Genomic DNA, 60948 nt, shown 5'->3' on the forward strand with positions numbered 1-60948 from the left:
GAAGAAGGAAATTTTGTTCAGCTTTAATATTTATGGAAACTTCCTTTTTCTTTATCATCGCATCTTCTTTGACATTATCTCATAATACTATTTTTCAGCAGTTACATCTGCGTTACATCTGATGTACCTGTACCTGTAGTTACGCCGATCCACGTGGGGGATTTACGGATCGCTGAAATCGCGGAATTACGGATCCGCGTATAAATAACAATTAGAATGGATTACCCAACTGGATTGATAACCGCGCTATCGTAATGTATCTCGCATTAAATCGCTACACGGGTCGCAAATGGTTCGCGAATTGTGTAAACTTATAATCGACCTTTGACGTCACGATCGACGCCAAGAATTGTGACGCGTTGCACGCCCGCGCATTTAATCGATCACGCTCGTGTCCGATTATCTAATCGTCGTCCACCGTGGCGGAACAGAATTCTTTCACGCGGCTCGCCAAGATTCGCGATACAGCTGATGCAGGTGAAAATTGAAATTATTATACAGTCCGATTTCAAATCAAAGGACAGTGCGCTTTATTCGTGCCCAATCGTCCTTTAAAGAGGCGACGTCTGATCTCAAAAAAAAAAAAAAAAGAATTAAACCAAGTTGCATAATTAAATTACGCGAATAAGGAATTATTTTTGCAAGATTTTCTCTCTCGGAAAATAAGAGAGAAATGAAATCATCCTCTTCATCTTTCTCTTGTACATGCTTCGCAAAAATTTGCAGCCTTTTAACGTCGCGATTTTCGGAGAAAATCTAAGCACACGAGTATCACGCTATCGTCGCGTCTGAGAGAAAAAATTGATATTCGTCTCCGAGATTGAATGGGAAGAGATGCGTATCGATACTCAATCAAGCTTAAGCGCCTCCGCCGATAACTCCGAGGCTAATTAGCGCCTGTTGATTGGTCACCTTCGCCGGCGCGCCATCGCGTCGGCCAACATACGCCGAGGGGTGGGGGCTTATTTACTTGCGTCGGGTCACGCTGATCTCGGACGAGACGTTAGTCTTGCGTGCGACGCGCATCGCGTTGTTTCGTTGCGTTTGCGCCTTTTCTCTCTCTCTCTCTCTCTGTCTCCTCTCGTTCCTTAAATATACATATCTGCGTCGCGCTCGCTGATTCCGATGGCACGCTGCCCGCCGTCGTTTTGACGGGATTTCAATGATGTAGAACGTGCCAATTGATATGGAGTTGACGTTTCGCGCTGGTGCACGGACCGCGGGCCTTAAAGGCTCCTGACGATTTCGAAAAGAGGATAACTTGAATATGAATATTTCGGAACTCGATGGAATCGACGAATCGTTACGTGACACGTGAGCGGATTTTTCCGTTATATAAAATCGAAGTAGGACTTTTTGTGGATCTCTCGGGACAATCTTGAAGACGAGTGATATGACACATGTGATAATCAAGTAACGAACAATTATCCGAAACGAAACACGGTATTATGAGACGGGAATTGTGGACGCGGTTGAACGCAAGAATCCGAGTTGAAATTGTTTAGTGGCTCGTTAAGCGATTTTTTGCTCCTTATCGACAACGACGTGGCCGCGAAGAGAGTCATAGATTATCGGGGGCCCTAAATGGCACCCGATTTCGAGAAGAGGCGCCAGGAATTAAGGAGGGGCAGTAACGCGACCTTGGACCATGTCAAGGATCATCTGGGCATGCTCTTACAATCGAGCCGTGCAAACGGCACTGTGTTAACGGATCTTTATCGTCATGGTAATTAATATGAGAATTGAAAAAGTCTAGCTGAAATCTTCACGACTGAATTTTTATCATTTTTTTCGTCTCATCTAGAGAGATTTTTTTCAATTTAATTTTCTCCACTTTGTATAATTTCATTTTAAAAATAATTTTTTTATTTAATTTAGTAAATATCCTTTTTAAATTCTTTTGAACATATACTGCTGCTGCTGAATCTTTCTATTCATTCCTTGTAATATTTGTAAGTTATTTGTCGGAGCAAAATTTATAAGCAGAGATCTTTCTATTCATTCCTTGTAATATTTGTAAGATATTTGTCGGAGCAAAATCTATAAGCAGAGATTTTTTAGTTGATTTTACTCAAGTTTGTTTTATCGAACTAAACCAGTTTGATTTGGTTTACTCTCGTATTTTCTTCGATTCTCTTCGCTTTTAATGTTTTATTTTGGATTGTCTAACGAAGATATCGGTTTATGTTCATTAAGGATTAAGGAGGATTTTTTAATCTTATCTATCTTATCTAATTTGTTTAAGAATAAAGTCCAGGATTTTAGTTTGTATATATAATAACTTGAGGATTTAGAGATACTTTAAAGTATGTTAATAAACTTGAAGATTTTTCGTAATTATCTTTACTTATCATTATAGGACTAGGAACTTGTTTTACCTTAATAATTAAAAATATTTTTATTGCACACATTTTATTAGGAGTCTTAACAAAAAAAGTGCAAATTGAGGAGCGAATTGCAAAGACGTAAGAATTCAATCTTTTATTAGATTAGATAAAAAAGGGACGGAGGGGGGGATTCGACCATAGACATCTTTATCGAATGCATAATTATCTATTGTAATATAAAAAAAAATCCATATATTTTCGTTTTGCTCTTTCCCATTGACAGTTGAGTTTACATTATAAGAAAATGTATGGCAGATTTATCTCTTTGTATTCTCTCTCTCTCTATGACTTCAGACATGAAATTGTGTGCACATGCTTTTGTGAGGTCAGTAAACTTGTGATGAATGTTTTTCACGCTATCTCCCGCCGACATTATTATTGTTGAAAATACTTAGCTTTAATATCGTAGCTGGTCAGCGGGAAAACGATTGTATGCAAACGGCTCTAGATAACCCTCGCGATTCGTGATACGTCTAAGGGGTTCGAGATGACTATGAAATATGAGAATAAGAGATAATAACAAAGAATATATATATAATTGCATATGCGGGAATCTAATTTTTGCGATAAACAGCGCTGAGGAAGGGATGTTAGAATATTAGCCACAATTTGGACGGTGCTGAATGACCGATAATAACTTAAAATGACGAATGAGAATCCAATGACCGATAAAAAAGCAATTATACTAATATATACTAATATTAAAAGCAATTATACTAATATTTGCTCCATCGTCCTTTCATTAATTATGATTTTAACGAAATAATTTTCAAAATTTTAAAATTTGATAATTTGTCTAATAATTATGTTGTTCAAGAATGTTGAAGAATCGAGTTCTGAAAGAATTTCCGAAATTCAAAAAATGAAGATTGAGATTTGAGAATTGAAGAACGAAAGTTGACTCTCGCGCAGCGGGACACGTTTGCGAGACGAATATTAATGCGCTCATATCAATATTCTTGTCACTGTTTACTTGTTTGAATGCTACACTCCCGAATACCGATTACGACAGTCGCGTTTAGTCAAAAATTAAATCAAATAAGATAATTGAGCGGTGAACGAGAGAGGAAAGAATAATTTTTAAAAGTATCGTTTTTTATAATCGTTATATTTCCTGAACGCAGCAAAAAAAAGTTTGAAAAATCTTTGAGATTTTACAAAGACCAGACTCTCTAGAAAATTCAAAGTTTTGAAACTCTCTAATCTTTAAAATTAGAGAATCTGAGATTCCAAGGACTTTCTGTCTCTATCTTTTTCAAATAATATTAATTAGATTTGATAAAAAAACCTATTAACTTTAATTACGTCGTCGCCACATCCGTGTTTCGAAATGCCCTGTATGTGAATGATCCATGTCGTCATCTCCTTGAATTGGTATACAAAAAAAAAAGTCTTTGGCCTATACTCGTATCTTGACGATCGCTAAAATCGCATGTAAACACGAATGCGCGCATACGTGGCTCGTTAACGGCGCGCTGTATACATAGTTGAATAACGCCTATAATTCGTTGGATAACGGAGCTAACACACGCACGAATACATATGACAGTTGACTCAATTGGCGGCGCATTGATAAATTTGATTAGGCCAAACCAAACAAACTGGTTTTTCGAATCAATCGACAACAAAAGTTTAGCGCGCAATTAACAGCGACGTCTCCGAATGCTTATCCCAATTTTTGTAAGATTACAAATTAATTATCGACGTACATCTTTCAAGGATTATAATATTATGTAAAATTTTTTGACAAAGCCGAATTTTTCACGTATAATTTTAATAATAAATTAATAAATTTTTTAAAGATATAAAGAAATATTTGAAAGAAATTTTATATATATATATATATATATATATATATATATATATATATATATAGTAAAAGAAATATATTGTTATATAATTGTGCCAATAATTATTACATATGAAACATACGAGTATGTAATTATTACAATTACGAAGAGAGAAAGAAAATGATATCTCAAAGAAGATATCTTTTTGCCTTGAAATAAGAATTTATATATTATTTTATTTTTCTTTTCTAAAAAATAATGCAATGAAACATGCAGATCAGATTTATTAAAACTCTTTCCAAAGCAATTTTTTTATTGGTGATTTTATTTCAATGGAATCTCATTGTCTTGTTTAAGTCGATATAAAAAATGATAAATTTATATTTATATTGATACTGACGCGATTAATATGGTCAACTAATTGATTAAAACGAAGATAGATATTTATCTTGTAGAAAGAAATACAGTTTGTGTGTATGTGTGTGATATTCAATAATTATCATTCCTTTTTCACTTTCTTAAATAATTGTTTTGATGGATTTTTAATGTAAAATTTATTATTATTATTTTGTTATTTTGTTTATTAACCTATTATATTATAATTATAGTCCTATAGAAAATATAGTTATTTTTATTGTTATTTAATGATGAAAATAGAAAAAAAGGTATTTAGTGAAAATTAAATAATTGGAAAAATATTCCAAGATTTTTTAATTTAAATTATATTAAATTCTTATAAATTTTTATTATTTTGTCATATATTATTGACTTTCTTGCTAATAAAATTTTTATTTTTAATAGAAAAAAATGCGAACAGAGGTATATAATCATCATTACTGGAATTTACATCGCAATTTGAATATTAATCGAGACAGAAATTCCAATGCTCATCAACCGGAATTCATCAACAAGCTAGTAAAGTTGTTCTGTTATCGTTCAAGGATCTTGTCCTCTTTTTCGTCTCAAGCGAGTCGCGTATCACTGAAATCAGTGTCTTGTTATCGGGATTCGTTCGAATAGATACACGATGTTCTTATCGATAAATCATTCTCTCAGGTCTGATCAGTTATCGATAAAATTTACTTCGATTTTGCCTTCTTCATTCGCGCTATAAACACTATAATGCGCTTAACAATAGTATTCCATGCTATTTTATTTTGAATTTTCTTTAGCTGTTTTATCTCTATTTCGCGTTTTGTATTTTATTTTATATTTCTTTGTATAATTAAAAATTTTTTATGCTTGGTTTAATCTGCGTCAACTTCTTGTTTCGATTTTTAAAAATATATCGTTTCATTATCCTTAAGCTTTATAATTTTCGTTGATTTCTTAAAATGTTTTAGGACAAAATCTTATAAGACAATAATAATAGTATGCTGCATTTATATTTGTATGCTATTTCTTTCGGTACCAGCAGAGCAGTATCGAGCTTCTGGTGATTCTTCGACTCCTTATCTGGACTACTTAAGTAGGCTATCAGAGATGCCATTAAGTGTACACAGACTGTCATGTGAGCGCAACGAACCATTTTGTCGGAATCCAAGGAGACTGCAAAATATCTGAGACATATCCTAAAATGAATCCTAAAAGTCTTTCTCGTTCTCTTTCGTGCATACCAAGTAATGTTCAGCAAAGAATAAGCTTAACTATAGATTGCAAGGTAATTTTACGATAGAACTTTAGTCTTCTACAATCAGTTATTGAAAATCAGAATTTATCCAATTATTTATAAATCTCTCTTATTTGTTTGTAAAATCAAACCATTATTTTCAGACACACGATGTACAATTGCAAAAATCTAATTACTTATGACTCACATAAAACTATCTATAGAATAAAACAAGATTTACCTGTTATAGAGACTGAACCTGTTAGAATGCATCTCTTAGACACTTTGTTCTTCATACATCTACGACGATCAAAATCTACCATCGATAACATCGACGAATTAACGCGTCTCGTGGAACAATATCACTCAGCTGCGACGAGAATCGACCCAGCATTGATCCGTCCGTTCGTCCTTCTATCCATTCGTCCTGGTAACGATATATCCTTGAGACTCGAGAGGAGAGGCGTCGTAGTTAGCGCGCTCGCGCTCTGTTTGCCGTATAATAGTAACGATGTTTATCGATCCTGTTATCGAGGGTACACTCTTTCTCTCTTTTTCTCTTTCTTTCTTTCTGTCCAGCTCGAGGACGCGGGGCTAGAAGACGCAAATACCAGAGAAAGCCCTAATTCGTCTTGGCGGTACCCTTCCACGTGGACGCGCGCGCGCGCACACAGACGAGATGATAAAGAGATACATTCACCTCTATCGCAGGTGTACAAAGCGTTCCGTCGTGTTTATTTATCGACTGGAGATATTGCCAGGGTATAATTAAAACCATCGGGGCGTCACTATCCACGAGACCTTCGCGATTATTATCTTTATGGCATTGCCGTGTGCTTGATTATGCAGCTATTGTTGTAGTGAATGGCGCCATCCGTTATTTGCGAAACACCCAATGATCGGTGTGCACGATTTTCGAGAGAAACACAGAGAGATGAGGGATCGAAGAACTATTCAAAACTAGCATTTTTACCTTGCACATCAATGCTTAAACTGAATATTGCATACTATAAAACCTGTTGATCGTAGCAATCAATGTTTCCAAAATATTTGGCCCGAACAATGATTTATTATATTACTTTTTAATATGATGTAAAAAATAAAGACTCGCAAAATTAACGGTATAAAATTAGAACTTTTGTAGATATTTTATGTGAATTTTATGAATAATAGATTATTCTTGTGCTGATTGTAATAAGCGGAAAACAGAGAAAGAGAGTGCATACTTCTGACATAGATTGCGAAAAAAAGAAGAATAATAATTGTTACTTGACGTAATGTAATGATTGACAATAATAGCAGTGGAACGATACTAGAAAAGAAAAAGAGAACGAAAGAAAGTGAAAGAGAGAAATGAGATTGGAAACCGACAGCCGGGTCGTTGACATCGTCCCGTGATTTTCCTCGACGTTCACACCGATGCACGGTTAATGCACGTGTGTGCATGCGTCGATTACGTGCCCACCTCCCCATGGATCGCCAGGGCGGAAAGGAGAGAGGGATGAAGAATCGAACCCCGTTGCCACCAGTTGCGTCCGCGATTGCAACTTCACCCCCACGCAATTATCCCATCCAGTAGTCGAGGTGGTCTATAGATAGATCGTCCGACATTGCTCTGCCTTCTTCCCTTATACTCCCTCCCTCTCATCCTCGTCATCTATATTTTTTGTCCCTCTTTCGTCGGGACTCGTGTGTTTCGTATTTTTCCCCCTTTATCTCTTCTCGATGATGCACGCCGGTTCTTCATGCACGGCATGTAAATCGAGAATTGGTCTATCAACGTTGCATCGAATGGTGATTTGTGTTCGCGGCATTCGGTTTTATTGGTAATAAAAGCCTGAAGATAGATTTAAAGATGTATATATAATTTTATTGATCAATATAATAATATTATATTCTGTAGGACAATTTTATAGTGTGTTGGCTCTTAAAAGGAAAGAGAAGAATTTGAAATCTTTTAATTACGGCTTTAGAAAAAGTGGAACACAGTTTAGTCTAATAGTTGAGGATCTTAAGATTTATGACTGTCTGTGGAACTGAAAAATAAAATGAAAAATAAAAAAAAATTCTACAATTTATAATAAATCTGAAAATCAATGAAGATTTGAAAAATTGCATTTGGATTTGTTTATTTCTTTCGATTTATTTTGCTTCCTATATGTATTTGTACTTGACATTTAATTTCTCTTCAATTCATGAACAGTTAGAAATGATATAAATAAGTAATATAATCACTTAACTCTATCCTAATCAAATTGAATGCAGTTATTGATCTATTCTGAGATAGACCGAAGCAATCCATCTCCTTTCTAATATGTTATAGATTTTCAATTGATAGTAAGATGACAGAGTATTGATACATGTCACGTAAGAAAAGACGCAATATAAAAATAGTATATTGCTTTATCTGATTGATAAATCATTTTTATCTAATTGATAGATTTAATCTGGCCTGTGTTTATTCCAGTTAAACTAAAATTTAATGTGTTTATTTTTCAGGTAACACTGCAGGCGGCACATCGTCGACGGTGACAACATCGTCTATCTTGAGGAGCACCACAATTACAAATAATCGCGCTCATTCTACGACTAGGAGGACAGTTAGTCATCAGCAACGACAACAGCAGCAGCAGCAACAAAGACAACAACAACAAAAACAATCTAAAGTGCCGCTACCGTCTTTCAGTGGCGTCAATGTGAGAAGCTCGGATGACCACGGACCTAGAACGGGTACAACGCAAGACGACAACTCGAACGATTCTGGTCTTGGCTCCGAGGAACGTCAACAGCACTTCAACAACGTCAACGTTAGTATCTAATGACAAACGATAAGTCCCAAGGATAAGATATTGCCAAATCTCGCCTAACGATTTAAATAATCTTACTAATTATACTGTGTATAACTTTATTAAGCTATATGTTATAGAGTATTAGCTCTGTAGTATAAAAATAAATATAGTAAAATTGAATATCTAGAAATTTTAAGGGCCCGTAAATTTGTTTTCAAGCTTCCTATACATTTGTACGCACGAAAAATTATGAATAAAAAAATATTTGATGGAATGTTAAAAAATATTATTTCGAGAAATTAACAAAATTTCTTCGCGGACAAGAATTTGTTCGCAAGTTATTAATCAAATCTCATAATTGATCCAATATATTTTCTATTTTTGTTTTTTTTCCTTTGCTGGAAGATTGGAAAAATTGATGGATCCTTATATGAACATTGCATTTTGCTTATTCTTGCTACGGTTACGACCTTGAGTCTTATAGTTAAGAAGCCAGATAAAGTTATTTAATGTGTTCACGAGGGTACGCGTGATCGTCATCAATATCATCATTGGAGATCGCCGACCGCTCGAACGGTAGTTGAACCCAGCCGAGTTTTGATTCGTTAAATTAAGTACACAGACGCTCACGCACGTATGGGGTGTCCCTCTTGTACTAATCATTTGAAATAGCTTTTTTTTACAGCATCGAGCGAAAAATGGTGCTGAATCGAATTATTAAGATATTTAATATTGATAGAATTTGAATAAAATTTTAATTTAATAAAAAGATAAAATAATTTATAATTTTAATTTATACAGTCTATAATATATATATTTTTGTGAAATAAAAATTAAAGTAAAACAGCAGAATTTTCACTAAAATATTAATCATTGCTAAATTTTGTATATTTCATATATATGTAGACATATGTAAAGTATGTGTGTATAGATATATACACACATACTTTACATATGTGTATATTTTAACATCTTTTCTTTTACACATGTACGTCAACTGATTATTTAATGTATCTAATTTGACAATAAATATTTTATAAGACATTTTTATACATGTATAGCTATATTATAAATTAATTAATATCAATAATACTTGTTTTATCAGTCTTGGAACGGTATCGGCGAGGAGGACACTAAAAGAAGAAAAATGGACATCAAGCTGGAATCCGAGGATGCAAACTTTGCATTTCCGGAAGTGGCTCCTGGAACTAGTCCTGACAATAAGTCCTTGACGACCAGAACCACCGCCAATGGAATCGGTTTGGGAAGTGTATCCAATAATAGAACCGGAAACAATAATTCCATGAACAGAATCGTAGGGGTGACCAGACCTCGACCTGCCATGGGCGTACTGACTAAGAGGACATCGATCGCTCATCAGGGACCTATCACTCTTACTTCGCAATTGTGTATGTCTTTAGATAGATGTGTTGAATATATTTTAATGTTTAATACTATTATATATTTAATACTTCTATAATATATAATGAGAATTAATGAAAATATAAAATGAATAGAAATATAATTATAAATATAATTAATAGAAATATAAAACTAATAGAAATGTAATTAATAGAAATAAATTAATAGAAATGAAAAATAAGATCAGTATATAAAATTCAAGTTAAAAAAATAAACTGAGAATATTGAATTATCTAATTATACTATTTTGGATAAGAATTTAGAGATTTTTTTAAATCTTGAGAATTCTTAATTATTTCTTAGTTTTTAAATTACTTAGTTATTTATTTGAGATAATTTTAATACATATAATATTACGTTCTCTTATAAATTATAGATTTTATTGTATAGTTGAAGTAATCGAAAATGAAAATTTGGCACCTCGAATTCTCTTATAGTTCTCTACTTATCAATACTAAATATATATTCGACTTAATACTATTCGAGTTAACCCCAATGAAAGACTTGCGCACTTTATTGCATCTCATAAAGTTAGTTGTTTCTGAAGAGAGAAAACATTTGTCTTGCCAGAAAACGAGAGCAGGGATGAACAACTCGTTACTCGTTACGTATTGCAGAAGTCGCGCATTGTCATCTTCGATGTTTTGCAACAAGAGCAAACTTATCGGTAAATTTATTTCCAACAAAATTGCTTATTTTTCGCCGATAAGCTATCTCTTTTGGTTCGGGAACCAGTGTTCTCTCTATTTTCCTCGTGTAGCGATAGCTAGCAACAAGATAAAATATAAATACAACATGAAATTTGATATTCCAGTTTTTGATACCAGATATAGGTCAAACAAGCATATCTGCGAAATATTTATAGTCTGGATAATAGAACGACATGCTTTATTGTAGAATATGTAAAAAAATGATTCTAATTTGATTAATAACGAATGAAATTATGGATCATTGATGATAATATAAATGATAATATATATAAATTTCGTAAATTATTTCAGTCTTAATTTTTATATATTTACAAATAAGAATTAAAAATTTTTAGAGCTTTGAATCTTTCATAGATTCTAAATTTTTCACAAAATCTTTTGCAGAGTTTTTTTTAAATATAAATTTTTACAATTTTATAATTTTTACAATTTTAAGGACTAAAAATATTTCACTTTTCAAATAAATCGTTATTTTCTAAGTAAAAGTAAAATTTAAATATAAAATTTTTTCTAAATAAAAGTAAAATATAAATATAGAGAATTTCTATTAATTTGTCATATGTCTAATATGTGATTGGACTAGTTCCAACATGATATGCCTGTCTTCCTTTGGCGTTTTTCCAACAAATTAATGGTAAACATTCCGCTATCAAAAGCTCTCAACAACTTTAGCACTCTCTATTTATTCACACCTGCATTTTCCATAAATTACTTCCGAACCTGCTGTATATTTCTCAAACAGAGATTCAGCATTCCAATCTGATTATGTTTACGATCTTTTTTCCGATTGCTAGCCAACATCTCCGTCAACGGTAAGACTCAACTGCAGATTGTGTGCCAACCGGAGCAACAACACCGGGCTCGCTATCAAACGGAGGGCTCGCGAGGAGCGGTAAAGGACCGCAGTGGAAATGGTTTTCCCATTGTCCGACTGATTGGTTATGATAAATCGGCGACTCTGCAAGTATTCATTGGCACTGATTTGGGCAGAGTGGCGCCGCACATGTTCTATCAGGCCTGTCGTGTAAGCGGCAAGAACTCCACACCCTGCATCGAACGAAAGATTGATGGCACGATTGTTATTGAAATTGACATGGATCCTGCAAAGGATATCACTTGCGATTGCGTCGGCATTCTGAAAGAGCGTAATGTTGACGTGGAACATAGATTTCCTCAGGAGGCCGGATTACTTCAGGGAAGAAGTAAGAAGAAATCGACACGATGCCGCATGGTCTTCCGCACGATTATCACGCACACTGATGGAACCACAGAGACGCTGCAAGTCTGTTCGCAACCAATAGTTTGCAGTAAGTCGAATAAAATGATGGATTTTTTATTTAAAATCTTAGAAAGATAGGCGGGATTATAATTAACGAAAAAAGTAATAGAATTATATGTTTGTATAAAGAAGATACATTAATATAAACTTTACGTTAATATTATAAAATAGATAAGAGTCTTAGATATAATAACAAATTCCACGATTTCTCTTATTTCATCAAACTTATATGTTTACAGCTCAACCACCTGGAATTCCAGAGATCTGTAAAAAGTCTCTGACGTCTTGTCCGTGTACTGGTGGATTAGAACTCATTATATTAGGCAAAAATTTCCTAAAGGATACCCGAGTAGTCTTTCGACTAGATAATGATGATGTGACAAGTCTGGAACAGCAGTGGGAATGTACTGTGACGCCGGATAAGGAATATCTGCACCCGGCGCACTTAGTATGTGTGGTACCGGCTTATCGCAGACAGGATCTAGCACCTACAGAGACAGTCAACGTAAAATTGTATGCAGTATCGTCCGGAAAGACTAGTGAACCACATACTTTTCTTTATACGGCCACTTCTACTCCCCCGCAGCCATCTATCGGCAAACTTGAGTCTATTTCACCTCCTCTTCCATTGGCGAACGGCGACACTAACCTGGTTACATCCTCGTCCGTGGTGCCATTAGTCACGGATGTAGCACCCAGCAGTGAGTTTAGTTATCAAATAATTCTTAATTAAAATGATAACTGATAAACATTTTTTAGAAAATATATAAAAATAAAATATATCTTTCTTTATTAATCAGCTTTAATAACGCAAGCAGCTGTGGGAGCGAGTTTTCTAACTAATCCTTCGACTCAGTCCCAACAAACCACCTCTTCAGCAGAGACACTGAAAAATGATCCCAGTCCGCCACCAGCGGGAACGTCCCAAGTACTTCCTGTAATGATGTGGGCCTCGCCTTCTTCGAATTCACCCCCTGATGTTATGATGCCACCTCCGGTGCTTGTGGCCAATTCTCTAATGAATCGACGATCCTCATCGAATCTACAACTGATTCTGCCAGACAACTTAAAAACGGAAGTACTGGATGAGAATAGTGAGAATAGTATGCTGAGTGAAAACAGCATGCAGAGCATTCCAACACCGACGACCACGAACGGACCGACATCTTCCACCTCTCCCCTTCAGCAATTAGTTAATGAAAACTCTAGAGAAGCCGCGTCTTCGCAAGCTGATATCATCAGGACTGTCGGTGTCGCAACTGCTAGTAACAGCCCCGTACGTGAGGCAGTAAATGGTCTTCTTGGAGTGGTGGATTTAATACGTAATCAGCATCCTCTGTCAATGGTGAATGCACATCATCCAACTTCGTTTGCAGGTAGATGTAACAAGAATTTAAAGAATTATCTATTGAATACAGTATAATATACAACATAAGATAAAATTGAACTTAATTAAATCTTATTTCGGTTCTGGAATTATAAACTAAGATTTTACTAATTTTAATTGTTCTTAAATTAAATCAAATATTTTATAATTACTGACTGTAGGTATGCATGAGCAAACTCAGGTTCTCAGTCCTCATTGTCTAAAAGACACTAATAGTGTCTTAGAAACAGAAAACAGCTCCAATGGAGCAGCTCTTCAAGGTGCTGGTGTGGTGGATCTTCGCATGAAACATCATCATCATCAGCCAGACTTTGGCACATTATCGAGCTTCACCGGTGCTTCCGGAACACAGCCGTTATCAGCACCAAATAGTCACGTGGTAGAAAAGTATCTGAATCACATTGAATCCTCGGTGACCACTAGTGAAGAATCAGATAACCCAGAAAATGAGTTTGCCATTCAGCAGCAACGGACTTCCATTATCCCAGGAAGCGTCCAGCAATCGGCACCTCCAGGAATACTGACTACTACAGGTATATGATGTGTATCAAAAAGTAGTATTACTTTTATATTACTTAAAAACTTTGTTATTTTGTATTTTTATTCTAAAATATGTAATTATAAGCGATTAAATTCTAAAATTTTCTAATTTCTTTGCTACAAAGAATTTAAGATTAATTTAAAATATTGTACATATACAACAATATTTCTTTTCAGGACAAACTTCAGTAAACGCCTTAGTAAATTCTGCAGCTGAACAGATGGTCTCTCCATTGCGTGCAGTAAATCCCAATTCCACCACGATGTTGAGTCATGTGACAGCTGAGCACGAAGCAATTGGTAGCAATCAGCAGACTAGATCTAGTCCACCGATTCCAGTGAAGACGATGCTGCTGGAGGCATTGATTCCGCCGCAAACGGTGCAACCATTGGCAGCAGCTACAGGTGCGACATCAGTATCGCCTGCGACGACAGTGGAACAAACAGGAGAGAGTCTGCTAACTACTATTAATGCAGCATTGTTACCGCAATTGCCAGAAACGCAAGTCAATGCGGCAACTGCCACATCGAATTCTACGGTATATATTATTTATTTAAAAGTATCAGAAAAAAAATATAAAAAATTATAAAAAATTAATCAAAATTAGAATCTTAAAAAGGGAGTGAGATTAAAGTTTATACTCTTGAATAAGGAATCTAAAATCTTAGAGAAAAAAATTAGAATTTTAATTAGAATTAAAAAAAAAATTTTTCAATTTATAAAATCCTTTAAACCAAGAAGCATAAATATAAATCAAGATTTGATTTTGTCTTATCAGGTCGCTGGCAATACAATACCGGCAGAACATATGCAACAGCAGATTCAAGCACTTACGCAGCAAGAAGTGGCCGTGATGCAGCAGCAAGTACAACAAGTGGAACAAGTAGTAGCACAAGCTCAACAACAAGTTGAGCAAGTTGTTGCGCAAGCGCAACAACAGGCAGTCCAGGCTGTGCAACAGGCTCAGCAACAGGTGGTCCAACAAGTGGTACAGCATGCCCAAGTAGTGCAACAAGCGGTGCAACAAGTGCATGCAGTGAAGCAAGTTCAAGCGGCTCAAGTGGTGCAACAAGCGGTAGAACAGGCGAGTCAAGAAGCAGTGCAACAAGCAGTGCAACAAGCGACGCAAGAAGTGGTGCAGCAGGTTAGCAATTTTACTTTTAATTTATTTAAACTTTTAATTTATTTAAAAAAAAAAATATATATAAAGAAATATACGAAATTTCTAAATTTTTTCAGCAATCTTATTAATCATTAAAATTCACATTTTTAAATTAAACTGATCGATCAAATGAAAAATGTTCCAGGTTCAAGCAGTGCAGCAAGCTGTCCAGCAGGCTCAAGCGGCTCAGGCTATGCAGCAAGCGGTTCAGCAAGACATCGGCTCCATGTTGAATCAGCCAGCAGGTTTTGTAGCGGAAGCTAGTTCCGCTTTAGCCAGTGGAGCCGCTCATGAACCTTGTCAACAACGTCTAACTACCGCGGCTGAACAAGCCATCAACAACGTCATCACCAATGCTACGAAGGACATTATCAATAATCGACCCATCACGACGACTACCGCTCACGCGATTATCGCCACAAAAAATATTCTGAATAGTGTGGCGACACAGAGCGCGCAACTGATGAATAACACGATGGAAGTGATTTTGCCAAAATCTCCGCCAACGCAAAACAACATCGTTGAACAAGTCGCCAGTAAATCACCACCGGTCGCACTTCCGGTCACTCCAAATCGCCAGGCTGTGAATGCCCCGATTCCCAATCCCACTACGAATACAGCGGTCAATAGGAAACCGGAGGATGGGATGCTGCCTCAAGAGCTCACTTCGATGTCGGATCACGATCTTTTGAGTTACATCAATCCCAGTTGCTTTGAACAGAATGGATTCCTCTTGTAGTACTGCCGCGTTCCTCGCCAAAGGCAGAGGTGATTTTCTTAATTAATTTCTAAACAATGCAAAAGTTTAAAATCTGTCTTTGTATCCTGCATTTAGCTCTAGAGATACAACCGTGAAATTTTAATTCATTTCTTGCTTGATATATGAAAGTGCTTGCTAATGGATAATAGAAATTTAGTCTATACAAAACATTTTTTTGATATGTATAAATCAAAATAATGTGCACCAAGAGTTTAATTACTCAACTACTTTTATACATAACAAAATTGTTTAACTAAAAATTCAACAAAATTTTTGAAAAAAAAACTAAAATAATTGATTTTGTGTTCTATGAAATGTTTTAGTAAATAATTTAATACGTAAATGTTTATAGTGCTACACGTATACTTGCTTGATACGCATACTATTAGATATTTTTGTGATATATTCTTTTGATGATATTATACAAACTTAGTATATATATTAAAGAATCAATGTAAACTAAGTTAGCGTTTAGGTTCGTATAGTAATAGATTAGACAAAGAGAGTAGATTAGTTAAATGTGAGATACAAAGATTAAAAAATGTTTGAAGAATTAGAAACTCTTTCATAAACAAGATAAACAACACTTTTGAAATATTTACGTTTCTGAATTTCAGATTAATCAAGATTAATCTCGATTTTCAGCATCATCACATTAATTTGAAGCTGACGATTCTATGCTATATTTATAATACGTTATATTTTTATAGAAGAGAAAGCAGAAGTACTTTGCCAACTTTGGGATTTAAGTTTATAATATATAAACGCTTCTCAAGATTTTTAATATCTGAAATAATTATAAAACTGCTCGATTTGTGAATTGTCATCTTTAATGGAGCTTGGGATACTTGATCTCTGATTTATTGAATCTTTCAATTTTAAGAATTAATAATTAATAACTTTATTCAATAATTAACTTTATTCGATTTAACAATATGCGAGATTAGTAAATTTTTTATTTAAAGGATATTAACAATTTTATCAAACACCCAAAGTTTTCGGAGATACTTCCGAATCTTCCTACGATTCATAGGAAAAAAACGCTACAAGTCCACAGCGGCAGTTCATTAGAGATCGAGAACTATTAATGTTTAAGTATAAGACGGGCCCCTAAGAAAGGGCGACATCGGATATTTTTTTCTTTCATCTCTCTGTTCCTTTGTTTTATCTTTTACATGAATGTTGTTAATCATTTGATAATTTATTATTTATCTAATATTTCTTTTTGCTATCACTTGCTTCTTTTACATCACAAACTATCTTGAATTTTATTTTAATTTTTTATATTTTACATCTTCTTTTATTGTGTTAAGATTCATAGAAAAATATTCGAAGAATGCTTGATTTTGCTTTTAAATATTCAGTTAACTAATTTTTTTAATCTTCAAATATCATAATCTGAAAATATATCTCAAACACTGTATTAAAATCTAACACTTTAAACAATATCTTGGTCTCAATGAAATGAATGAAAAGTTGATGAAAAGAATTAATGAAATAAAATCTTGCCAAGATAGAAAAGAATAATGGAATTGGCAGAAAAGTATATATGAAAAGTATGTACTAATTTGGCTAATTATAATTATCAATGATATTGTGAAACTTATTATTAATTTTATTGCGAAAGAGTGATCATCTCGTCGCTGTGGCCTTTAATCATGTCTCAAATTTATATTTCATAACGTGTAGAATATGTATATTGTTTGATAATCTAAGTTCTTTTTGTCTTTTTCTCCTTTTTGTTATTTAGTATATTGATTATGATAATGATAAAGCTACTACGTGATTGCGTTAATGTTATTATTAATTGATAGATGAATAAAAATGACAGAGTGAAAGAATATTGTGTGTGCGGCCACACGTGCGTGTGTATAAAAAAAAGAGAGATTATGTTATGTGTGTATGTTGAAATAATATATATATATAAATATATATATATATATATATATATATATATATATTATATAAATATATATTTTTTACGTTTATCCAAAGAAAGAATAGAGGGTGAATTAAATAACAAAGTGAGCTTATTAAGGATATATGTCCATATAGTTATTATATATCAGATGTAACTAAAGTGCATCATACAAAATTCTTGCTATATTTTCCTTTACCAATTGCTAAACTCTTTTATAAATTCTCAGATTCTCTCAAAATTACATCAAAAAATGAACCAACAAAATTTAATGTCTAAATTATCAGATTCTTAAATCTTCGAATTTTTACAAATCCTGAATGAGATTTCAAATCTTTTTTAAATTTAAGTATTTTTAAATTTTTAATTTCAAGATTTCTATAGATACTTGGAATCTTAAATTCGCTAATTTCTATATTATTAAAATCCTATCTGAATTTCGCATTCCTAATTAGAAAGTTCTTAAACTACCAAAACATTTTGCACTTTAGTGATATCTTTTGTACGTATATCGCGACATCGAATTTTTCGGGGTAAATCCCCACATGTTCAAGCCGAGGGGTGCTAATATTCGCCAAGATTATGTAGGTAGTAGATGAAATGAGAAAGAGAGATTTTATAATGAAAAATATAACGAAACATTTATTGTGTCGCGACAACATTATAGCCAAGTATATACAGCATATACATACACATACATACATACATACATATATATATTTATATATATATATATATATATTATATATATATATATTTTATATTGACCGTTGTAATGTATTCGTAGTCGCACGCGATGACTAATGGTTCGCCTAAAGAGGGAAGGTAATTTGTGTACCGCTTGCGATATATACTTCGTGAAATTGTCGTAAACGTGTACTTCTTTCGCTGTGCGCACATTAATGATAATTAGCTACCAGCCTAACTTGGACAGAGAAATTCATAACGATGTATCATTATTATTCTGTGAGTTGAATAAATGTTTCACAACTATATATCTTGCGTGGAGAATTTTCCTTTTTTATTTTTTATCTTTCCAATGATCTAGAATAGAATATATCATTATTAGAGTTGGTTGTGAAGTTTTTATATTTTAAAACTATATATATTGTGTACATAAAATATATATAATTAAGGCTCTTCTGTTATAGCTATCTGAATGTCAGGATCTATATTTTATAAATTCCCCATCCCGAAATTTATTTTGTATTTTCAATTTTAATCTTCTTTATATCTAATATATTCATATTTTGCCTTTAATTCTCCACCAACCACCTTCTTGTTCCTGTAACACTTTTCTCTCTTTTTGTAACTTGTGAAGGTGTTGGTCTATGGTAAATACTGCGGCTGGCAATAGATTTTTCGGAATATCCTATAAAATGCAAAAAAATGTCATTTTATGTTGTTTCAGCTTAAAAATTAGCAATATGGAAAAAATATGTTCTTTTAAATTTTAATATTTATATTTACCTTGTATATCAGCTTGACAATATCTGCTATTGTCATTGGTTTATTATTTCCTTCTAGTATTCGCAGAATTTCATCTTCCCTCTGTTTCCTGTGATTGATGTAATACTGTATACGTGGCAATGGATCATCTAGAACTGGTCCATGTCCTGGATAAATCTTTTTAGGCTGCATCTCTAGGATCTTATCCAGTGATAGCATATAATCGTGGAGGTCCTCGAAGACTGATGTGCCTTCTCCGAGGATGCAATCGCCACTAAATAGGATATTCTCATCTTGCAATAGCAGACAGGCATGATCACTAGTATGTCCTGGTGTATATTTTACCTGGAGCTTCGCTCCTTCAACTTCCACCACTTGATTGTCCCTCAAAGGTTCCCATTGGATGGAATTCTCGTCATTTGATCTTTCTCGATCGTTTGACGATCGCGGCAATTTCCACACAGTAGGCTGGTTGTCCAAGGGAAAGAGGCTCTTTAGTAAGCTTCGCACAGGTTCCACTCCTCCAATATGATCATGATGCCAATGAGTAACCACCAAGTGCTCGATGGTCGCGTTTTCCTCGCGTAAAACATTATTTAGAAGTTTTATGTAGGCATCAGCTGTTTTGGTTTCCCCAGAATCAACCAGTACACGTCTGTAACAATGAATAGTTTGAAAGAAGATTAATTTGCTTTTATTGCGAGAACAATATTAAGTTTTAGTTTCTACATTAGATATTTCACTTATTCCTCTTCTGAATTAAAGAAAAATTTGTAAATAGGATTACAATAAACAGTTTTTTATAATAATTATTGAAAGCATATAAAGATTATTTATTACTGTAATTTTAATACTGTAAAGATACATATCAATTTTAATGGAAAGAATATCGATTTAAATTTGTCATTTATTTTTATCTTCTCAGTTTTTTAAATTTGGTTTGTATGTAATGGATAATTTACTGTCGATATTATTATAATTTATAATTATAATTCTTTAGTTTTTTAAATTTTATTAAAGTTGAGAAAAAGTATTTTTTATTGTTTACATTTCAGTTAAACAAAATTTTCATAACATGAGAACTAACTTAAAAAATCTTATACATATAAAATTTTACACATATTTCTTGATTTTTAATTTCTAATATAAAATACTGACAGTTTTAAGTGACATTATTTTACAACAAAATGTCCCATTTTACAAATTTCAGATAGAAAGGTCAAGTTTTTAATTTATTTCTTCAATTAACACAACTGACAGGTTTTCTAAAATATCGATATAGATTTCGAACTTTCAATATTAATTAATAAAAAACTTATTTCTCTTTTTTATTTATTAAATAACTCCCTGAAAATGTATCAACCACAGGAAATGTAACAAGAGTATTACAAGCATAATACTCGTTTATTATATGATACGTATGATTGACGATTTATCACCTATGACCTGTGCCTACGAGATAAGTATTGGTGCCTTGCAATGTCATCGGTCCAGGGTTGCATCCCAGAATCCGGATCACCTTGCTGGACAGCCTCACTATCGGTGGCAAATTCGTCAAGGTTGACATAGTCCCTTTGCTCGTTTCGTTCACTTGCGAGAGATTCGTCAGGAAGAGTAAAAGGAGCAAAGGCAGTACTATGAAATTCGATCCACGTATTCATGCATTATATACCTATTAGTGCTTAGTAATATCATGTATTTATCTCATCATGAGTTAGCAGATTTACCACAAGCATTAATTAAGCACTTTAGAATTGTGACATACATTCCAACTTATTTACGATTAATATTGCTTTTTACCTTTTTTTTCATGTCGCCTAATTATCGACGATCGATCAAGTCAACATCTATCCAAGGAAAATTTACCTACGGTTGTTTGACATTTTTATTCGACTGAATTACGCGAGCTTGAGATGGCGCTTCATGGTATTTATTTTGCTGCTGAAAAGTAGCGGTTCAACGCGCAAAAGCAAATTATGATACGATTGGATCGGGTGCTGATGTATAGATATTATATTTAAGATTTAATCTTATACGAATTGTATACACACGCTTCGAGACAATTGGAAAAGGCTGCAAGCGAGCAATCACTCGACGATCTCTTCGCAGGTTTTCCTTGCATTTTTCCGCTAAGATTCTTTGTTTCCCCTCTTCTCCATCTATCTCGTCTATAACGTTACTTTGTTTCAAAGTTTGTAGCGAAAAAAAGAGATGACGAGGGTGACAAGAACAGGCGCTCTTGCTTTCGTGCAGGACATCGCACTCGATACGCTTATAAAACGGTGAATGATGTAACTCGAGCTCCCACGTGTATCTACTACATATGTATATCGATAGCAGAATTCTGTGTCTGTATTGCAGTAGCAAAACAAACGAGTACACGCACGATTACGATACAACTACAAAGTACGTTAACATGGTATATAATTAGTACAATCTTATAATTAGCTATTTCATATTTTTTGAAATTATTTTAATATAATAATAATATAATATATAATTAATTATTATATAAATAATTAATATAAAATGTAATTAATTCATATAATTAATATAATTTTGCAATCTAGTATGTGTGTGTGGAAAAATAGATACAGAAAAATGTCACAACCCAATCAGTATCAAAATATTCCAGAGATATCTTAAAATATCCCAATGCTTCCAGGAATCCTTATAGAATATTTTGTAACTGGACCATTGAGATGAGAGTCCTTTATAAACGATGCTACTGAACAACTGAAGCTACTCAGCTGCATCAAACTTGAAAATAATTCAATGTAATCACATCATGTAATTGGTAATAATTAAATAGAGCGACGTTTCTCTTTCTCGATGAAGAACATAGCGCTACCAACGTGGACATCACCTTGGACTTTTTACGTTTGTTGTCGCATTATGTTTGTTATTGCAATGCGCTGGTTCGATTTTATCGCGTGTCACGTAAGTTTCGCCATGCTGACCTGTACAACACGCTAACGCGCTGCTTATCTATAGACCTTCATCGATTATGTATTCCCGTCGAGACGATCAGAAAAAAATCTCTTTGACGTACACGACGTCGTCAAGAGCTCGGCAGGTCATAAGCAGACAAACGGCGCGCCTAAAGACCGATAATAGTCCCAACGTGAATTATTTATTGCGACTCGTGTCAACAGAACCTCGACGAGATGCGCGTGATTTAAAAACCCTCCGTTCAAAGTCGATATTTCTGTCTCCATTAATAATTGACAAAACTATTATAAGTGGACCTCGCGACTGAGAAATATATATTATATATGATAATAATATATTACATTTTATTACAGAGAGAAAAGAGGAACACGTAGGGAACTTCTTTTACATCTATGATGTTGATTTTGATACTCAATCTTAAGGATCCTAATCGCCCGAGGTCGAAAAAACGGAAGTTTGGGATCGTAAGGATGATGCGATTTCGCACGTCGCCCGATTCCAAACATCCTCGGAACGAGATCAACGACATTATTGCGCATCGAAGTCTAGCAGATAACGACGTGGAGGAGGCCACGCGATCGACGATCACGAGCATGACAGCTGATTCGTGCGGGTGCCACGGAATCGTAATGATAACGCGAGATATTGCAGGGAACCAGAAATAAACAGCAATTTATTTTGGAATAAGCATATGGGGCTCGCCGACTCGCGACATTAAGTATAATCATTCTCGAAAAAGACGGCGTGTGTCCTTGGCTAAATAAGGCCACGGCAAAACAAAGGATGCATGAGAAAGGAAGAAAAGAAAAGTAAAAGCTCATACGCCAATGTCCTGTAATTAAATCTCCTGAGAAGAAAATATAGGGTAATGATAAATAATATTATAAAAATATTAATAAATCTAATAAAGTCGTACTATTGTAGAGAAATTTGATATTTAAAGATAAATATAAAGGATAATTATATTTTTTACAAAATTATTATCGCATAATTGTTATATATACATATATATGTAAACAATATATAATGTGTGAAAATAACATACAATATATTTTTACAATATAGGTCTCAGAATACACATGAGATCTACATAAAACGAGAAACGAAGAGAGAAATACAACATACCTGCGTATGAAGATGCAAAAAGAAACGAGACCCAGAGAAGAAGAAAGAAAAAAAATGAGTTTATAGCAGAGGACGAAGAGAGATGGATTCGTTGAAAAGAAGGAAAGAAAGAAAGAGACGGACCTGGGCGAAGGCCCGACGATGGATGTGCGATGCATGGAGGTGACGGAGAAGGAGAACGGAGGTTGTCGCGCGTGACGCTCGAGCTCGGAGCGCGCTGTGACGCCATGACGTATCGACCGCGTTCACCACGCGCGCTGACGTCACGATCACGGCCCGAGTCAGACTGGGAGCACGTGAACAGCACGCCCGCGATCACGCGGTCGCGGCCTGACCGGATTGCGCCGATTGGCCCGCCGTCGACGAGCCCCTCGTCGAGATTGGTCGCGCCCGCGCGTCCTGCGTGATCACGCACCCGCGGCGCGGGCGCGGGTCGGCTCGCGTTCCCCGAGCTAGCGCCGACCTGAGAAAGCTTCATTGCGCCGCGAGACGCCCGTCCGTTACGTACTGCGGAGACCTGGTCGCTCCACTTTTGCCAAAGAGGGCTCGGCGCTCGTTACGTGCTTTTCTTCTTTTCTTTCCTACTTTTCGAGCGGTGTATCCCGGTTGTTTTTTTCCCCTTTCTCTCGGCTCGTCCTCGTGCGGTTCCTCGCCCTGTTTTCGTGGACATGGACACGAACCAGGAGCCTCTCTCGCCGCCAGCCTCGCCCCAGCTGAAGCACGTAAGTGACAGCGAATTAAATATACCGCCAGAACACTGTCCGCCGTTGCCCGCGAAACTCAAACGTCTTCCACGAAGTAGCTCCTACGAGATATTTTTATTATTTATTATTAGTACATTATATTTTTGTATTATGTATGGTTGATAGTACGTGCAGCGAAATAATAAGTTCTTTTATCAGGGGTAGCAAGTTTTAAAATTAACAAATATCTCATTGCATATTTCTTAGAATTTTATTGACGTAATTTGTTTGAGTTTATTTTTCTTAATTTCGACGTTAATCGTTATATTTATCGTTTCTAATCTAAATTTAAATTTTATTGGAGTAAAATCTATTTCTTTCAATTAATTGAAAAATAGATTGACAATATAAATCAAAATGCCATGAAAAAAATATAAAAGCAGAGAAAATATAAAAAATATGTAAAATATGTAAAATATGTAAACTAAGATTCTTATGAATCATGTTGATGTTAAAAATTCCCATGGAGTCTGCGTGGAATTTTTTCTAATCCAAATATCTCTCGAGAACAAAGAATTGCTCATTTGTTTTACTCTTTAGTCACGTAGCTTTATTATGCATCAGAAGCAATAATCTTTCTCAAGTCCCTATTTAACTCGATTTATTTTGAGCTTCTTAATTTTATCCAATAGACAATTGCATGCATGATGAATCTTTTCTGCCAATTCCAAACTAACACTCTGCATCTCTTTGTCTTACAGATGGAACCGCTGCAATTATCGTTTAGTGTTGCAGCTCTTCTGGGGGAGAAACTTTCAGATGGGAAATCCGGGCGAAAGAGTGAGGAGGATGCGGGCTCCCACCCCCCATTGCCGCCCACCCCTCAACCTTCCGACTCGGAGGAGGATGAACCGCCCCGAAAACGGCGATGCGTCGAACAATGCGAGTTAGCGAAGGTAAATATAAAATAGATAGCCATATGTATCGTCGACAGAAAACTGCTTTGCTTTCCAATGTTTCTCCCTCCCGTCTCCTTTCGATTTCTCTTTTCGACTTAATCGACTGGAACAGAGAACTTGGAGTCGTGTTGCGATACGATTCCGTTTGAGCGCGCACCACTTGGTTCACTCCGCCTATTTATCCTTGGAGTAGGCGGATCTTCCAGTGATACCTTCGACAAGAGTGGATATATCGGTCTTCCACGATTTGCTGCAACCTGAATTGACAAATCGATAACGTTTTTTTTAAACAGATAACTTCAAATAATCTTTTTGATGTTGATTGATGCTATTTAATGAACTATATACTGATTGGCTCAAATTTTTCGAGAGATGGGCTAGCAGCTTTTTAAATACTCATATTGATATTTAAATATCTTTTTATAAATGATGTCAAGTTAAAATTGCTCATTGTTTTTGTTTTAGTTGCTGCTAGACGGCACGCCACCACCGAGCCCAGAACCGGCCCGGGTCTCGGTAATAATGCGCGCCAATCGGGACGGTACCTGTAGTCCGGCAAATCTTGCGGGGAGTTCGGCGATCAGCAGCCAACCGGTATCACGTGACTCGCTTGCGCGACAGTCGCCCAGTTCGCGAGCGAACGTGCGACCGAGCGCGACAGAGCCGGTGCAGGACGTGCTTCGCAGTTTAAAGTTCAAGATGAGTTTGCGTAAGGAGGAGATCATTGTCAACAGCAAGAATACTGACCGCGAGAGCTGTCAACAGCAGCAGCAGCAGCTGCCAAGATTGCAACCTCTGGCACCCAAACCAGCGCCTATAGTGGTAGCTGGTCTGTTGGGCTCACCTCTAGTTTTACCGCGAACACCTCTTCTGCTGGTCGCCAGCGCGGCGCCAACCACGGCTACCGCAACCACCACGACGATGAGCACAAGCGCGGTGGAGACGCGCCGTCGCGTTTACGAGTGCGAGCATCCGGGCTGCGGTAAGAACTATTTCAAGTCGTCGCATCTGAAGGCTCATACGCGCACTCACACGGGCGAACGACCGTTTCCGTGTCCCTACGAGGATTGCAGTCGTCGCTTTTCTCGTAGTGACGAGCTGTCGCGGCATAAACGTACACACACTGGCGAGAAGAAGTTTGCTTGCGTCGTTTGCCAGAGGCGATTCATGAGAAGCGATCATTTGGCGAAGCATGTGAAGCGTCACGCCAGAGATAAGACATCATCATCTTCTAACGGTCAGATTTCTGCCTCTCAGCCTTTGGCCTCGACGCCTCTGAGAGTGAGTCTGTTACCGGTGCTGGCACCACGACTAACGTCGCGAGCAGTTCAACAGTTTGTACCACCTCAGCTGGCAGCTTGAAGGATGCACTCACGACTATTTGAAATCGTCTGAAAATTATATTCTATGGTCTTCGTGCGTCTTAATCATTCGCTAAACTGCGAGTGAATGCTAAAGAAGACAACAATTAAAGCCTCCAATGGATGTTTTAATTAAAGTACAAAATTGTACCCACAGGATACGAAAGATGAAGACTGTTTTTTGCTGATAGAGCAATACTACATAATTGAAAGCACGAACATAACTCAGGGATTGATCTATTGGCATCATCTGGTCAACTGAAAAGATGTCTCTTATGAAGATATGTAAAATGAATATCTGTTGAACAAGAATGAAAAGCGAAGTGAGCCGTACTTAAAGTAAAGGCACGAGACGATAAGTCATTATGCAAAGGATTTTGCTGTCGTTCGCAAACCGAGTACCTAAGTGTGTCTGTGATCCATGACGCGTGAAGGCTAGTACTGTTTAGTTGAGAGAAATTTATTATCTCAGGAAACACTTGGGAAGTCAGGCTCATATTTCGCAACCTATGTTCACCGTTAAATGTGACCATATGTATGTTTGTAGTTAATACAATAAATGTGATTGCCGTGTTAAATAAATAAAATTCGTGGATATTAAGTAGAGTCACATTTAATGCTAAATATATGAAATATAAAAACGGATTTTTTTAATTTCCAAGTATCGTTTAAAACTCGATTCTTCGCTGGTCGGAGATTCTTTATAGACAATACAAAAGTCTAAAAGGCGCAGCATAAATATATCGAAAAGATATTTCGAATATATTTTCTCGAATAATACTTGCCTTTCGAACTTTTGTATTGTTTAACTTACTATTGAAAGTTGTTTTCGATAAATAAAATTCTGTATCAAGTACGTTGATCGAGAGATAGAAAAGATATTTATTTACGAAGAAACAAGACATTTTATATATATGACGATTATATATAGACTTTTAAAATAATCGTTGACACAACTATTATTATATGTATACATTGTAAGTATAAATAACACATAAAGACACTGAAAATGTGCAAAACCAGGAAGATCATTCGTTGATGAATTGAATTAATTTTTAAATATTACGATTATATAATTATTTTCTATCCTCTTGAGTTACTTGAAATGTTCTTTCCTCTTTCCAGAATTTATTTAATGTTTTGTACCGCTTCTACACAAAAGAGTAATTGTGTTGTAACTTGTAAGATATTCTAAGATTGCGAATGTATATATGTATATGTATCATATAACCAGGTAAATTTTACTTGGGGACATAAGACTGAAGATATAAGACTTCAGTGGAAATGTTAAAAATCATAAAGATTTTTCTACAATCAAATAAATTGTATACTTTCGTAAATCATTATGAATATATTATTGTCCCTTTTGTATTTTTCTTTTCCATTATAATTTTATATTTTCTTTTTGTAATTCTTTTCGTATTGATATCTAACTAATAGAAGAATTTTATTGATATATATTTTTCAAATATTAATTAATATGAGTAAAAGTTGCAACAAATAATCATCAATTTAACATTTTTTTCAAAATATAAATTTTCTCAAAGCTTATATTGTTATTCTAATTATGGAAAGAATCTAAAAATAAATTTAAAAACAGATGATTATGAAAGTCTAAGAGCATTTGAATTTTTCGGCGGACAGACAGGGAGATACGAACGTGAATTCTGTGGGGAAGATCGCGACTCAAGATGACTGATGATAACGAAAAAAAAGATTTTATGAACAAAAAATAAGCAACTACATTTGTATGGGTGTGGGATACCAAGAATCAATGACGTCACTATTGAAAGAAACGCGTGTAATTTATGGACATACGTAGTCATGTGAACACCAAATGTTTCCCTATGTCGAAAATACGCGTAATTCTTTCTTAAAATGGTCGTACTTGTTATGAGAATTTAGGAAATTGACGATTTATTAAAAATAGATTATTACTAACATTTGTTTATCGATAAGATACAATCGTTTAATCGTTTTTTCGCCAAAAGATTGGCTGATATTAAAACAATATTTGCACCGAAATTTCTCCTCATTATTCATTATCATTTTGCCATAGCTTTTCTTATCTGTTTGAATTTTTAATAAATGTTTTTTATTTATAATTCTATTTAATACCTTGTAAACTGCTAACAATATAAATTATGGATTATATTTTTAATAAATAGATAAGATAATATTTAAAATAGTAACATTTGCTGAAAATGATGAAATGTGTGTGCGTGTGTACCATTTTAATAGAGAATAAATTATCTAATTAATTTATTATATCTAACAATTATACATATATGTATTTTCTAACATTTTACATTGCGTGATATCTCTTTAATATTATATCACTTCTTCCGTGACGTCAGGCTTCCTCGACTCATGGTAGGTAAAAATATTATTAACGATAACCGAGAATATATATTTTTCATGCTCTGATGCAAATTTGTGACTTTAAGATTTAAAAATAGTTTATAATTATGAATAGTTTAATTATTAATATGAAAGATAAGAACATATACCTTATATTGAAATTCTCTCTATTCTATTAAATTTTAAAATGTTTTTGAGAACAGAAAAATATCGAATATTTGGATCGTAGAAACGCAAAAATAAAGCTACCTAAAAATCTCATGCATGCGATTAGCGTATATCTTCTCACCGAATATCTGCCAGACGTATGTTATCGAATGGCGAGACTTTTATCGTGTATCATCTAGACTAAACACCTTTCGAGACGATTCCTTATCAAAGATAATTATGAAACAAAGATGTTGTTTGATAATTTCGATGTTATTAGAGATATAAGCTAAATTATGGAAAATATAACGTGATAATACAGTCTTCAAGAGGCCGTTTCTAATCGGTTTCGATCTAGAATTTTCCTGGGTCCAGAGAACAAACAAAGACAATGTCGTCGCATACCAACAGTCTCTCTCATGAAATCTCCAATTTTCTTGCATCAGCCAAGGACTCGGTCACATTGAGTGACATTAATTTAACAAAAACAGGTGTGCTAGACTGGTAGATGATGCAAAATCTCCTCATGATTACACTTCTTTTGCGTTCACCTTTATTGAAATTTATTTTTTCTGCGAAATAGAAGAGAGTCTGCACATAAATAAATATATAAATTAAATTTATTTATTTAACTCCTACATAAAGATAAAACGCAAACACATTCTCGAAATCGTGAATATGCATAAAAATTTTTGAAAAAAATCAAAATTACAATAATTGAATTAATTCAATTTGCAATTTCTTTTTTACTTTTAATATTCAATGTTTCCAAGAGTGCAACATTTCTCGACTATTGCATCAAGCTAAATATTTCCATTTCAAGATTGTATTTACATGTAATTTTAAAGGATAATATTTATCATTCTGAATTGATTTATTAGTTTTTTTTGTGATACAAAAATCAATCATTATCAATCAAAATATTTATAAATCTATATAGCTGGAATATTGAAACTAGATAATTGCAAATTAATAGAAGAATTATAAAAGATCAAAATTTATGATTTTTATTTAATAATAAGAAACATTATTAGAAAATGAAAAATAGCTCACAAAAGCTGGAAAAGGTAGAATAAAATTTAATATAAACTTTTTATTTTTGATATATATTATGCAAAAATAAAAATGTACAATTGTTGTATATATGTGACTGCTTATAATTTATACAACGCGTATTATAAAAACACTATAAACGGCATTTGCGGTGTGTAACTCTCAATAATGATAAATGCGACTCTATCTACAATGTGTTTGCGAAAAGTCGTTGAACGAGTTGTGTAAATTTCAAGTCCAAAAATATACTTTACAAGTCGCAACAGTCTCTTTAGGCATTAACTCCTCCGATTCGATTTGTCGACGCGGAATCACATCGTGTTATAACTCACGTAAATGAAATCGTAAATACAGCCTAAATGCATTATTTTTATAATTTTTACAATTTTCTCCTAGAAATCTTAATTATTTCTTTCATTGAAACATATTGTGTACAAATATTTAAACTCGTAAATATTATTTCTATTAATAAAAGTTGATAGAAAATATACTAAAAATGTATCCAAATACTCTTTTTAAGGATTAAGAAATAAAAATATTTTTATAATTATTTTAGATGAAAAAAAATAGTACAAACGAGATATAACAGATGCAAATCCTAAATCGAGTTGCATGTGACAACAAGAAGTTAATCCTCACATCTTATTTTAAGATACTTATCTCATTCTGAAGCCAACTAGTACATAAGCTAGTTCAGCACTTGGAAGAATGTTAATCGACGCCATTGTAAATTCCTATAGATTTTTTATTTCGTGTGAAATTTTCGCGTAGAGTCGGCTGCCATATCAAGTAATAATTGACACGGTCTGAAACTCTCGCCGTAATGACTCTGGAATTCCTCCATTTTTTTGACGAATCGATGAGCACCATATGCGTCCACCCAACGGAATGGACCACCTGTAAAAGGCGGGAAGCCCAAGCCAAACACAGCTCCCACATTACCCTCCAACTGAAAAATACAAATATCGTTAATAAAATCAAGTATAGAATAGAATCAAGTATAAAAAATGTTATAATATTAATGTGCTATTTATACATTTGTGTTAGTAGTATGCAATGATAAGTAAATATATTGAGCCTGTGAATCTTTTATACTTTAATTTTAATGTATTAACTTACGGGATTAGCTAAAATATTTTCTTGCAAGCAAAGCACCGCTTCGTTGACGAATCGCGAGACCATCCTCAACTGACGGTCCTCATCGGATGTGCTACCTTTAGGCTCGAGTGTGTATTTCTTCAAAATATCTAACGCGCCGACATTTACTTCCCTGTTCTTAGAGTCGGCTTCATACACGAATATACCTTTCCCAGACTTACGTCCTAAAATTCATACGAATTTAGAATTTAGTATAATTAATTTATAATTCGTTGATTTTTCCATATATATTTAATAAATTATCATAATCGCATCCAGTAAATTCTTTCCACAATTAAAAAGGTGTTTCCTTTATACAGAATTAGACAATAGAATTCAGTTATATTGTAAAAAGTTTACCGAGAAAACCGGCTTTGACCATATCGCCAAGAATGTTCACATCTCCCCCTCTAAAACGTTCGCCGAAAGCTTTGTCAAGATCGGCGCTAATGTGAGCACCCACATCGATGCCGACTTCATCGGATAAAGTAGCCGCGCCGACAGGGAAACCGAATGCCTTTGTCAGCTTATCCAACTGCACTGGATCTACACCTTCCTGTTTATTACAAATTATAAATTATTCATAATTTGAGATTAGAACAATATAAGGATATAATATGTGTGTCCTAACATATCACATAGTTGTATCGATCGCGTTAATTAAAGATATTTAGATCTTTAAAATATATCGTTTTCGTTTCTCGCACGTGATTTCGATAAAAATATAATTATTACTGACAAGTGTCACTCACTTGCATTAATCTGATCGCTTCTGACAACATGGCAGAAAGTATTCTTGTAGTGTAGAATCCGGGACCATCACCGACTGTGATAACGATTTTGCCTTGCTTCAGACCGACATCCACAGCAGTTCTGATAGTTTCCTCGGATGTTCCTTTATGTGTTATAATTTCTAGCAATTGCATTTTGTCAACAGGAGAAAAATAATGCATGCCAATCACCTAAAGAACCGTGTCTTAAAGCTTATGTATTTATATATATAAGATAATTATACATTATAATTACATTAAAATTCACTATTATAATTAGACAAATTAAATAATAAATAATAATTATTATTAATAATTATTATTTATTTTTCCTATATTTAATTATAATTTAATTTTTCAAATTAAATATATAGATGTATTTACTTTATCAGGACGACTGCTACCAGCAGCTATCTTTGTGATGGGAATTGCAGATGTATTAGTCGCAATGACACAGTGCTGCGGCACTATAGATTCAATTTCCTTTAGGACTTTATGCTTGATGCCAATGTCTTCGAATACTGCTTCAATCACTACATCTACATCCTTGAAGGAGTTGTAGTTTAATGTCGCGTCGAGATGCGAGAGATATTTATCTTTTTCCACACTGTATTACAAAATTTTTATTAAAAAGATTTGTATTTTATGTGTAACTTTGTTTTTTAATAGGAAAGGCACCGAACCTGGAGATTCGTTTACGCTTCACAGCGCTGTCTAAGCCTTTCTGAATTTGACCTATGCCGCGATAGAGTCCAGATTGATTGGTATCCTTCATAATGACATCGTAACCCTTATCGATGCTGACCTGGACGATGCCCGCACCCATCAAGCCGGCGCCAATTACAGCAATTTTTCTATACAAAATAAATCGTAATGAATTATGCTGAAAAGAATATGTGTTAATTAAAATTGGGTAGCAAAAATTACTTTATGATTATTTTAGCAATCAATTAATAAAGTAATTATAATGACATTATTTAGATTATAATGATTAAACATAAATTACATTTTCAATCATTAATTTGTATCTGTATTTATATAATCATTAATTTGATTTCATCCATAATCATTTCATTTGTAAATTTATAAGAAGACGTACTTGGCTGCACTCTTGGCCGAACCGAAACGATTTTTTTTACAAGCTGTCTGACCAAAGAACAAGCTGGTAAGACCTTTACACTCCGGTGTAACTAATAGTTGGCCAAATCCCTTAGCTTCAGCTTCGAATCCGACGACTGGACCCTTATCTAAACCAGTTCTCACCACTTCTAAGATTTTAAGAGGAGCAGGATACAAACCACCCGTTGCTTTCATCACCTGAGCTTTTGCTCTCCCGAATATTTGATCCTTGACAAAGTTAAAAGATAGAACCTGTTGCGTTATCTTATCCACAAAAGACTTCGGACCACGCTCGACTTTTAACTTTCCGTTCGCAAGATCCTGTGCAGCTTTTACCGCGGTTTCTTCCAAATATCTCATTGTACTAAAAAAAAGCACAATTCGATTTTAATAATATAATTTCGATGGTATTAGCAGTATTTTTACTATAGAAAAAGACTTTATTTATCTTTCTATTAGAGGACAACGAGTATTTTCTAAAGTAGATTAAATATGAAATTACAAGAGCCAATTATTAATAATTATATGATCTAAAAAAACATAAAATATAAAATTATTCTTTTTAAAGAAATTAGCATAAAAGATTTAAAGTGCATTTGTATTAAAGTGTGTTATTTATATGTTTGTACTTTTCTTCAGGCGTTCCAACTCCTGGACCGAGACGATTCACCACGATATCCACTAGTCCGGATTTTTTCGCTCTATCAGCTGTAACTGTTTTACCAGTGAGTATCATGTCTAGAGCGGTGGGGAGAGAAATCAACTGAGACAAACGTTGAGTACCACCAGCACCAGGAAGAAGCCCAAGCATTATTTCTGGTAATCCTAACTTGGTCTGTTTATTATTAACAGCGAGTCTATAGTGACACGCTAACGCGACCTAACAGAAAATAATTAATTTAATGAATAATTCTCCTCTTTGTGTCTCTATGAAATTTTTATTTCATTTTTTATTTTATATTTTCATTTTAAATTCTCTTATTTTAATTATGAAAAATGTGTTACCTCCAATCCTCCACCGAGACATGAACCGTTAATAGCAGCAACAATCGGTTTTTTACTGTTTGCTACTATGTTCATAACTCTTTGAGCCTCTTTCACCAGTTGATAACCGCTTTCGGCATCCGAAAAAGTTTGTAACATAGAAATGTCTGCACCAGCTATAAAGTTGTTTTGTTTTCCGCTAATCAGAACTGCTGAGTTTACAAGTGGATTTGATTGAACTTCAGTCAGCAAACTTTCTACTTCCGCTATTACTTCCTTATTTAAGGTGTTTAACTGTATCAACAATAAGATAAAGATTTGTATTAAAATAACTTTCTTTTTTATTTTCTTTTGTGTTTTGATAAAGCGTGATATATTCTCATCTTATATTTTGACATAACTTATAGTTCAACATATTGCAACATAATATTTACAAGCAACATAAATATACGCATACATAGATATCCTATATAGATATTATAATTATATTGTGATAATAATGTTCTGTGCTGTATAAGATGGTACTATATATTACCTGGACTCCTGGTGAATCCATGGTAATGACTGCTACATCGTTCACAATTTTACATTTAAAATATTTTCTATTTGCCTCGGTTGTTAGTGTTCTTAGGGATTGGTGTAAACCTGAAAAAATATAATAGTAATTAAATGATGTAATAACTGTATAATAATTGTATGGTGAATAAGAAATATATATTATAATAAAAAATTTAAATTTATTTTGTATTAAAATAATATTCTTATATTAAAACAATTTTCTTTAAAACTTTTTAACTTTATTAATATATTTACTATCTAATTATCATCTCATATTCCTTTATAATAAGAATAGAATGTCTAATGCTTGCTGATTGTTTATCAATGCTTGCATTGATAAACAATCATACATATTCTATTCTTGATTCTATTCTTAGTTCTATTATATATTTTCATTATTTTATGGCAATAAAAGTGTATAAATGTCATTCAATATTAATTTACACAGATATAAAAACATAAGCATGCCATCAATAAGTCACATCCAATATAAATTTTGCTAAATGATATAATTGTTGAAAGTGTCATTTGTCCAGAGATGCATCTCTAATGTATATTTCATGTTATCTGTATTTATTCGATTTTTTTAAATAATTTAATTTATAGTGGTTTTGATCAAAATGAATTTAATATCTTCTGCTTTGCATTGGATGCATTTAAGACTTAAAATATATGAATATTTAACATATGCTTATTTTAAAAATTTAACTTGAAAATACACACACAAAATCCTACTTTTAGCAAGTCTAATTAAAAATATATACATATTTGTTATTAAATACAAACTGATAGAAATGGATGCAAATTATTTCAGTCTAAATACTATTAAATACTATTAATCTAATTTCAAGTTTGATATTATTTTTCTCAAGTTAAGATAGATTTTTATAAAATATTTCCTTTTAAATTATTCTATCTTTCTGCACATTTAAAAATTTCTTCTTTTGTTTCAAGAGTATACTTTTGCAGTGTAAAATATCAAGTTAAAAGGAATTTTTAAAAGAAAAAAAGAACAAAAGAAAAATTAAACTAATCTTTTTAATTATAAGTACTATATATATATATATATATATATATATATATATATATATATATATATATACTTTTATGCACATATTTTTATCTGTATTTATTTCATCTCAAGTACACAAAACATCGCTTGCAAGGAATGCTTTGTAAATTGTAAGGGAAAACTTGGCAAAGCTCATGTTATTTTTTCCACAGAACGTATGTTCGAAGTCCATGAGTCCAAAAAAACCTTGACACCTTGAAACCTTGAGACGATTAACGAAACCTTTAACGATTATTAATATCCTCAGAATAATATAATTTTAGATATCGCACTGTGTCAATATTCATAAATCTTGAATTAGTATTAATCATCAATCTCTCTCTCTCTCTCACCAACGTGAGAGCAAAGGTCGGTGATATTGAACCGGCGAATTTATCGGTGTCCACCGGTCACATACGAATACCAATATGCTACCAAGTGTCAAAAATTGAAGAATCCTTCATAACGTGAAATTTAGCGAACAATTCGAGCCTCAAACCGGTGTAAATCACATATCATCGCTCTCGATCTCTGTCTCTCTCTCTCAACTTCGGATTGTTGCCAACTAGAAGTATTCGAGATCGAGACTTTGACTCTGGCATTTTATACATTTTTTTCCCGGCTATCTCGAGATGAACTTTCAACGGGCGATCTCGCACGTACAAGATAAAATAACATAATACCACGAGATACATCATATTTACTCCTTCCTCCTTTTTTTCGGATAAGTCACGTACGCACCAAAGTTACACGTAATCAATCACCTGTGCATTTCAAAGCAAAATTCGCGTTGGCGCGGGAACAGCGCACGAGAGCGCCCAAGAGTCTGCAGTTCGCCATGTCTCTCGGTTGAGATTCGAATTTGGACGAATTCAATCAGCTGACTTTCATAGAGTGAAGGCAAAAATCGCGACTGATGCACGCGACACGACACTCACTACACGAGTGTGTCGCCTTAACTGGATGATCCCGTCCTACGACATGACTCCCATGTCCCACGTGGCTTTCGCGCGGGGAGAGAGTATCGAGAACATCGACCCTTGTACCCTCGAGACTCAATCGGTAAGGAATTTATCGCGAAACGCGCGGGAAAAACGATTTCCAGCGCGATTAATTAAATTATAATGGCACGTATATTCAGTTAAATTATGTATATCGGTTCGATGTTTTTGAGGCGAAAACTCTGTTTTTTTCCTTCAGCTGTTTTTTTTCCACGAATTGCCTTCTCGAAAAGATTTAAAGCAGATAAATTCGATATTCGATCGCTTATCGGCCGGAAGAATCGATACTCTCGAGCTCCATTAAGTATATTATTACGTCGAGGAAGCAACTTCTTGGACTTTGATCTTGACATCTTACACACTTATTTGTGTGACGTATTACAAATGCATGATGAATTAACGAAAATGTTTTGTTTTACATTATCGAGTCGCGTAGAATATTAATAAACAATTTTAACATATGTTTTCATTTGCTTAATTATACTGCGAATGACATCTTCATTATTATATGTTTATTTTAAGGAGAATTCGAAATAAATATTTTTGTAAACATTAATTAATTTCTCCTTGGTATATAAGAATATGATATATAAGAAAAAAATTAATAATTAATATTCTAATATATAGATATATATTAATATTCTAATATATTCCATAAATAATATTTTAATAGATAATTAATATTCTGAAGAGAGGAGAAATTAATTAATAGCTGATAAATAATATTCCCATCATCTTTGTGTGCGTACTTCATTGGGGAATTTAATTTCGTCGATTAATTCCATTCTTATCGGATATGATATAATAAATTATCTATAAATCAATTCGTTACCTTGTGATTCAATTTTATCTTCGATTCGACTGTCACACATTTTATGATATAAGAATATTATTTGAATCACAGTTTCCTGAAGATGTTTAGACAAGCTGTATTATAACACTTATCATTATGTCTACGCTAAAAACATTAAACTTGTATCGACAATATCATTATTGGTAATTTTCTTGATAACGTCACAAATTTATGAATGAATGAGATTTGTCATCGAGTCGCTCATCTGGAATACTCGACTCCTTATGCTTCAATGACTATAGTTACCAACGTAAACACTGCTTCTAAATCATGTGAGCGCCTTGTCATAATCGCTCGTGATCAAATACATGCGGGAATTGCCCGTTTTTTAACGGATAATCAGCTATTAACAGGAATTAAGAGTGCGTGATGTGCGTAACTCGTGTGGCATAAGTAACTAATGTGAATAATCTCACGCTAGCAGTCAATTTTCGCATCTGATTCGGATGTAATTAAACGCCTAATGTGTTTCACTTCATATCAATCTGCTCTCTCACACCAGATGTATTAATTTATCTAAAAACGACGTTATCGCGTTTCTTTGAGAAGGACAGAGAAAGAATATCTGATTTACGTCTGTCTAGTATAATTCAGCATCCTTATGGCAAAGAACTTCTCTTTGGCATCGGTTGTCGTGATCGATCAAAGGTAGGATCAAAGGACTCGAGGTTATACGTTTGAATAAGATGTTATGTTTCAATAATGACAGGATGTCTGACAACACTCATGCTAAGGAACAGTGGCAACTTCTACAAAGTCTACGATCTACTGCGGAAGGTCTGTTAATCGATGGAGTGTCCAATGTATGGGATGTTTATGGTGGCCTAAATCGACTGCATAATGTGATGGAGAAGATATTTAAACATGGCTGTCGCATATTTGATCCCAATGTTAGCTGCGTTTGTTAACTTTCAAAGCTACTATTGAAAATATTATCTATATTATATCTTCACATATTAGATTACAAAGATAGTTGATGTACAATAATTGTCTAATTACACAATGAATAATTTTATACAAATTATTCTTATAAAATGTTATATTTATGCATAATTGAGTTTGATATAAAATATTTTCTGATAAAAGTTTGATTATTATAAATATAATTGTAAATACACAATTTTCTTTGATTGTCTGAAAGGATTTTATTACAAGTTTCATAAAAATATTTTTATAAGGGCGAGCCAGACTGTTGGATATTCATTCAAGGATTGAATTGGCTTCAGCCCTCTTTAGCAACATCACCAGTGTTATCAGAAAATGAGGATTATTTAAGCCATTTACCAACTAGAATAACATCTAAAAAGGATATGTTGTGGCTATACAAAAGGTTAATCTTCTTTTTTTCTTTTTATATATTAATTATTCTTCAATCTTTTTGTTTCTCAAGGCAAATTGATTAAATTCTAATATATTTACAGTTTAGAAAGTCACTCTTTATCACACAAGTTATCATGGCTTCTCTCAGATAAGGAACATTTACTCTCTTGCTTGGAACCATGGGCCTTTCTCTGTCAAGAAAATATGGCAGAAGCAACACTTTTGTATTTACGAGCAGTTGAGAGAAATCAGCCTGTGCTGCTCGCAGAAATCGATCCCTGTTTAGTGAGTAATGTGTTGATGTTATTTCTAGAATCTGAAATTTTGAAATTGAAACATTTCTGAATTGAAATAAATTATTTAAATTGAAATGAGTTTCTCTAAATTTAATTTAGAAATTATTTCATTTTAAATAAATTTTAAATAAACAATAAATTTTAATTTTAAATAAATTTTAAATAAACAATGATGTTATAAGATATATTACATATTTCAATGAATTTAATCATTTCTGTATTTTTCTATTTGTGAATTTGCAGTTTCTGCCAACATGGATGTCGCCTAAAACAAGTCCCAGACGACATCGTCGCTCATCTTCATATCCAGTCAATCTTTCTGGTGCTAATTATATTTTTGCACGAGATAAGAGTGAAAGGAGTTTCAATAGATACGTGAAGGTTTCAATACAGTCTCGTTTGAATACTTCAATGCAGTCTGTGTCTCATAAAAGAGACAGTGTTGAAAGTCAGATATCGAAGCCTGTACAAATTATTACTGATGACAACGCGCAAAGTAATTCCAAAATCAATGATATACCTCTGAAAACGTGGAATAGTCTGCCTGCTTTGATTAAGAGTCAAAGTAATGTCCCAGTTGCCGTAGACAGTTCAACTGCGATTTCGCCAATTATTCAAGAAAGCAATGACAACAGTAACAAAAGTACCGATCATCCTCGTGCGATGCACTTAGCGGAGATCATCAATATCAATTATTCCGAGTCGAAGCAACCCGTCAATTCCAATACGGATAGGCTCATAGCAAAGCCCAAGACACCTATTAGGAAGACAAGAAACAGATTGAAGACCAAACATAGTCAAAATAAAAGAGTATCCGAAAATCTGGGAGTTTATTCGAACGTTCATGGAGAAGAAATCAAAAACACCATCGAAGAGACGCAGCCGGTTGTAACGACGGCAGAATTAGCAGAGAAGAGGTTCTTGAAGCAGTTGGCGATGCGTAGAAAGACGTCCTTCTTGGTAGGTTCGGCGCCTGAATTCACAAGTTCGTGGACTGTCGAAGTGGAAGGTCAAAAAGATATCCGTACGCCGCGGAAGAGCTTTATGGAGGACGGCGGCAGTAGCGTGCAGCCAATGGCAACTGGTTATTTTCCGCGTCCGGCAGAAGGCCAAAGTTTGACTAGTTTCCTATCCTCAGCACGGTTCTCGCGTGCCAACGATGCCGAGTTGGATCGCGAGAACGCGCATTTTAGCATCTGCGAGGCGATGATCGCCGCTATCGAGCAGGTCAAGTGCAATCGACTGCAACAGCTGGACGTCGACGCGGTTGATGATGAGAGCGATGAGGAAATCAACCGGCTCAAGCAACGGATTCGGCTGCGACGTCGGCAGCGCCAGGAAGAAAAATGTCGAAGTAAAGGTTGGAGTCGCGGTGATCTGTTGAGCGATGGTAGAACCGATACAACCACAACCACCGATCAGAGCGTCAGTCCATTGTCCACGTCTCCGGAAGATCCCTCGGACAGCGTGTCTACGGAAGATTCTGAACTGGACGATGAACGGAAATTGAGAAACGGCGACGCATTCGCGTCGACCACATCATTGTTTTCGGACATAGAATCGCGCCAGGCAAGGTTCGCTACAGAGTCGACTGTGAGCGAGAGCAGCATGTCTGCTGAAGGGGTGGCTTTATCTCTCATCAGTCGCTTCAACGAGAAGCAATTGCCTCGGGCTAGCGAGTTGCAGTGGCTGGTTTCCGAAAAGGATGCGCCTCAGAGATTGTTGCCGATGCCGAAGAGCTGGCCGGTCAGTCCCGACGAAATCGAGATCGAAGATACGCGGACGATACCGTTGAGAGGGACGATCGAATGGGCCCCACCGCGACCACAGATCATTTTCACGCCTCATCCACCGCCGGTGTAAGTGTATGCAACAAGAAAAAGATAATAATTTAAAAATTCTTTTTCCTTTTCTCATTCTATTTTAACTGAATATCTTGTATGAATTATATCAAGTGATAAGCGAAAAATATCATTTACACATCGAAATTGATTGATCTTATAAAAATAAAAATTTTATATAAAATCTCTTACGAATATATACAGATTCTATAAATAATACAAGTAATTTCTATTGATAGATAGGCATGTATGTGAATATTAATAATATTCTTCCTTCTCTTGAAAACTTTGAGATTTTTCTTAACTTCAATATACCTCGATCATTTTTCTTTCAGAAGACGAACGTTGATAGCGAAGCAGAATTACAGATGCGCAGGTTGCGGTATGAAAGTCGCCGTGAAATACGCCAATCGATTTCGATATTGCGAATATCTGGGCCGATACTTTTGCACGGGTTGCCACACGAACCAGGTAGCAGTTATCCCAGGGAAAATTCTATCGAAATGGGATTTCAATAGGTAAACTCTCCTTAAAAATTATTGATAAAGCGTCTTGATCTCTAATGTTTTTTAATTCTTTGCAGATATCCCGTGTCAAATTTCTCATATAGATTACTAGACCAGATGATGTCAGATCCGCTGTTCCAAGTGAACGATTTGAATCCGCTGTTGTATAGACGAATAAAACAATTGGACAAAACGCGAGTTTTGCGCACAAAATTATTCTTCTTGAAAGACTTTTTGTTCACATGTCGATTTGCGAGCAGGTAAGTTTCAAAATCTTTTTACAATACGAACACAGCATAATTCCGCGATGTTACAGTCTTCAAAATATGCTGAAGAAGGAGCCGGATTACATCATAAGCGATCCGCATGTATACTCAATTCAAGATTTAATAAACATCAAGTTTGGCGTGCTATACATCAAGCTGCAAGAACTCGTTCAAATTTGTTGTGCACATACTATGGAATGTGAGGTATTATAATATCAATATATTTTAATTAATATAATATCAATATATTATAATTATTATAATATCGCGATGTATTCTCTTTCAGCTGTGTCAAGCTAGAGGATTCGTATGCGAGTTATGCTGTTCCAAAGATGTTATATTTCCGTGGGATTTGTTGAAGGTGATTCGATGCGACAAATGTGGTGCGTGCTTCCATATGGATTGTAAGCAGGATTCTGGCAAGCTCGAGTGTCCTCGGTGTGTAAGGCTGCGCGCCAGACGCATTTCGAGGGACGAGAAGCCCTGACAAATGACAACATTCTTTGCCACGCCATTCAGAGTGGGATATGTATATTAACATTTCCACAGAATCATCTTCAAAAAATCTTAGAGATTTATTCTCTCATCTATCCCTCTTCTTTTATTGAGTCTTTTCAGACGATATAAAATTCTATATTATAGATATAGATGTTTTTTAGATGTCTATATTGTTTGAGATACTATTATTAATTACTATTATGTAAAATACATATGCAATATGTATACAAGAAATAAAAATTCTTGGATATACAATTTATTATAGCATAGAATATTTATGATAATTAATCAAACTTGAGTTTAATTCTGATTTCTGACACATTTTGATGTATGGAAATGTTACAGAAATTGTATATATATAGGTCATTTACATAGGATATTTACATTGCACAATTTAATAGTGATAGAGGGATTTATGAGAGAAAACCAATACTTGTTTCCTGTTACATTGCAGGGATATAATTGAGAATACTATTTGTGCCTCAGCTTTGAAAAAAAGAATATTGTATGAATGAGATGTATATTATAGCAAAGACTGAAGCATTGTGATATATTGCATGTTGGATTTTGATCTTTTTGTAACCTGGAAAAATAACTTTAAAAAAGAAATGTTCACAGAGGATGTCTTTAATTTTTTTTTCCTTTTTTTTTTTTGAGGAAACCAATACCTCAGAAGATCGATTTATTTCTTAGAATTAAGAAGTAAATTAAGTAACTTATTAAACAATATACAAACAACAATGTAACTTGACACATTTTTCAATTTAAAAAGATACAATATCATACTTAACGTAAAAAAATTTATAAAAAATTGCAAAAATTTTCTATAAAATAATTAGTTTTGTGTATGTATTTAAATAACCTGTTACTAAATATTTACGATAGTTCTTTTCTATAGTGTTAAAAGGAGAAATATTTTTAAGAGATTTGTACATATTTATTTACAGACATAATGAGCATTTGTTGAACAAAAAATATTATTATAATTAGATATATTGTACTAACAAAAAAGAATCTCAAGTTGCGATAGTAATTTTAAATCTGCAAATATTGTTTATTAGTACAAATAGAGTAATATTATTATCTTATTATATGAAAATTGCGTATCTAGTGTTAATTCCAAGTAATAATTATGTACCTGATTTTTTCTGACATTTAAAATATTTATATTTATTGTTTATTTATGAAAATTGTTAACACATGCATATGCAAACTAATAAGATTTTCAAAATTGTATTATATTCTTCTGCGTGACATACAATCTCTATTATAATTCTTGATATAATAATTCTGAATAAAAGATTTATAAAAAAAATATATAAAGTAATACAAATAAATACAAATAAAATTATTAGATTCGAATATATATATATATATATATATATATATATATATATATATATATATATAGAAAAAAAATCATAAACAGTTTGAATTAGAAATCTATTTGCAAATCTATTGCGATATCTTTATATGATAGTTTCAAAAAAACTAATTTACGTATTTCTCGTAGGATATATTCGTATGTAAAACATTACATTTAATGTTTATTTCTCAGAAAATAATTCCATTGTATATTTGTATTAATGATTGAATAGACTTGGAAATATTTCTGAAAATTATTTTAAAAAACATTCCTAAAATTTATTCAACATATAGTTGTAAAAATGACCAATAATCATTTTATTTGATTACATGTAAATTAGGGAAGATAGAAAGAGAGAAAAAGAAAGATTGCTTTTATTTGAAATAATTTGCAATAAAATAATACAATTAATAAATTTTCATGATTTTATTCAGTTATATGTGTTTATAGTACACATCTACCTGAGGATAATAGATATAGTAGAGGTTCATTGTGACGATAGAAAAATATATTATTAATTATATATATATACATTAGCCTAATTTAGATCCACTTCTGCGATTCGTAGTGTATGTGATGTATATGTTTATTACATAAATTTGTTTATCAAATTTGTCCTAATTTAATTATGGATATATACATATGCAGATGTAAATCTACGATCAAATGTATGTACAGTAGATAATATGTAATTTTACTTGTGTTTACGTTTTTGAGGTAAGAATTTACCGAGGATTAGTCACTTTGAAAATATGTATTATATATTCTATTCTTTGCTAAAAGCAGAGTCGTATATAAATACTGTACACAATTACTGAGTATATATACGGGGTAGCCATAAAATTCCTTATTTTTTTCACACAAATTAGTTATTATCAAATATGCTACATATGCATATTCATATTTTTCATTTTTTTTATTTTTATAATTTTTGTTCAATGAAAAATTAAAAAAATGTCACACATATAGAGAATCTGGTGATAGACCATCTTCTGTAAACATAATATATTTTAATCTAGCAAGTCATATATTATGATAACATTGAATATATATATATTTTTAATATTTTATTTTTTATATATTAAAGATTAACTTTATATTAATATATATATATATATATATATATATATATATATATTAATTAATATTTTGTTTCACACTTTTTTTAAGCAATTGATAAATAAATTATATTAATTATATAAATAGATTATATTGTTAACATCCCAAATTACAAATTTATATTCATTTTTATATCAAGTTTTTCAATTTCACACTATAAGTAATAGAATTTCGTGGCCACCCTGTATTAAAAAAGAATACTTGACATTTTTAGTTTTAACTTGGTGACATTATAAGTGAGCATTCTTATATAGGTGATCCTTTTCATTTTTTTTGACAATTGTCTTGAATATTTTTGTTCAGGAAAAAGTACCATGTTAGCAGCACTATTATACGTGCTATTATATGAATTGCGTTTTGAAAGATCTTATTCGCCTATCTATCTATAATGCGAATTACATCTTTTGTTAATTATTAATCACATTTAGTTTTGGCACGCAAACGTTGCAGAATGAGCGTTTTTTTAAAGAATTTTTTAAGGGAGAAGAAAAATCTTACTTCGCTAAATATGCGAGAAAAGAGCTTAAAATCGCACTAGATTATAACATATATATATAGCTAATTTAGATTATTGAATAAACTTATATCTCAATAAGATATCAGCCATATGATTTCCTCAATTGAAAGAATCTCACATTATATGCGAGATACAAATTTTGGCTCGCTATCAGAAATTCGATTTTTTCAACATAAGCTTCATCAATTTATATAAAGTCGAATCATCACGTTTTTCCTCGACGAGACCGAAAGCTTCTTTATTTTTGATTTTTTTCTTCAACGTCCACTTATATTAAAAGTTTGATTGTCGAATAGGCTGATGAAAATGATTGAAGAAAAAATCAAAAATAAAGAAGTTAATAGAAAAATACAGAAAATCGACTGTAAAGTGCAACAACGATACATAACAATGCGCCATACTATTTATACGATAGAATTTTGAGTAAAAAGTACTGCACGATTATTTGTTCCGAGCGTAATCGCATTTATATTGTTGATCAGCAGTCGGTGGTATTGTCAAATTTATGAAAATATTTTTGAAAAAAAACATCAAAGAATTAAAATTAATTATAGATAGAAGAGGAGAGAAAAAGGAGAGGGGAGGGGGGAGAGAGAGAGAGAGAGAGAGAGAGAGAGAGAGAGAGAGAGAGAGAGAGAGAGAAAAGAGAGAAGAGAAAGTTTGAAGAAAGATTGAAAAGTAATGCATATGATCGAATGTCTCGGGGGTGATACAAGAAACCCGAAAAAAAAAATTAGATATTCGGTTATTCTTCACAGATATACTAAATATGATTTTGCTTGCCATTCAATGGTTTTCTGGCATCATGATTAAGTTAATTAGAGATTATTAAAATAGTATGTTATTTAAATTCAAAACATAGTAATATATGTTGTTCAATACGTATATTATAAGGTCGATTGCTCCGAAATTAGACTAATATTGCAATGGAAAGTCAATTCCTAAGTAAAAAGCATAAAATTCAAGTAAAGACATATAAAGCCGCACGATTTATATTTCTCTTATCAATTTAAGAAAAATCTTTTTTTTATGTATAGCAAAATTAGATGATATGAAAAAGTTTATTTTCCATTGAGAATAATGTATTAATTATTATAGAGGAAAGGACGATTATATATAAAATTAAATTTTATTTCTTAATTTCTACTTTTTAAAATACATCTTTCCGTTCTCGACAAATTTGATCGTGCGCATTACTTCCCATTCCCTTTGTACATTGAAAATTCGGCGTCACAAATCTAGATTGATTTGAAAATTTACCTCGCAAGATGTAAAAGCATGGCGCTAAAATAAATTTTTTAATATAAAAAAAAAAGGAAAAAAATAGTAAAATAACTTACAAATATTGAGATTATAAAGTATAGATTATACGCGTCATATATAAATAATAATAATAATAATAAAATAATATAATAATAAAAATATAAAACTTTTGATATAAATTTTATCGTGATAACATTTTTGAAATGTGTTCTCGATGCATTCTCGTCTGTTTTATGTACTATAATGTAGAGAATGTCAAATTTTTAAAACATAAAAATTATATCAAAAGTTTTATATTTTTTATTATTGTACTATTTTATTATTTATAGAATATAGCTATTCGCATGCTAATGACCATTCCAATTGCCTATATTTGGATCAACTCAATAACAATTAGTCTTAGCGACTAGTCTTTGTCTTTTGTCTCGACTTTATCAAATGTCATCTGTCTGTACTTATCGAATATCGAATTTTAGACAATTGTTTTTATTTTATAAGTTAATTTCGATCGCTTTCTTTTTAAAATTTTATTTACCTATATATCTAAAGTTTCTTTTAGTGGCAGCTTTGCTACTTCGAAGAAAATCCTAGAATGTAGAGAAATTGAAATATATTTTGTAAATTACAAAAAACAAATATCAATTTGTGAATATCTTTACTCAAATTAATACTTACTTATGGCTGTATTTGTTGCGAACCGTCATTAAAGTATCCTTATGTTTTTTATGCAGACACTGATTCAAAAGATTGCAAATATCTCTTATGTCGTCAAGTTTATAACCACTATAGTATTCTAATGTTGGAGTCCATCCTCCCAGGTCCTTCATTAGTAATGCTAGTAACAGTGCCGCTGCTGCGACTTTGCTATCACTGAACGTGATCATCGAGTAATCCATCAACGAATATTCCAATATATATCGAGCCAAAGTTAACGTTGGCATAGACACCTTGGCACACTATTTTCGAATAATAGTGATTAAATTAATATACATTTGCCAATGAAGTCAAATATAAATATTCCATAAAAGATTATGATTGAATGAAAATAAGAAAAATCTAATTTAAATTAAAAAATGCAATTTCATGATTTGATATCAAAATAACACTTTTATTAGTTTTATTTATAATTGAGTATGTATATAAGATTCACAAGCTATTACATTTGTATAAGTATGTTAAAGCAAAAAAATTTAGATTACAATTAGGTGAGAAATTGAATTCTGGATTATCTTATTAAATCTGGACCATCAAGTGTCTGTTTGTACCATTAAGTCTAATTATATCCAGACCCACTTGTATACATTACTCTTTTCTCATTAAAAAAAAAAAAAAAAAAAAAAAAAAAAAAAAAAAAAAAAAAAAAAGTTTACAATGTGAAAAAAATATATATATAAAATATACAATTTGATATATTTATTTTGAATATATTTGAAGTAGAATTCTAATGTATTCTGAAGTAAAATAATAAATCTTTACAAGGAACAATTTCTGCATGAATTGTATGTATATGTGATACTAAATAAATATTTCTTACTCTGGCATAACGCCGAAGAAATCTGTAAGAAAGAGGTATTCCCAGATCAAAATTGACTACTCTTAAGACATTTGCTTCCATCCTGATGAGTTCTCTCTGTGTATAAGCGCCATCACATATGTACAAAAAATCTTCTACCATTGGTGGTATCCTTTCCTAAAATAAAAATTAAGAACATATATTGTTAAAGAGTATAATTTCATTAGATAAAAATATTCGTGATTTTACAATGAAAATGTGTTCATAAACTTACATCAAATTTACTTGCTATGAAAAGACTCGCAGCGCCGAGTAACTGCAAAGTTTCCTTGCCAACCGTCACCTTTGTCAGGTAGAGATCGACCAATTTCACGGCCAAATAGAGAGTCTCGTGATTAAGTTCAAACGATTCTTGCACTTCGACCATCCAGTCGATCAGCAGTGCTCTCATCCATCGAGACAGGCATACTTGTCGCTCCATATAATCAGCAATACGAAATAAATGCTCTCGTTCTTTTAAATATTCAAAAATGTCCATTGCATATTGCGATACTTGGAATGGATCTAGCCAATTTTCGACATCAAAGTCCCATTGTACGTCTTTGGGTAGTTCTCTTGCAGGTACGGTGATTAAATCAATAGCTAATGCTTTTTTCTTGTTCATAGAAGGCATAGGTTCACTAATTTCATTCTTTTCGATTTCTTTCTCGTTTTCATCAATCTATTTCAAGTATACATATATACTTTATAATTTTAATAATTATGAATATTATATAAATTATATTACTATACGAAGACTACAATATAAATTTTTCACATGTTTAATTTAATTACATGATTGAGAAAAACATAGAATTTTAGACACAGAACTTAATTCTTAAGCTTTGTTATTTAATTTCTGAAATTTCAAAACATTTTATATTACAAATTAAGAAAAAAATTATAGAAGCTTTAGTTTCCAAATTTCTGCTATGCCTATGAATCAAATGAAAAAGGGAAAATGTCATAGTTATGAAATATTGCATACAAATATATTATGAAGATTATTAATCACCTTAGTGCTGCTTTTACGAGTTTTCTTTAGGCTATCCGTAACATCTTCCAAAGCACTAATATATAGTGAATTGTCTTCTGACTTCTCCAGATCTGTGCTATGTCTATTTATGACTTTGTTGGAAATTTCCGTTTTATCGTCTTTTTTAATAATGGGTTTAACACGAGGCAATGGTTTCGATTTCACTGGTATAACTTTTGCAATATTAATATCTGCAGGCTTGTCTACTACAATTGGTTTTACGTGAGTAACCATTTTTTTTGTTAGATGATTTTGTCCTCCCAATGATGTAATAGCCTATACAAATAATAAAAAAAGGAACAAAGAATAATATAACGATAAAAATATATACACTATATATAAAAATAATAATACAAGAATGTTATGATATAAAAATACAGTAATATACTACATATATATTTGCATCTAATAATATAATAATTATAGTACATTATAGTACATACATTAGTAATATTTGTAAAGGCAGATCTCTTGACTGTCTTTTCTTTAGGTGGTGATGCTTCTGCCTTCCGCTTACGAGTATCTCTGCTGACAGATTGTTTTACTACATTATTTAATAAAGCATTTTGACTCCTGGTTGTCACTCCTTTTCTTAGAGTTGTAGTGCTGTTTTGTCTATTCTGTCCAAGTAATACTTTTGGAGGTGCCATTTTTGTATGGGATAAAACTTTGGTACTTCTATTCCTTGCCTAATTCCTATTATTCAAAATTTTATAATTTATTTATATATAGCATTGAAGAATATAATTTCTTTGTATTTAATATTTTTACTAGATTAATATAAGATTTAATATTTCTACTAAGATAAAATTTTATTAAGTTTCATATTCAAGTGTCTTTAAACACATTGGTTTTAAAAGTATTTAACTGGATTTTATTAAGGTATTATATGCATATACATATTTGTTTATTAATTAAAATAATTCTGTTCCGTATATATTGCACTAAAATTGATATTTGTATACATTTTTGATCAAGCACAATGGATTATAAATTAATTAAAAAATTTATTACTAAGAAATAATTTAAAAGAGATTAGAAATATTTTTTATTTCCAAACCATCGACGTGATTCCCGATATGGATAAAACAAAGAAAAAAAATGTACAAACTCTTTTATACACAGAAATTATTCGTATGTCCAACACACATTCTCCTCGACAAATTGTATCGAAAATGTATCGAAAAAAGACATAAAACCGCGTTATTTTCCAATAACTTAATCGCTTTCTCGAGTACATGCAAAGCATGTACGGGGATTCGAATTTGTGGAAACCGTAGAGGCAAGAAAAACGCGGGAACTCTCCAGATCCACGGAAACTCGTACAATCGTTCTATCACTTTTATTAGTCTCTCGAGTCAAGGACGATGCTAAAATCTATCGTTTCAGCGAACATGCAGAGCGTTACCAGTGATGTTGATACACGAAGGTCGTTAGCAAAATATTTATCAGACGTTGTCTTAGCAATATGGAGGAGAGACCGCGTCCGTTTCGCACCGAATCGGATACACAATGTGCGGTCGACTATCCACGTGTACCTGCGTGAGCCTCGTGTTAGGTACAGACGGCCGGGGTCCTTGCCTTTTAACGTCCTAGCATCACCGCGTGCGCGCTTCTCGCACTCGTCCCTCACCGTACATGCGTCTCGTTCAGCGTCGTCAAATCACCTCCCTCATCCGTCTTGTGTCGTTGACATTCAAAAACTCACCGGTTACGGCCGGTCAGCCAATCGTGACACCGACGTCGCGCGCAACATCTCGCGGCGATGTGCGGGATGTCTCGTTGCAGGCTCTGAGGGATGTTACCTACGATCGATATGTACGGTACTCTTCAAATATCCACGTACGTCTTTATTTTTCTTCAAAATATCAAACATTTCGTGCCAATTGCATTTTTTATCGTATATTACTTGCATGTATTTGATTCTTGTCATTTATAAGATTGTTTACATTGATTCCATAGAGTTTGTATCAAATCAAGTCCAATTTTTCAATTAATCCTTAGTCTCTTTTCATTAAATATGTATCGAGTTTCATTCTACTTTATTATAGTAATTTATATTTATCCATCATATTCGACCTTCCAAAATGTATAAATTATAGGTTCAATCGAAAATGGAATATTCTCAGTCGCTTGTATAGAAATTACAGTAACTACCTAGGACAAAGTTCATTGGGTTTTCTCATCAGGAAAGCCAACTCATCGTCGCTGAAAACCACGCCGTGTGTTTACAGTAATTCATGATCGTGTCGCTCGCACCTTCGAGATGCAACGCGAACGTTTCGTCGTGAAATATATTACGGCAAACAGCTGTTTCGCGTACTTGTCTGCTGTCTGGCTACGCTGTTTGGAGGCTGAGGTTAGTTCCCATTTTTTTTCTTTACGTAACGCATCTTTGACGTAAACATCACGTGACGATGTCACGTGACTGAGGATAGCACCATCTGTAAGTAAAACGATGAACTCGATGGTTAGTAAGCAAAATGAACTTGATCAATGATCAGCGCGAGCTTCAACGATGAAAGCTTCGAAAAAGTATTTTTTCCTTTAAAAACACATAAGGTATACTAAATTGCTATTTATCTAATATTTTTTAAGCATTAACAGATGTCAATGGTATAAAATATAATATAATATATAAAATATATATATATTTTTCCTTTTATTTATGATTATCAAATAGTTCTAAAAAACTCTTCATCTTCTACAAAATTTAAATTTGATGTCAATTGCCTGTTTATGTATATAAAAGTTAGTACAATAAAAAAAACAAAATAATGATATATAAATTTTTACACAGATCATTATTCCTCAGATTTCTTAAAAGCAATTATAATAAATTATATGATTTATTATTTATTATAATAATTGATGATTGTAACAATTTATGATTCATTATTAATTATAACAAATATATGACAATTTGATAAATAATTACAGGAAAATGCAATAGAAATATCACACAAAGGGAAGCTGTATTATCTTTCTTGCATTCCTCGCGCTAATAACGACGAGACATTATGTATCGGAGCGACATTCGCGAGAAGTCTGAACATTCAAGAGGGAGACGAAGTACTCGTGTCATCTGTGAAAAATGTACCTTCGTTAAGTAGCATTAAAATCGCTCCTCGCACGACGAACGATCGCGAGCTTCTGGTATGAAAATATTCGTCACATGCACCGATTTATCTGACTGACGAGTTAATTAATCGATTATCTTTACATTTGGCGAAATAGGAATTGCAAATGGAAAGGGTGCAATCGAATCTCTTGAGTCAAGTGAGGATCGTCGCGAAAGGACAGCCGATTGTGGCGTGGATCTCAAAGTTCTCTTCCGTCACTTTTATTGTGGGCAAGTTTGTTTCTTTATAAAATTATTTAAGGACATTTGAGGAGAAATTATTACTCTAGATTATAAATATAATTTATATCATTTTTTAAATAATTTTAACTTTGTTTTTAGTATAAAGAATAATTTATACAGATCCTTTGAATGAATTTTGTAATAATTTATCGATCATCAACTTCTGATATTATTAATAACATCAAATCGGTAATCGATAAATTATTATAAAATCAATCTGAAGAATCTGTAAACGATTCTGTGCAATTCTTTTATAGAAGATTCGGAGCCGAAATTTGCATATGGATCGCTCCAGCAATTCACGGAAGTGCATGTACTTGATGCAATCCCGAATGCAACGATAAAGAATACAGAGGAAGTCGCCCACAAGATAGGCAGTAATCCTTTGGCCAAAATTATACCTTATTTTTACAAAGGAAAGGATCATCATGACACGAGAGACAATGCTGCGAATTATGCATTGTTGCAAAGTTTCCGCAAAAAGATCGCACCTCGCGCATTTCGCGTTTATTCTCTGCCAGAGTTCCGGTCTTTTGATCACTCGAATGCTTACGATATGATCCTGCGATGTCCCTCTAATGTCCTGATTCCAAGGAGTCATTTGCCGAAAAATGTGAAACCGACGAATGGAATAATTATGTGTAAATTTTTATCAATAGTTATATAGTCATAAAATAATTTTTTATAGTACATTTTAACTGTAATTTAATTTTATAATTTAATTAATTCATTAATATTATATTTGTCGTAAAGAATTTAGAGAAACTAAATAAATTTATTCGCAGGTAAAATCAGAAAAGTATTGGAAGACAGGCAGCAAGTCACAAATAACGTCACAAATTTTTTGAAGGATGGCGGTCCTTCTCTATTTCCGAAATCTCCGCAAGAACTTGTGGCAAGAATTTATGTTCTCGAAGACGTTTTAGAAAAGTGCTCCGCGTCATTAGACAGGAAGTATTTCGACCTGAATTCGATTCACTTTTGCGCGTATCTATCGGAAAGTTCGAGGATCACTCTAAAATTGAAAGTGGGAAGTAGAGTGATGGTACAGATGATCGAGGAGGCTGATCGACCCGGAGACTTGCAGCCATCATCGGTGGATATTTTTCCTTCCAATCAATCGGTGACAGCGGAAGTTTTCGAAAATTACGTGAAATTCCATTCGAGACACGAGGCATTGTTATTCAATTCGTGCTCGACAATTTTACTCGATGATGGCAGACGATGCATCGTGCGAATGTCACCCGAGAATTGCAATTACGTAACATTAGACGAAAAAAATATGAAAAAATTAGTAGTTCATGTTCGGTCTATGTTGAGTTCGAACGATGCGGAAATCTCGGAAAATTGTACCGAGGAAAGATTGAACCTGAAGAAAATATCCACGAGGTAATTATGTGCAAGAGCACTTAGCTGTTATTGATGGCTTAACAATAATATTAGTTTTTATATTGGATCGCGTTGTAAACTTATAATTATACACATAAATCGAATCTTCATGTCAAACTTTTATATTGCATTACATTCCAATGAAAATTTGCAGATTTATAAAAGGCATCCTTGAAGATTGCGAGATCGCGCTCGATCTCAGTTTGCGTCTGCGAAGATCAATGGATTTCCGGTATGATCAGGAGAATATTTTGATCTGCGGCGATCTAGGTTCCGGCAAAACGACAATCTGCAAAATGCTAATCGAGCGTTATCGCGATGCACCGTGTTTCGCGCACACGCACATGATTGATTGCAGGTCGCTGAAAGGTAATAGTGCGATGGCATTTTTGCGCAATTAAAGCAATCGACTGCAATATGGCGACGTATTTTAATTCAAATAGTTATTTTTTTTCGACAATATATAGAAAAATCTCTTCGACGATCCTCTTTTTGAATTTTAATAAGTTGTGATAAAAGCCAAACTAATTCGCATTCATATTATGATATAATCACATATTTCCATTATTATTATTTACAAGTACAAAAATTTATTACATTTTATATATTTAATTTAAAAATTTTTATATTGGTATATCTATAATCTGAATTAGAATAATTTAAAGAAAAATTTAGTAAATGTGATTGAAAAATGCACAATTTTATAAGTTTAATTTTGTCATATTAATGCTTTGAATCTTATAGTATTTACTAATAATTATTAATTAGAAAATAATTATTAATTATAGGAAAGAAGGTAGAGACATTGCAGAAAATCATTGTGTCCGCCATGAATGAATGCGTGTATTATCAACCATCCATACTGTTTTTGGACGATTTGGAGAGTATTACCAATGCGTCATTAAACGACGAGGAAAATACAATAGACGCGACAAATGCATCCAGGTAAATGGAACCATATTTATCCGCCATTAATTTAAGCCGAATAATTATTAGTCTAGACAAAAGAGGAGGAGGGGGATTAATTACATATTGCTGTGTATTATTTTGAAAAATATTCTTCTATTTTTCAAAACATTATTTTTTGCGAAAATTTATTCTATAACGTGATGATCCCTCGATTAATTCTGATCTTAAATTAATTTTAGAATCACCGATATGCTGTTTAATATTGTCACGCAATATCAAGAATCTCATTACATTTCGATCGTCGCTACTTGCATCAGCGTGAGCAGGATCGGCTCGAAATTACGACCGGCGAGAGGAGTGCAATTCTTTAGGACGGTCTTGCAGATTCCTAATCTTGAGAAGGTACAATCAATCGAACTTATTTCGAAACGTTAATATATGTGACATGGAAAATTGCGATTTTTTTTATTCACACATAGAATGCGATTTTTCTTATTCACACATAGAATGAAAATTTAAAAATTCCATATACACCTATGAAAAAACGTTCATTATTCAAATAATGTAAAATTTTATTTTCAAATCATGTTATCTTCAAATAATTAATTTAATTATAATTGATTTAATATCAATACGAAATAATTGATTTAATTGGAGGATTTATTCGAAGAAAAAAGGGATGGAGAAAATATAAAATTAATTAATTTTATGATGCAATTTATCTTTGAACTTTTTCGCGATATTTTCGACTTTATTGATGCACTTTTCGATTAATTTCATACTTCCACACCTCCTTAATCAAGTTTTCTTGTTGTCGTGTTGTAAATTATGATATCTGCTCGTTGATTTCTGCCTATCACTAACTCGTGTCGTGACTAACCAGGTGGATAGAATCGATATTTTGCGATTAACACTCGAGGACAAGTTGTGCGTGCCCGGAGACATGAATTGGAATTACTATGGAAACAAGACCGAGGGCTGGATGCCTCAGGATCTTGTCGATTTAACAGAGAAGGCGAGATTCGTCGCATGGAAGCGTCACGGTAACGAGAGCAATCATAAAAATATTAATAAAAATTGCAAATTTTTTAGTAAAAAATCAGAAAATAAAAAATATTAGTATTAGCAACAGAAGCAACGATGTAATATTTAATAATAATGATAATTAATATTTTCATCTTTGTTTCAAATTGTGAGAAAAATCGAAATTAGATATAATTAAATTAAATATACATTACCAAGAAATTATTATGCTTTCTTTATAAGTGTATCATCTATTTCTAATTCTTGTCAGTTATCATGTCTGTAGTAGTTCTTTTAATCACAGCCTAAATTATAATATTTTATACATAATTATAATCTTGTAAAACGTATCAGTTTTACGGAGACGTTTACATACGTTATTTTCCTAAGCGACATTTTTCCAGGCGAATCAAAACCACCGATTATCGTGACGGAAGAAGACGTGTATAGCGCGCTGGAAAATTGGACGCCGATGTCCTTGCAGGACGTGCAATTGTACAAGAATAGCAATCATTCTTGGTCCGACATCGGCGGCCTCGCAGACACGAAGAGTTCTCTCACGGAAATTCTGCAGTGGCCGCTCACGTACCCAGAGATCTTCAAGAACGCTCCGATAAAACTCCAGAGCGGTGTTCTGTTGTACGGAATGCCTGGTACCGGGAAGACGATGTTGGCCAAAGCAATCGCCGGCGAATGCGGAGTGAATCTGATCAGCATCAAGGTAAAGAAAAAATAATTGGATAATTTTTCATCAGAAATAAGATGTGCGTTTAATTTGTTATGATGCTTTATTTGCAATTTTTATTTCACGTAATTTTACCTCTTAATTAAAATAAATGACATATATGTATAGCAGACTTTTTTTTATTTTTCCAAATAATAATGAGTATTGTTTCAGGGTCCAGAATTATTGTCAAAGTATATAGGTGTCAGCGAGGAATCTGTGAGAAACGTGTTTGAAAGGTATAATGAAAATTTCTAATTGTAAGTTTTTTTTTCAATTTAGCCGTTCTTACACTTTCATCTCTATGAAAATTTTTAAAAATTTATTATATTTTGTTGTTACATTTCGAAGAGCTCGTCGTGCAAAGCCGTGTGTTTTATTCTTCGACGAATTCGACAGTCTCGCACCTAGGTGAGTGATAAGACAAGTTGCTGTAACGTTTATTTATTTGCTTTTATCTAATAGCCTTTCAATGACAACATAAGTATTCTTTATATTAAATGATGCAATTTATCTTGTATTTTCGTAAAGTTTAATTATTTACCTTTTATCTGAAAGTCTTTCAATGATAACATAAGTATTCTTTATATTAAATGATGCAATTTATCTTGTATTTTCGTAATCGTATCTTCAAGAAAGCTGACTGCGAGTTAGATAAAAAATTATCTATATATAAGAGATAGATAAATACAATAATTATAATAACTTATTATTTTATAATTTATCTATTATTTATTTATTTATATATAATTTATCCTCTTTTTTTAATTTGTGTTTTAAGAAATAAGATATTTCTTTTATTTTTATTTCGTTCCAATTAGACGCGGACACGATAGCACCGGAGTTACTGATCGGGTGGTGAATCAGCTGTTAACTCAACTTGATGGGGTTGAAGATCGCGAGGGAGTAGCTGTTGTGGCAGCGTCCTCAAGGCCCGACTTGCTTGACCCTGCTCTTTTGAGACCGGGACGCCTCGACAAGTGTTTGCACTGTCCTTTACCAGACATGGTAAAATGACTAAATGACTGTCTTTTCAATATAATAATCACTTTCTGCAATTTATATCAAGCTTTTACGTTAATTAATATTTCTCTTACAGTTGGAAAGAGAGGCGATCTTTGCGGTTCTGTGCGATTCTCAAAATATAGACAAGGCGAAACTGGATCTGAAGGAACTATCTCAGCTCTCCGACGGATTTACTGGCGCTGATATCAACGCCGCGATTACTCTGGCGAGACTGTCAGCGTTCGAAGATGCCTTGGCAATTGCAACTGTAAGTGTATTATAATCTTGATCCGATAAATTTAATTAAGAATAAGAATAAGAGAAAAAATTGTTATTTGTTTCATAAATTTAATTAATATAGAATAGATTACAAACTCCTTCTACCAGACATGCATAATGCAAATGATCGAAATGCGAAATTCCAAATGCTACCTCGTGACTGATCTTCCGAATCGCTAACCGTTGGCTTTGCATTTTTGCGTGGAACAGATTGCATCGTTAATGGCCGAGTCGCTTTGTTGCTGCTGCTGTTGCTGCTGTTGTTGCTGCAGTATCTGAGCGGCGTTGTAATGAAAAGCGCTTCTCGCGCGATTCTCTCGAGAATCATTTGTAGGGTAGCTTCCGAAGTAAGATAGTGCGTAATGACGATAATATCGTTAGGTGTGCACCCTACGGTGTATACACACAGTAGGGGCGCGCCTGGAAGAACGGGGGGAGGGGAAAGCTGCAGGGGCTGTAGGTGCTGCGATATAACCGAGGAAACGTAGAGACCAGGTTTATTAGCACACGGTGCCGAGAGCACCGGGCGACCAAGCCACCCCCTTCGGCGCTCTCCTCTCCCCCTCTCGTCCCTCCCGTCCTCCCTACGCCTCGCTGAACGTCGAGGGGGTTATTATCTTATGCGTTATAATGATACACGGTTAGGGCCCCGCAGCGGTCCTGCAAGATCGAAAGCCAGACAGCCATTCCGCTAGTTATGGTGCTCGTTAGTTATCTCTTCTCTCTTAGACGTCTTTGACATTTTTACTATTAAGCCTTCAATCACGTGCAACACATTTATTTATTATTCATTTTTCGTTTATCTTGGCAATTTTTTTTGGCAAATTACTTTTTAATGAATTTACGTGAGAATAAATATAAAATTCAATCATTTTTTACTTTCATTTTATCGACTGCATCGCAATTCTTGCAAGAGTTATTATTGTATAATAGTGTCCAACAATCATTAGAATGAATGAATTAATTCCTTAATATATACTGATTTTTTTTCATATTTTTTAATTTCTATCTGAGAAAATAAAATATACGAGTCTTGCGAGAGAGAAAGAACAAGTATAATACACGACTGTAAAGATAAGTTTAAATTTAGTCATTGGTCGCTTTTGTATACATGTGTGTTTAGCTAGTTTAATTAATCGGAGTGAATCGGATCCGCGTTAAAAGGTCGTAGAAACACGTCTTCGAGGTATATGAGGGACGAGTGGCGCGTCTTACGGGAAGCTATTAATTAATTCGCATCGGAGAAAACGAAGTTATACGGCGGCACTTACCTCCCGGAAGAACGCGAGTATCCAAACTGTGCGTCTAATTAGCGAGCGAGTTTCCGGAGAGCGCAACGCATCTCAAGAGAGAGAGAGGGAAGTGATAAGTGATTATGTGGATAGCAACATCGGGACTGTCTTCCCAAGCGATGCAGATTGTACCTAACTCTAATAATTAATTCAAATCGACGCTATTAACACGCAACATTAAGCTTTTGATGTCGAGGAATGGACTTGATATATTTTTTTACGCGATTTAAACAATATAAATGATTGTAGTGGTCTATGTATATTTTATATTAAAAAGCTGTAATAATTGTTATATTCTAATATCATATTTTTTATATACTAATTTTGCTTATCGATTACAGGACGGTAAAGTTAATGCAACCGACATCAAAGTCACGCAAACGCATCTCGTAGAGTCTGTCAAGTCGACAAGACCATCCTTGTCTATCGCGGAGAAACTTAAATACGTCAAAATGTAAGTAAGAATATGTGCGAGGACATTGAGATTATGAGAACTGAATTATTACATTCATTATTATATTGCTTCATTATTTCAGTTACGCCAGATTTTCCAAGGGGGATAACTTTGTGGAAGATGTACTAAGGAGCCAAAAGACGACACTAGCTTAATCGAACAAGAAAATTACAATTAAAATTTTAGAATTAGAATTAGAATTTTTTTTCAAATGGAGCCAAAACTTTTCAAACGAAAAATATTTTTATATTAAAAAAATTTATACAATTATTTGTATAAATTTGTATAAGTTATATCGAGTCGCATCAACACGACGTAAACGATAAACAATGACACGCGTAGTCGTCATTTTCTTCTTGCCAAGTATTATTTCTCGAGTTTAAGGAATCAACCTCTCCTCGACGAGAATCCTTCGCGAATCCGTATAACACGAGAGCGTGTGACACACGGGAAAGATTTCAGCGGGTGCAGCCGGTGCCGCGAATCGGGCGCGAGGCCGGATGTCGCGCCGGGGCAAAGTTAAATTAAATCACGGGCGAAGGCAGCTAATATTGTAGTTTATCTGGCGGGACATTAGCGCGGTGAAATATGCGCCTCCTTCGCCCGAGCGAACTTAAAATCAAGATCTCAGCCGGCGAACTTCCCAGCCCGCCCGACCCAGCCCACGCCGACGACGTCGACGCCGGCGCGTCCTTCCTGCTAAGTCGCGCGTGAAAATACTAATTATTATACCGATTATTAATACGAAAAGTTGCCGGCGCGCTAAGTCGGAGAGCTTCGAGGAGAGGAGTTCTCGCGGCGGAGTTTCGCGGCTCGGAGCATCCGGATTATGCTCGCGCTCGCTTATGCCAGTTATGGGAAGGAGGAGGAAAAGCGTCCTTCTCCTCGTCGCCGACAGTGGCTAAGAGTATCGCGCGCTGCGCCAGATAATGAATTTATTAGCGTAAGCGAGATGGTATCGCTTGCAGCGAAAGTCGACATATTGTCTGGCAGAATTCGCATTTGGATCGGTTCCGTTCGTCGAGACATGTAGTGTCAATTTGTTCGCGGAATGATATGTTTTTTCACGTGGAACATGACCGAGAGGAACCCGAGGAGAGCGCTACTCGTAGGGTTAAGCCGCGAAATGGCGAAAGAAAGACGGTGGGATGCGGGAAGAGGGGGACGATGACGACGAAGACGACGATGGTAGTTCTCTGCTTAGCATAAAAATGGCCAATTGCCTGGCTAACAAGCGACGGTCGAGCGACATGAAGAGAGAGCTGTTGGAACCGACGAAGCCGGCTAACTCTGTTAGCGCCTCCCCCGTCCGAGCCGAAGAAGATTAGTTAGCGTAAATGCCGCCGGTTGACGCATTTTTATTCCTGATTACCGTTTCTCGCCATGCTAATCCCATTTGTGCTGGCGACATTCGGTAAACTCGACTTCGCGCCGGCAACAAATTGCCATCCTCGGAAAAAGGAGATGGAAAGGACGGAAGGAAGGAAGGAGGGAACAGAGGCTGTAGGGGGGATGGAAAGGTAAGGTAAGGTATGGTACGTAAGAATATAAAGGAAATAGGCTGCTATTTAGGCCAGGGAGAGAGATTCGCGAAGCGAAGGGTGAAATATTG

The 60948-nt window shown here is 33.8% G+C and overlaps 7 protein-coding genes across 14 annotated transcripts in view; 4 read left to right on the top strand and 3 right to left on the bottom strand.

Moving 5' to 3' along the window:
- Positions 1 to 17169, top strand: part of LOC105254335 (nuclear factor of activated T-cells 5) — a 27390-nt gene extending 10221 nt beyond the window's left edge. Inside the window, exons 1-11 of one of the 4 annotated variants that reach the window (XM_011262952.3) lie at positions 644 to 1726; positions 8286 to 8593; positions 9681 to 9984; positions 11502 to 12014; positions 12226 to 12687; positions 12787 to 13362; positions 13535 to 13906; positions 14091 to 14452; positions 14693 to 15058; positions 15222 to 15844; positions 16454 to 17167. In XM_011262952.3, the coding sequence (XP_011261254.1) occupies positions 1585 to 1726; positions 8286 to 8593; positions 9681 to 9984; positions 11502 to 12014; positions 12226 to 12687; positions 12787 to 13362; positions 13535 to 13906; positions 14091 to 14452; positions 14693 to 15058; positions 15222 to 15815 (3999 nt within the window). In that variant the 5' untranslated portion in view covers positions 644 to 1584 and the 3' untranslated portion in view covers positions 15816 to 15844; positions 16454 to 17167. Of the gene's footprint in view, positions 1 to 643; positions 1727 to 8285; positions 8594 to 9680; positions 9985 to 10567; positions 10665 to 11501; positions 12015 to 12225; positions 12688 to 12786; positions 13363 to 13534; positions 13907 to 14090; positions 14453 to 14692; positions 15059 to 15221; positions 15845 to 16453 lie in introns of those variants that run through there. The other 3 variants (XM_025412883.1, XM_020028422.2, XM_011262977.3) reach the window with 3 other exon arrangements.
- A 1686-nt stretch (positions 17170 to 18855) lies between these two features.
- LOC105254358 (endoribonuclease LACTB2) lies at positions 18856 to 20955 on the bottom strand. Its single transcript, XM_011262990.3, has 3 exons — positions 20643 to 20955; positions 19225 to 19858; positions 18856 to 19126 (listed from the first exon to the last, which is right to left on the bottom strand). The coding sequence occupies exons 1-3, from the start codon at positions 20768 to 20770 to the stop codon at positions 18998 to 19000; spliced, it is 891 nt and encodes a 296-aa protein (XP_011261292.1). The 5' UTR covers positions 20771 to 20955; the 3' UTR covers positions 18856 to 18997.
- Positions 20956 to 22823: 1868 nt separating this feature from the next.
- LOC105254368 (Krueppel-like factor 3) lies at positions 22824 to 27602 on the top strand. Its single transcript, XM_011263001.3, has 4 exons — positions 22824 to 23020; positions 23221 to 24002; positions 24725 to 24919; positions 25388 to 27602. Exons 2-4 carry the CDS (start codon positions 23949 to 23951, stop codon positions 26282 to 26284), a joined length of 1146 nt encoding a protein of 381 aa, XP_011261303.2. The 5' UTR covers positions 22824 to 23020; positions 23221 to 23948; the 3' UTR covers positions 26285 to 27602.
- A 2794-nt stretch (positions 27603 to 30396) lies between these two features.
- Positions 30397 to 36451, bottom strand: LOC105254374 (trifunctional enzyme subunit alpha, mitochondrial). Its single transcript, XM_011263012.3, has 11 exons — positions 36228 to 36451; positions 34390 to 34499; positions 33876 to 34148; positions 33500 to 33750; positions 32851 to 33234; positions 32435 to 32605; positions 32136 to 32358; positions 31734 to 31943; positions 31342 to 31537; positions 30964 to 31166; positions 30397 to 30793 (listed from the first exon to the last, which is right to left on the bottom strand). The coding sequence occupies exons 1-11, from the start codon at positions 36301 to 36303 to the stop codon at positions 30590 to 30592; spliced, it is 2301 nt and encodes a 766-aa protein (XP_011261314.1). The 5' UTR covers positions 36304 to 36451; the 3' UTR covers positions 30397 to 30589.
- Positions 36452 to 37585: 1134 nt separating this feature from the next.
- Positions 37586 to 42237, top strand: LOC105254380 (run domain Beclin-1-interacting and cysteine-rich domain-containing protein). Of its 2 annotated transcripts, none has more exons than XM_011263043.3 (9): positions 37586 to 37965; positions 38004 to 38207; positions 38496 to 38647; positions 38739 to 38922; positions 39177 to 40792; positions 41110 to 41292; positions 41358 to 41540; positions 41597 to 41750; positions 41833 to 42237. In XM_011263043.3, exons 2-9 carry the CDS (start codon positions 38004 to 38006, stop codon positions 42031 to 42033), a joined length of 2877 nt encoding a protein of 958 aa, XP_011261345.1. In that variant the 5' UTR covers positions 37586 to 37965; the 3' UTR covers positions 42034 to 42237. The 2 variants fall into 2 exon arrangements, with proteins under 2 accessions (XP_011261345.1, XP_011261328.1); XM_011263026.3 differs by having other exon boundaries at positions 38027 to 38207.
- Positions 42238 to 46180: 3943 nt separating this feature from the next.
- LOC105254400 (G2/mitotic-specific cyclin-B3) lies at positions 46181 to 50592 on the bottom strand. Of its 4 annotated transcripts, none has more exons than XM_011263082.3 (8): positions 50019 to 50266; positions 49341 to 49593; positions 48877 to 49173; positions 48097 to 48543; positions 47844 to 47999; positions 46985 to 47265; positions 46845 to 46896; positions 46181 to 46330 (listed from the first exon to the last, which is right to left on the bottom strand). In XM_011263082.3, exons 2-7 carry the CDS (start codon positions 49545 to 49547, stop codon positions 46845 to 46847), a joined length of 1440 nt encoding a protein of 479 aa, XP_011261384.1. In that variant the 5' UTR covers positions 49548 to 49593; positions 50019 to 50266; the 3' UTR covers positions 46181 to 46330. The 4 variants fall into 4 exon arrangements, with proteins under 4 accessions (XP_011261384.1, XP_011261375.1, XP_011261356.1 ...); XM_011263073.3 differs by having other exon boundaries at positions 50009 to 50266; XM_011263054.3 differs by lacking the exon at positions 50019 to 50266 and adding an exon at positions 50436 to 50592 and having other exon boundaries at positions 46182 to 46330.
- A 482-nt stretch (positions 50593 to 51074) lies between these two features.
- On the top strand, positions 51075 to 59575 carry LOC105250614 (transitional endoplasmic reticulum ATPase). The gene is made up of 16 exons (XM_025412824.1): positions 51075 to 51256; positions 51838 to 52053; positions 52135 to 52249; positions 52519 to 52902; positions 53047 to 53650; positions 53805 to 54019; positions 54439 to 54595; positions 54799 to 54961; positions 55443 to 55602; positions 55987 to 56303; positions 56481 to 56545; positions 56658 to 56717; positions 57128 to 57314; positions 57406 to 57579; positions 59224 to 59336; positions 59419 to 59575. The coding sequence occupies exons 1-16, from the start codon at positions 51164 to 51166 to the stop codon at positions 59489 to 59491; spliced, it is 3096 nt and encodes a 1031-aa protein (XP_025268609.1). The 5' UTR covers positions 51075 to 51163; the 3' UTR covers positions 59492 to 59575.
- Positions 59576 to 60948: the final 1373 nt, after the last annotated feature.

The sequence above is a fragment of the Camponotus floridanus genome, unplaced genomic scaffold (assembly GCF_003227725.1).
Source record: "Camponotus floridanus strain SB8 unplaced genomic scaffold, Cflo_v7.5 scaffold58, whole genome shotgun sequence".
NCBI lineage: Eukaryota > Metazoa > Arthropoda > Insecta > Hymenoptera > Formicidae > Camponotus > Camponotus floridanus.

What these genes read in the sequence shown, in the direction of transcription:
- LOC105254358 (XM_011262990.3), bottom strand. Translation starts at nt 20,770, where the DNA reads ATGTCAACCTTGACGAATTTGCCACCGATAGTGAGGCTGTCCAGCAAG. An exon ending in CTCGTAGGCACAGGTCATAG is followed by an intron (nt 19,859 to 20,642) that starts GTGATAAATCGT and finishes TCATTGTTACAG; the next exon opens with ACGTGTACTGGTTGATTCTG. An exon ending in TTGTCAAGCTGATATACAAG is followed by an intron (nt 19,127 to 19,224) that starts GTAAATATAAAT and finishes TGCATTTTATAG; the next exon opens with GATATTCCGAAAAATCTATT.
- LOC105254368 (XM_011263001.3), top strand. Translation starts at nt 23,949, where the DNA reads ATGGACACGAACCAGGAGCCTCTCTCGCCGCCAGCCTCGCCCCAGCTG. An exon ending in CCTCGCCCCAGCTGAAGCAC is followed by an intron (nt 24,003 to 24,724) that starts GTAAGTGACAGC and finishes TTTGTCTTACAG; the next exon opens with ATGGAACCGCTGCAATTATC. An exon ending in AACAATGCGAGTTAGCGAAG is followed by an intron (nt 24,920 to 25,387) that starts GTAAATATAAAA and finishes TTTTTGTTTTAG; the next exon opens with TTGCTGCTAGACGGCACGCC.
- LOC105254374 (XM_011263012.3), bottom strand. Translation starts at nt 36,303, where the DNA reads ATGGCGAACTGCAGACTCTTGGGCGCTCTCGTGCGCTGTTCCCGCGCC. An exon ending in GTCTCGGTGGAGGATTGGAG is followed by an intron (nt 33,751 to 33,875) that starts GTAACACATTTT and finishes ATTTTCTGTTAG; the next exon opens with GTCGCGTTAGCGTGTCACTA. An exon ending in TCGGCCAAGAGTGCAGCCAA is followed by an intron (nt 32,606 to 32,850) that starts GTACGTCTTCTT and finishes TATTTTGTATAG; the next exon opens with AAAAATTGCTGTAATTGGCG.
- LOC105254380 (XM_011263026.3), top strand. Translation starts at nt 37,919, where the DNA reads ATGGCAAAGAACTTCTCTTTGGCATCGGTTGTCGTGATCGATCAAAG. An exon ending in CAGAAATCGATCCCTGTTTA is followed by an intron (nt 38,923 to 39,176) that starts GTGAGTAATGTG and finishes GTGAATTTGCAG; the next exon opens with TTTCTGCCAACATGGATGTC. An exon ending in TCGAAATGGGATTTCAATAG is followed by an intron (nt 41,293 to 41,357) that starts GTAAACTCTCCT and finishes AATTCTTTGCAG; the next exon opens with ATATCCCGTGTCAAATTTCT.
- LOC105254400 (XM_011263082.3), bottom strand. Translation starts at nt 49,547, where the DNA reads ATGGCACCTCCAAAAGTATTACTTGGACAGAATAGACAAAACAGCACT. An exon ending in TTCTTCGGCGTTATGCCAGA is followed by an intron (nt 47,266 to 47,843) that starts GTAAGAAATATT and finishes ATTCGAAAATAG; the next exon opens with TGTGCCAAGGTGTCTATGCC. An exon ending in CGCAACAAATACAGCCATAA is followed by an intron (nt 46,897 to 46,984) that starts GTAAGTATTAAT and finishes TCTACATTCTAG; the next exon opens with GATTTTCTTCGAAGTAGCAA.
- LOC105250614 (XM_025412824.1), top strand. Translation starts at nt 51,164, where the DNA reads ATGCAACGCGAACGTTTCGTCGTGAAATATATTACGGCAAACAGCTGT. An exon ending in TTCCGTCACTTTTATTGTGG is followed by an intron (nt 52,250 to 52,518) that starts GCAAGTTTGTTT and finishes ATTCTTTTATAG; the next exon opens with AAGATTCGGAGCCGAAATTT. An exon ending in ATGCCTTGGCAATTGCAACT is followed by an intron (nt 57,580 to 59,223) that starts GTAAGTGTATTA and finishes TATCGATTACAG; the next exon opens with GACGGTAAAGTTAATGCAAC.